The sequence below is a fragment of the Hyaena hyaena genome, unplaced genomic scaffold (assembly GCF_003009895.1).
Source record: "Hyaena hyaena isolate Hyena2069 unplaced genomic scaffold, ASM300989v1 scaffold_40, whole genome shotgun sequence".
In the NCBI taxonomy this organism is placed as follows: Eukaryota; Metazoa; Chordata; class Mammalia; order Carnivora; family Hyaenidae; genus Hyaena; species Hyaena hyaena.
The window spans coordinates 5,296,542-5,367,720 of record NW_024080672.1 but is presented as its reverse complement, the minus strand read 5'-3'; the positions used below and the strand labels follow the sequence as shown (position 1 = coordinate 5,367,720).

Genomic DNA, 71,179 nt, shown 5'->3' with positions numbered 1-71,179 from the left:
TCATGATCCCAGGAGCCCTGCCTCAGCTCGGCACTGAGAATGGAGCCTGCTTAAGATTCTCTCTCCCTCTCTCTTGGCCCCTCTCCCCAGCTCACATTCGTTTTCTCTCTCTCTCTCTCTCTCTAAAATAAAATTTTAAAAGAAAAAATAAAAATAAAAACAAAAATTTAAAGATCCTATTGTAGAAGGGTGTTGGGGGGGATAAAAGATCAACATTTTTCTGAACAGCTTAGAAAAGTGCTTTAATATAGAATTTCAATTAATCTGTTTATTTGTTTAGTGAAAAAAATGAATATGATTGCTTCTAGTTTATTTCAGGAGGATCATAGCATACCAATATTAATCCTACAGAGGTCTGGACAAGGGTGTCTGGTTGACACCAGGGACTGAAATTGTGCCTTTTCATTATTTCCAAGGCATCAGTGGCTCTCGATGACCCTCAGGATAAAGTGTTCCAAGGCTCCAGTGGCAGCAAATACTCTCTGTTGGCCTGAGGACAGGGTCTAAACTCTTGGGTACAATTCCACACACGCAAATCTCCAGCCACATCCCCCCACCATGCCTTCCCACCATATCAAAACTCACTAGTTCCTCAAAAAAGCCACGTTTACTCACCCCATGCTGCTTCCTCTGTCACAAGGTTTCTCAACCATAGCACTATTGTTTTCATTTTTTTTAATTTTTTTTTTTTCAGAGAGAGAGAGAGACAGAGCATGAGTGGGAGAGAGGCAGAAAGAGAGAGAGAAACAGATACAGAATGCAAAGCAGTCTCCAGGCTCTGAGCTGTCAGCACAGAGTCCCACATGGGGCTTGAACTCACATACCATGAGATCACGACCTCAGCCGAAGTCTGAGGCTTAACCAACTGAGCCACCCAGGTGCCCCTCAACCCCAGCACTACTGACATTTCAGAGCTGAATAATTCTTTGTGGTGGGGGCTGTCCTGTGTGTTGCTGGATGTTTACCAGCATCCCTGGCCTCTGCCCACTGGATGCCAATAGCACCCACTCCTGCTTGTAACAACCAAAAAATGTCCACAGACGTTGCAAAATCTAGGGATGCCTAGTTAGGAACTGCTACTTTTTGGAAAAGGCCTTTACCCCCATTTACCTTGCTAACTCCAACTCATCCTTAAGATTTCTGGTTAAACGCTGCTGTTATATCCCCACTGTTCGCACCACTGCTATATTCGCATACACAGGTGATGGAGCAAACAGCAGCAGCGATCAGCACACGGGGGACAAGAATAGAAAGACCGATCAGGCGGAAGTGAAGCGAGGCCACATTAGTCGGTAGCAGGTTGGGTGGGAGGGTGAGAGTTATCTAGGAAACTGGACAGCTGGTAGGTGAAATGACTGGGTTATAAGGTTATGATGAATGAGGAGGGAGCTACACAAAGAATAGACTGGGGTGCGACAGGACGGAAAGAAGTAACGGGTTCGGATTTTGAAATGGTAGCTCAATGGGACAAGCCGGGTGGGGACGCTCAAGAGAAGAGAACAGGAAGCAGTTACTGTCCCTTTTTTTTTTTTTTTTATAATTTCTTTTAAAAAAATTTAAATGTTTGTTTCTGAGAGAGAGAGAGAGAGAGAGCAAGAGCATAAGCAGGGGAGGGGCCGAGAGAGGGCGACAAAGAATCCCAAGTAGGCCCAAGGCTCTGAGCCGTCAGTCAGAACAGAGCCGGACTCCAGCCCAGGAACCATGAAATCGACCTGAGCCAAGCGGAAGTCGGAGGCCCAACCCACCCAGCCACCCAGGTGCCCCTGTTGTACCTTCTTTCTTGCCCGGAGTTAAATCTGTGCCTTTAGAGAGGCCAGCCAAAGTTCTGGTGGTACCTGCAAATTCCCTCTCCCTCCAGGCTCACTGCCTTTCCATACCAAACACGCACGCACGCACGCACGCACGCGTGCGCACACGCACTTGATTCCTCTGCTTCAAAGTCACGCATACAAAGCTGCTGCTGGAAGAAGGCACATTTTTAAATGGGGTAAGGATAGGGCGAGAGAGAAGATGGAGAGAGACGTGAGAGACTGAGCTAGAAGGTGGCAGAGCGGAGAGGCCACCTTCAGACCCTGCCTTCTCAGCAAGGACCTGCGGAGCTCCCTAAGGAAAGGACTGTAATCTGAACAGCGGGCGCCATCTAGTGGCCGATTCTTATAACGAGTGGAACCGTGGTCAGCGGTGAGCACCAAAGCCGGAAAAAGCTGCCAGAGGGCGTTAGGGAGGCAAGAGGTCATGATTGAAAAGGCACATATAAGCTGTTCTTCTGGAAGCCAGGATTCACACATCGATCTTGGAACAGGGCACCTGCACTACATTCAGGCTATCCATTGACTGTCCTCCATCTTCAGCAGCCCCTCTCCTGGGAGGCTGACTTCTCAGAGCCACATCATCGCCCTACAATTGTCTCTGGATCCCTGGTCCCTTTTCTTTGCCTGACCAGAAGATCCCTCACGTCTGGTTGATGTCGTCCCTTGCTGACGTTTTCCTCCTAATTATTAGCCGTCTTTATTACTAGTGCTTGGATATAGTATTTCTTATTTGGAAATCCAGCAAGCTTTTAATTAGAGAAGCAACAGGAAGAGATATTAAGCTGTATTAATGCATCTGAAAACCCAGCACAGTTAAAAGAAAGACAATCTCACAGATAACAGCACTGTTGAAAATTACGGGAACAGCTTCCAGTAAATAACTAAATGGAAAATCCCAGAGAGGGTCAACGGTTGTTAGTTAATATTTGTAGCAAAGAACAGCACTTAATAATGTGGCTGTTTCTTATCCTTATGGGAGGCAAATAACCAGAATTGGGATTTCCACTTTACATGGTAATTCTGGCTCACTTTTAAGGACCCTAGATTTTGCAGTAATGAATCTAATGAAAGTTTGTCTTAGAAATAGTCTCTCCACCATCAACTCTCAGAAGAAGGGTCTCTAAAAAATTCCTTTCTTTCCAGAAAATTTCACAAAATGACCTTAGATCAGGTCATAAGATAGACCCTGAAATAGATTGTTTGTAAAAATGGCCACAGTTACTCCCCTCTCTGTATTTCGTCCTTGAATCTGGGATGGGTTTGATTCATCTTGTCTAACATAATGCAGTGGGAAACACAAACATTGAGCCTGGAACTCAAGAGCCCTTGCACACTTCAGCCCAGTCTCTTGGAACCTGACAGCTGCCAAGTAAACAACCCCAAACCAGCCTCGGGGAACATGCTGGAACATAGGGAGAACATAGGGAGCAGAGACAAGCCATCGTAGGAAGGTGCGGAGACACGGGGGAGAGCCCCGCGGAGATGAGCGAAGCCATCCACGGATGCATGCAAGGACCCAGCAGAAGCCGCAAGAACCAGCCAGCTGATCCCAGCCCAAATTGCTGGTCTTCAGAATCATCCAGAACGAAACAAAATCTAGGTTTGGAGGTGGTTTGTGATACAAGCATTACAGCTAAATTGCATACAGAAAAATGTATATTTCCTGACTGTGTAGGAAATCAGGATACAAAACAGGGGGAGAAGAGCACATTTGAGAGATAAGCCAGATGGAAATAAGGATGTTGGCCATTTTCACGGTGCCATGCAGAGGACTCCTGATTTCCTTCTGGACTACCTAACCCCAGCTGAAGCTCACTCTATTCCTCATTAGTACATTCTAGTTAAGCAGACATGAAATTTTAATAAACTGCTGTTCCTGTTGTTACCACATTTACCTAAGTCCTCATTTATTTCACAACTGATTGATGGTAGCAGCTGATTTTTCTTACACTAAATTTATTTCTATTCCAATTTATATTGTTGTCTACAATCAGACCAAGTGTTTTTTAATGTCTTTTTCTATATGTGGCTCCCCTCCTCAAAATGCTTTACATCTATTTCCTATTACATAAACAGGTCTCCTTTCATTTGTTTTTAAATTGATACATTGGCTTCAGAAAAATTTTAGAAGTCTATTCTTCCAAAGACACTGTCAAGAAAATGAAGACAAACCACAGACTAGGAGAAAATATTTGTAAAACCCATCTCTGATTAAGAACGTGTATGAAGATTTTTTTCAAGAAACACTCAGAACTCAATAACAAGGAAACAAATATCCAAATTGTTTTTGAAAAATGGGTTATATGAGCAACATTTAACCAAGGGGATGATATTTTATTGTTTCAAATAAACAATGAAAAAAACTCATCAGTATAATTCATTAGGAAAATATAGATTAAAACTGCAAGGGATGTCACTACATGCCTATTAGAAAGGCTTTAAAAAAAAAAAAAAAAAAAACAGCTACCAATATCAGGTGCTGGTGAGGATCCAGAGCAACTGGAACTCTCATAACATTGCTGGTGGAGATGCAACATGGCACAGCCTCTTTGGGAAACAGTCGGACAATTTCTTACAGACGGTAGGGAGAAACTATGGACTAACCTGCAGCTTATTTACACCTTAAAATTGTATACAGCCTTTTAAAATAGGTAATCACAAAAGCTAAAGTGAACCATAGAAAACATACTGAAGGCAGATGAAGGGTAAAAGGGAGAATCTATGTAGTATTCATTTACATAAAACAAGCACAGTTTAAGGTGACTAAAGATAAGAAAAACTCAACTTCTACTATTTACTTTTATTATTATGATGATGATGATGGTGATGTAAGCCTGAATTTACAGATCTTCCCAAGTATGTCTGATCAAATGTATTCAAAGCTACTTACAGCAATATTTCTCTTTTCTAGTAGTGTTTCATTTTTTTAACAGTTTTATTGAGATACAATGCACATACCAAGCAATTCACCTATTTAAAGTGTACAGTTCAATAATTTTTAGTGTATACACATATTTGCAACCATCACCACAACTTTAGAACATTTTCATCATTAAAAAAAAAAACGAAACACCTCTTCTCTATCACCCCTCTGTATTCACAGTCCTTCCCTAACCCTAAGCACAAATCTACCTCCTCTCCATAGATTTCTCTGTTCTGGATATCTCACATGAATGGAGCCACATAATCTGTGGCCTTTTGTGACTGGCTTCTTTCACATGGCATAATATTTTCAAGGTCCAACCATGTTGTAGCCTCTGTCAGCACTTCATGCCTTTAGAAAGCCAAATAATATTCTTTTGTATGCCTGTATCACATTTTGCTTATCTATTTATCAATTAATGGACATTTGGATGGTGTTTACCTTTTGGGTATTATGAATAATGCTGTAAGAAACATTCTTGTATAAGGGTTTCTTTAATCTTTCTTCATGCTCACTATAGAAATTGATAGCTATAAATTCTCCTCTAAGTTCTGCTTTGGCTGCATAATATAAATTTTTGCTATGTCGTATCTTTGTTTTCACTCGTTTCAAAGTAATTTCTGACTTCTTTTGATTTCTTCTTCAACCCACAGGTTATCCAGGAGTATGTTGCTGAATTTCCACAAGTTTGTGAGTTTCCCAGTTGTTTTCCTGCTATTGATTTCTGATTTCATTCCATTATAACTGGAGAGCATGCTTTGTATTATTTCTATGCTTTGAAACTTATTGAGGTTTACTTTATGGCTCAGCACGTGGTCTGCCCTGGAGAATGTTCCATGTGCACCTGGGAAGAATGTGTATTTTCTCGTGGGGGAGAGGGTTCTACACATGTTAGGTCTTTGGTTTACAGTGCTATTCAAGGCTATGAATATTTTCAAGACTATGACTATGACTATTGAATTGTACTTCCCTCTGCATTCCTATCAGTTTTACTTCATGTAAACTTTAGTGCTCTATTATTAGATGCATATATGTATATAATTATTATATCTTCCTGACTGACGGACCCCTTTATCATTATACAGTCTTTATGTCTATGTTGGCCGATATCAGCATAGCCCCTCCAGATTTCCTGGTGTTGCTATTCACATGATATATCTTTGCTCATCCTTTTACTTCCCATCTTTTGATTGCTTAGAATCTAAAGTGTGTCGCCTGTAGGCAGAATATAGCTGGATCATGTTTTTTAATGCAATCTGATAATCTCTACCTTTTAATGGAATTGTTTAATCTAACTTTTATTGTAAGATAAATACAGATAAAGAAATGATACAAAAATGCATAGTTTTAATTAGGTAAAAACCCTCATAGCCAGTACCCGGAATTCATTAGTTACTTCAGAAGCTCCTCTGTGTGGCATTCCAATCACACCCCTGTCCCTGGCCCCCAAATTAATGACTATCCTGATTTTTATAGTAAGCCTTTCCTTGACTTCTTTAAAGTTTTATTACACCAGTGTATATCCATAGATACTATAGTTTAGCCTCTCCTGTTTCTATGTAATAAGTTTCTTTGTGAAAGCTATATGGTTTGGTTCACATTGGCCTATCTAAAATGAGAATGGAAACAGGATTCAGCCCTGTTTGTAAAAAAGGTCTACGGAGTCAAAGGGGCACCTGGGTGGCTCAGTCAGTTAAGTGTGAGACTCTTGATTTCAACTCAGATCATGCCCCACTTTGGGCTCCTCACTGAGAGTTCAGAGCCTGCTTGGGATTCTGTCTCTCCCCTCGCCCTCTCCCGATTATGTGCATGCTTTCTCTTCTCTCTCTCTCTCTCACTCACTCTCCAAATAAATGGACAATAGCAACAACAAAAAAAGGTCTAGGCAGTCAGGAATCAGAGAATAAAATGTCTTGCGGAACTGCAAAAGCTAAAGGTCTGCCGCATGTATACTAAAGTCTGTGTGAACAGAGGCAGAAAGTGGGAATGAAGCTGAACATAAGATTCAGGCTAGAGAACCAAAGAAATAGGAGACATGAGATCCTCAGCCCTCTCCTGCCCCCTGCTGTCTGCCTGAGATAATGCCTGTTGCCATCGAGGAGTGCCAGCTGGAAAGGGGGTATGGAGGCAGGAACGGATGGGTTCAACACCCCCAACACACAAACACACACACACAAAACACAAATGTATTGCTTAACCTTCAGAGGCAGACGTCAAGAAAGTAGCCACCAGACTGAGATGGAAAATAGAGTGAGAGCCTGTGTCAGGAGACAGGAACTGTAAAGGCAAGATGCTATGTCCAGCGCCACCATACAACATGATTTATGACATTGGACAGCAGAGCACAGAGTTCCCAAGAATCAGATTGTCAATCAGCATTTCAGAGAATCCCCAAAACTGGTAAATGGGGGGGTGAGGGATTACTAATCCCCAGGATCATCTCCTGGTTCCCAAAACAATGCCCACACTTAGTGAGCTGCTGAAACATAACAGCACCTAGTGGGGCAGAATCCTCCTGGATCTGGCTCTCCAGTGTAGCCACGGAACGCAAGGCAGGAGAGAAGTCCCTCCAGGGGGAAGCTGAGGTCAGCTGCGTATGTTGAATGGTGGGTTGGAAGAGGAGGGCACGGAGAACCACAGGTATCTGGGAACACCATCCTTTGCAAAAGCAGCTAAGAACGTGTGCTGCCTGCAGTGTACTCCCATCCCCCGTGGACTATTTTTCAGCTGAGCCAGCCCAACCCAGGTACCACTATGTACTGAACCAAGCCTGGGCCATCTAACCCTGGGAATACTCGGAAGGCTCTGGGATGGGGTGGAAACCCCAGAGATCCTCCCTGCAGGTGGGAAAGAACTTGTATGATGAGCTCTAACAACCAAATGAAGAAGAGTTCAGGATGTTCCAGAAACATCCCTGGCATTTGACGGTGCTGGCCAGCAGGGTATGGCGTAGCCAGCCCTCTGCGCACCTCTGTGCTGCCCTATATCCCAGTCCTCACGCCACCACCAGAACAGAGTCCTGGAGGGCCTGGCCATAGGAGCAATCCTTCAGCATGTGCTAGTAAGAAACACTCAGCTTGACAGAATCAGCTTTAGAAAATCAGTTCAACAGAGTCAGGAAGCTACTCTTAACACATCTCAGTGCTGGGTCGTATGAGGTAAGCTGAAGAAGTAGAGAGCAACATCCTCCTTCAGGAAGACTCAAGAGCTTTCAAGGAAGGAAAAGCCTAGTCTCTAAGTTTACTTTGGAAATTTGGTGGGGGGGGGGCGTTTTGGATAATCACAGCAATTAGAGCTGGAGTACAACTAGCATTCTACCACGTGGAGGCCAAGAACAGTGGACATCCCACAATACACAGGGAGGTCCACACTCTGAAGAATTGCCCCACATCCTGTATGGCTTTCCAACATCCGAACAGATCTTTGTGTAGGCAGAAACATGCAGGCTTTTAACTTAAAACCTGGGCCAGTATAGGTTTACATTCAAACCTGGACCAAGAACACAATTCCTGTTTATATCTGAAGGCAAAGTATTAGGGGCATAGTTTTAAAATGTATTGCATTTAGCAGGAAAGCAACTGCTTTGTTAATCAGGAGAGGATTAAACTCTTGTCCAAAACTCTACCAAGATGTGTTCGTAATTTTAGATAATTGTGTCAACGACAATATTCTGCTGGTGGTGTTTGTGTCACTGGCACGTCTCTACGAGCCTGTCTTTGCAGTGGCTGTATTTATGGTGATAAGATGTACATGGACCAGCATCTACATTTGTACATCTGTTATAATGTTGTCAGCTGAGGACTGACATTTACATATTGAATATATATCATTACTGTTTAATGTCCCCATTCTTTCTCCTTTATATTGCAATTAGACCATCATATTGCTTTGTAAAAATTCAAGTAAATATATATGCCTATACATATAGGCACATACACACATATATACTATGAATTTCATTTTAGGAAAGTATAATGGATGCATCAATCATAATAAGTAATTATGCTGCAGAAATTAACAACTTTGTGTAAACTTTGTGACTTAAAACAGCCAAAGCTTATTTCTGGCACAAATGGCATGTCCACATTGATCTTTGCTCCAGCAGAGGGATCAGGAACGTGACAAATCCCACATGGTTCTTGAACGCTTTGATAGCAAAGTGGCCCAGCTCACTTCTGTTCACGGTTCATTGGCTAGTGCATGTCACGTGACCACACCTGACTTCAAGGACCAGGGTGAATGCCATCCAATTTTGTTCCCATAAAAAGAAGGATCAAAATGTTTAGAAAAACCCTAATAGCCACACAAAGTGTTATGAGAAAGGAATGTTGGATTTCATAGGATTGGTAACTGCTGCATTAGGAAGATCCTATCCTACACAAATTATAGAAAAGAAAACAGACAAATAAACATTGGCTCTAAGGTCAGTGTGTCATCCCAGTGATCATAACAGCCTTTGTGGAAGAGGTGAGATTTGAAAGGTGAGTGCTTTTGGTTATTGGGAACAGAGGAGAATATTTCAAAAGTGAACTGGGTAGAAGGTGGGATCTGGGGAATGAAAAATATGTGAGTACCTACTCTGTATAGGAAGGAGTGGGAGACTATATGCAACATTTCTATATAGAAGCCATTTGCCCTGGGGTCACATATTTTGGGATTCCAATGCAGGTTAGCTATATTAAAAGCCCAGGGGTTCTTTAAATTCCCCCAGACAGCCACTGAGCAGGAGAACAGGCCCAGCAAAGGCACCATGTTGGAAAGGGCATGAGTCTCATCAAATGGAGAAGGATGGCATTTGGAGAGCATGAGTAAGGTAAGCAAGTAGGGACTAAAAAGTGCCCTGGCAGTCACTTACTTCCACAAACAGCACTGGTTAATGCCTATGCAATAAAATTTGTCTTGTGCCCAATTGGGCATAGAAAGATGAGTAAAACCCACCCCTACTGGGAGAGCTTACAGGCCAGTGAGAGGTTTTAGGCCTTAAGGACACAGGTCTTGGAAAGTCTTATTAAATCAAAGGATGGTGTATTCTCGGGACATTGGCATGGAGAATGGGACTGATAGCCATGCAGGATGAGGAGAGCCTGGGCTCCCAGAAGGACCCAAGGTCCACTAGGTCCCAAGGCCCACTTGCCTTTGACCCCAGGGCCATTCATCAGGTGACCAGATGCATTCACTACGAACAGTGGCAGAGACTTGTCTCCTACTCGTTTATACCATCTCTGGTCCTTGAGAGGGACGCTTGGTTCTGAGTCCAGAGACTAAATGAAATACTTCAATGCCTCAAATGTGGAAAGCCTAGAGAATTTTTCAAGATCCCAAACACAGTGTTTGAAAGTGTGTGGAAAATGCTCGGTGGTCATTGTCATGGTTTAAACTAACCATCTATAGCAGGAATTCTGGGAGTTGACACTGACTGACCTCAACCACTGGATGTAAAGAATTAGTACATCTGTCCCCATGGTTAAGCTTTTGGAAAATTGTAGGAAAGTAAGTTGGTGACATTAACTAGTTGACATGTTTTATTTTCACTATAGAACTTACTTCATTATCTAATTGTCCATCACTGTTTTCTTGTTTCCTTCCCTCCCCGGTAGAATGTAAATGCCAGTGATAACAAGACTTTACCATATTTGCTGCTGTGTCCCCAAGGCCTGGAAGTGTGCCCAGTTCATAGAAGGAACTCTGTCAATACGTGTTTATAGAATGAACAATCATGTCTAACATGCTCAAATCTCACCGAACCTTCCAGGCACGTTTTCCTGATCCGAAAGCTAGACATGGTCTTTCCTGAGCCTCTTCAATGGCACATGTTTTTGTCTGGATTCTGTAGAAGCAAAGCCTGCGATGGAGAACCTTGAGCAAGTAACTTATTGAGTGGGGTGATCTCGGGGGAAACTGCGGGGGAATGAGGAAAACAGGGATAGGCTGAGGAAGGAGCCTGGCAGAGATGTCATTTAAGCAGAATCAGGCCGTCCTGACTCTGCACAGTGCACCACAGTGGTTGTGCCCCACAGAGGCAAGGGGCTGGGCTGTCATAACCCTCTATCTCTCAGTCCCTGGACACAAGCTCGCCAGATGGGAAGTGTGGAGGGAGAGTGGTATCGCCCCCCAGGCATCCCTCAGTGATCATCTGGAGAAGGGGGCAGTTGGATACCATCAGCAGCCCACACCCGCAGCATCTGGACCTGGGTGGGCACCAGCCATCTTCTACGGCACATCTGGTTTGCCTTCTTGTTTATTAACTTCCTTACAAAGAGCAAGCTCCTAGAGAACAGAGTCCTTACCTCTTTCACCTTCGCGTCTCCCACAGCATGGGAGGCAAGACAGAGCAAACACCTCAGTGGAAATCTGAGGAACGAATGAATGGATAAGTGAGTATATTCGTGTTTATAATTGAGAGTGAAAATTCTTAGGCACATATTTACTTCCCAAATGACACGGAACATGTTTCTTATATTTTTGTGGTTTTCAGAAATCAACTTTCTGTATGATCAGGAAACAAAACAAAACAAAACAAAACAAAAAAAACAACGCAAGTGTATTCTTCCCAACAAAAATGCAGAGGGTTAAACCCACGGCAAAATCCTCTCTAGGCTACAATCTCTCCGCAGGCAATTTAAGATTTAAGTTTTTCATCCCGATGTTAATTATAGTAAATATTTTAACTTGCTCTTGCCCTTCATTATCTCATTTATGAGTCATTGTGTGGAAACAAGCTGGGTTGGCAGAGAAATCTCTGCTGGGAAGGGCTCCTGCGATTTTCAGAATAGAGCGTGGCGCTGCCTTGTTGATAACTAAATTACCAGCAGGGGACAGTGCAGACCCACGCACTAATTTTCCTCCCAAAGAACTCAAAATCAGGAAACTCGCCTCTAGATGTATTGGCTGGGGGACAGGTTGGTTCTCAATTCCTGGGCTTTTCATGTTTGCTCTTGCCTTACTTGTTCATTCAGCTTAAATGACAGGTTGGGTCATGACCTGGTTTTAAGTATTTCTCTGCTCGTGATGCAGATGAATGAGGAGGTAGAGCCGCTCACTAGGCCATTTGAAGAGTCCAGGACACCCGTCTTCTGCACTCTCTATTATTCCACGTTGCCTGCTTTGTGGGCCAACGCCCAGCTTCAGATCCTGGTGTTCCTGGGGGGTTCAGTGCAAGCTGAATCTCACTCCTTCAGCCTGTCCAATGGTTCTCTGAGCCTCTAATTCCCCCTATTAAAACTCCTCATGCTTGGAATACCCAAAGTTTTTTTGTTTTTTTTTTTTCTGACTAACTCCTGACCGATAAGATCAGTGACATTAAAAGTTGACCCTTCTGTAACAGAACTCTTAGAGTCTCCCCAACAGTCTGCCCTCCTCCTCTTCATCTCCACTAACGGCATCCTCAGCGCAGCCATGGTTCAAGCCAAGAACTTGATCATCTCTCCCTTACCATGCCCATCCCAAGAGCAACCTGCATTGGTTTGAGGTCCAAATGGACCTGATCCAGTAGTATCTCATCATGTCCACTTCTATAGCTTGACTCCAAGCTAAGAGATTATCTTTCTCATGTGGAAAATGGTAGCTGCCTCTGGATCAGCCTAGAGTCCATTCTCTACAAGGCTGCCAGAGTGATTTGAACACATAAACTGCATGAGCTCACTTCCTAGCTCAAAACTCTTCCAACACCTTCAATTGCACTTGAGAAAGATTCCAAATTTCTTTTCATGGCCTACAAGGCACTACATGACCTGGTCACTGCCTGCTTTTAAAACATGATAACCTTCCTCATGACTTGCTGCACTCATTACTTCTTTTCACTCTCCCTATTTACAGCCCCTGCAGATTTTTCTTTCTTGCATTAGTTCGGCTATAGTTCTAAACATATAAATATGTATACATATCACTCTTCACCCAAAATTTCCATGTATTTGAAACTAAAGTTTCTGCTCTGTTAATCAGACATTCTAGCCACACTGGCCGTTTTTCTGTTTCTAGAAACCCCACCAAGTCTGTAACCTACCTCAGGATATTTGAACTTTTCAGATCATTGCTCTTTTGATCTTTGAGTGGCCATATCCTTGTCTATTAGGACTCAACTCAAATGTCATCTTCTTGAGAGGCCTGTCCAGAGCACCCTATTAAAATCTTCTCTCTTCCATTATGCGATTTTGTAGCACTACATATTGCACTACCTAAAATTATGTTACTGTTTATTTACCTACATTCTTTCTGGTTTCCTGATTAGAATGTATTCCCTACAAGAAAAAAATCTTATCCTTAACTCATGGTTTTATCCCAGGCATCTAAAACACATAGAACTTAACAGATATAACATTAATATTTCTGGCACAAATGCTCAGACTCAGTGGGACTTAAGTACAGAATTCTCTGAGAAAACATCAGAGAGGCATTTAGCCAGATTTGGGATCATGGAAAGCTTTTCAGAAGAAAGTCAAGAAGTCTTTGCTAATGCTGCTTTTGCTGCTTCTAGTGGCATTTCGTTCCTCTCTTCTTATCCATTTGTTCATTAATACTCGGGCTCAGAGCAAATTATCCTGGAAAGGTTGACTTACTAACCCCCTTCCCCAGCTATTATCAGGTGTCTCTAACCGTCAAAATACTGTATGTTTCAAGAGACTGAAAATCCACCACTATCTTACATGTTGGGTAGTGTTAGAGATACATTCAGTTTGGGTTACAATTAAGTAGTGTACTGTTGCTTCAATATATAATTAGATTATTACGAAGACTTCCAGGAATACTCTTATATTCATTCAGCTTTACATGCAAAAATAGAGGGCTAGAGATCATATCATAATGTGAAGATGTCCTACAGTGTCTGGCATTGTGACTAGTTATGAAGACACAAAGTTTGGCATATACGGAGCCAGGCACTAGTCTGTGAAAATAATCTTCCAATCACCAGATACATAACATTTTAAGTGGAGGATTCTGTTCTTATTGGTACTGAGTCCAAAATACCAATAATAAGCCACATATTTTTATTAATCATGTGACTAAATTAAATTTCAATGATCTGTATAGAGAATGATTTAAAAATTATATTCCCAAAAAGATAAAATCAAAGAATGTATAGCCCACAAAGCAGACAAAGTGTCACAGAGTAATTAATAGAAATATTATACAATTTTTCAGGATTTTGAAATATTTGTGATAGTTCTCAACTTTTCTCTTTCTAAAAAAGAACACCTCATTTTTATAACTAAGTTTGAATTTAAGTTTTGTACTTTTTAATTAAAGAGGAGTCCTCCCTCCGATTATATGTGTTTCAGGCTCTATAAATCCTAGATTTGCCTTTGTTCAAGTTGGATAAATTAGCCACAAAAAAATTTGACTCTAAAACACTTATAGTATGTTGGAACTGTCTGTGGTGCTGGACCTGAAGTTCACTCATCTCTCTCCATGACACTTATTGCACAAACCCTTGCCTTTGCTAATAGATTGTGCTTGGAGATAAAGAGTTGGGGTTATCAACTGAGGTCATGGTTAATTAATAAGAGTGAAAGCTTTTGCCCATGGAAGGAGTGTCTAAGAAAAGGGCTGAGCAGAAAATCACAGATGACTCTCAAATGTCAGGAAACCCAAAACACAAGGACACCAAAAGTGTATCATCTCAAGGAAAATCTTGACTACTAAGTCATGCCTGAATCTAGATCAAAGGCTGAGAGGAGGGATCCAAGGAAAGTAAGTAAAGAGAATATAATAGACTGGGAGCGGGGATTGTCTTGAAAGGGAGCAAGAGAGAATGACTGAGAAGGGTGGCCTAAGAGTAAGCCCTGATGGCCAAAACAAAGACCCATTCTCATTGGCTTGGTGGGACTTCACTCCTAAATCTCCATGTGAAAGTCTGTGTGAGTTGGAATATATGTAAATGATGGTTTTGTACAAGTCTTCTGGCATCCAGAGTATGTGTAGCTGACTATCAGAGTATTTTTTTTCAGTTTGCTTTTGCTTCTGCTTTGGAATGAGCACTCAACTTCTTCGAAAGCTGGGGTTATTTGGACAGTGACACAAGGCCAGGGTCTAGCCTTTCTGACTGAATTTCATCCAGCTTCACCTGCTGAGACTAGGCCCCCTAAGCATTGTGATGCTGCTGTGGGAGTTGTGATCTAGCAGGTAATAGAATTGGAGGAGCCAGTCAATTTGCATGACAAACGAGAAATTCTCAGCAAAGGACCAGACCAGGACTGGGTGGGCCTGGGCTGATGCATTTTTTTTCCCTCAAATGCATTCGTGGTGCTGAGGGGTGACTATAGGTGAGAGAAGGCTGTAACACCCACCTTTGCCCCATATTTCCATCATCAACCCCCATCTCTGCCAAATAATCAAAGTCAAAGCAGTGCGTCAGCTTACCCAGTGAAGCTTCAAACTTTCTTGCCCTCTGTTGTGTGTTTAATCATGTCCCCTCAAAGATACATTGAAGTCCTAATTCCAAATACCTGTCAACGTGCCCTTATGTGAAAACAGGGTCTTTGCAGATGTAATTAGTTAATATGAGGTCATATTAGATTAGGATGGGTTCTAAACCCAATATGACTGGTATTCCTGTAAGAAGAATGGAAGAAACAGATACACAGACAGACATAAAGGGAGAAAACATGTGATAACTGAGGAAAAGGCTGGAGTGATGCCTCTCCAGGTCAAGGAATGCAAGAATTGCCAGCAAGACAGGAAGCTAAGGGAAAGACATAGAACAGATTCTCCTGTAGAGCCTTCAGGGCCTTTAGAGCATTTGAGTACCCTGCTGACACTTAATCTCAGACTGCTGGCCTCCAGAACTGTGAAGGAATTTCTGTTGTTTTAAGTGACTCGGTTATGGTAATTTGTTACAACAGCTCTAGGAAAGTAGATGCCCTTCCTTGAACATGCATTTCACACTTTGGTGCATTTTCTCTTACTGGTTCCTCTACATGGAATGCTTTTCCCTTTGGTGTCTGCAGGGATCCACAGGGAATAGGTTAATGATTCTGAGAGGGGCAGAATGTTCAGGTACTTAATGTCTGCTTCCTAAATAGGTCTCCCCTGGCTGCCCACTCTCAGTATTCTCTACTTATCAATAGCTATTTTCTTTATAACACTTTTCCTCTATCTGAAATCTCCTCATCTCTCTCCTTCCTTATTTAGAATGTAAGACCTTGGAGAGGAGGGCCCTTGGGTGTGGTGATGGCCAGTGACAGAATAGTTCCTGGTGCACAGTAAGCACTGAAGTGATATTTGCTAAATGAGGAGTTAGATACTCAACAAATATTTGTTGAATAAATAAATGAAAGGCACATATCCTATTGCTATCATCCTTCTTCAAAATAAGCTGATACCCACAGCCTCTCCTTTATAGAAATTTAAAAAACAACTATTTCGGAGGCCAAGGAAAACTATCTTTAGATGGGCATTTACAAGATAATATTCTAAAAATTAGAAGAGTTCTTGGTGACTGAGTTTCACACATCAAAATTATAATCTTGCACCCAGAATAAGTCATCTGCATACTCAGACCAGAAGAAAGCAGCAATGGGTGTCACCAGGGTGCAGTCTAACAAAGTTGGGAAGCTCAGAAGTACGTCACTTGAGTTCACCTGAGAGCAACTGACAAAAATTAAAAGACAAAAAAAAAAAAAAAGTGAACTCTATAACTACATCACTACTCTGATGATCCCCCAAATTTAAAAGAGATTACATGATGTGGAATCCATGGCAGAGCAGGATCCACTCAGGAAATGCAGTCATGAGAGAGCAAGAAGGGTGGAGAAAACCAGAAACGAAGCAGGCACTGTGTGTGGGCATGAAAAGTTCCCTCAGCTCTGACTGGGGCCCTCCAGAGTCCTTCTATGGACAAGGTTGGAGACTGTGTCCCCCAGTTTATTTCCACTGTTGCAGAGCAGGACATCAGTGGGTTCATTCAGCCTCTGGGTTTTCACAGGTGTGGATGAATTCAGTGACCACCACCTACGGGAGTTTGAGACTACGGCACAAATTACTGTTTGCCAAGCAGTATCTATTCTCTCCTTGCAACTTCTTAGGTGCATAATACTGCCTGCCTTGTGGTAAAGTATGGGCATGTGATTAACTGTTGGCCAAAGAGATATAAGCAGATGTGAAACTTCTTAAAACAAAATGACTGAACTAGGAAGAGGGGGCATCTTGCCTACTCTTGCTGTCCCTGGGTCTGGTGATGTCCAGACCTCCAGGAGCCATCTTGGATCATGTGACCTTGAGACTGGAAGTCACATGCTAAGGATGGAGGAGCAGAAAGAGGGAGGCTCGGGTCCTCAGAGAGACCATAACACCACCACACCAATTTTGGAGTGTTTACCACTGGAATTCTTTAATGTGAGAAAAATTAACTTCTATCTTCATTAAACCACATGTTATTTTATTTTTATGTTTTTATTTTATAGCCCACTGAACACCATCCTAGTTGATTAAGAGATGATCTTACACTTTGAGACTAAAAGGACATCTATGGGCTGACTTCTGCTTGGACCTTCTGTCTCCTGTCCCTAAGACAGTGACCTGGGGAGAAAAGTTGATTAAGGCTTATGGAACTGATATCTGTACTTGTCCTCCCCTTTTGGGAAATGAATCACTGTCTAGGCCCAAGGTTCACAAAAAGGGACTGTGATGTCCAGCTGGTGTCCTTGGTAGAGTGTCTAGAACAGTGGTTCCTAAAGTATCGTCTCCAGATCAAAGCAGCACCTGCACCTGGGAACTTTTTAGAAATGCAGATTATGAGATAGGCCCTACCTCAGATCTGCTGGGTCAGAAATTTGGGTCCAGCAATGTGTGTTTTAACCACACTTCAGGTGATTCTGATGCATGCTAATGACTGAGAACCACTGTGTAACCCAAGGGGAATTGCTCACACTACCAGTAGCAAAGAACATTATCAGGAATAACCAGGGTTGAAGGCATTCTTTTAACAGGCTTGGGGGAAAAGAGGGCCGGAAAAATCGATAGATTTGGTAGAATGGATAGGACGGGATTTAGTAGTTTGATGATCTTCCCAGTTGCCAAGAAATTCAAGTCTAATACGGAATTCAAGGTTTCAGTTACTTTTGGCCCATTATCTATGCTTCTGGAATGTGACCTCCAAGAATGAAACATACGGAACTTCACTTTATCAGGGTCACACCAGTGACACTAGACGCTAGACTTTTAGGCACTAGAGAAGCCTTCTTTCTAAGTGGTCAGTCAGCAGAGTCTGACATCCAAAGAGATTAATTTTTACCCATTGAGGGTAGGTTCCATTTTGAAAGCAACTCAAGATATCTGCTAAGTGGGGTAAATGACAGAACCTGGTAATATTTTTTAGGGTTCAAGAAGAGGTAGACCTGGAAAGGAAAATGCAGGGGCAATCCTAGGAAGCAGAAATAGCTGGGGAACACCCCCACTAGATACCTGGTGCATTTGGCAAGAGGCCTATCTGGCTGCAGGGCTCACATGTTATCTGGTTGGGATTTATCTTGTCATTGACTGACTTCTTCAGTGGCCCACCTGATCACAAAAGAGTGCTAGAGCTCTCTGCAATAGCTGTAGACCTCAGCCCTGCTGTAATGGGCGTTTGTTATTTCAGGGCTTTTCAACACTATTGTTATGTTTAGAAAACTCTAGACTGAGGAGCCTGACTTCCCCAAGGTAGAATCCAGAAAAGTCAAATTTCCAGCCTCCTTTGCAGCTGGAACACAGCCAATCTAATGGACTCGTGTGAGGCTTTAATTCAGAAGTGAGCAACTAAAGAGGCTTCATGTGGAATCTGATTTGCTGGTGAGGATGGCAGCAATGCTCCCTGCTCTCAGAGCTGGTAACTATGATGAGGGTGTGCCTGGCACAGAAGAGAGCTCTGGGCTGACAGCAGCAGCAGTAGCAGTCACCAGCTTTATCACCAGTTCCATGGCGTGCTCCAGCTTGAAACACCTTTGCTGTTTCCCTCCAGCCTCAAGAGAGTTCTAGAAGATGCCAACATCTTTCACCTGAACCCCTTTTCTGACTTATCAGTCAAAATTATCTTCTGTCGCTGGCAACTGTAAATTCTGACTCATATAAAAATGGTCACTGGAGGTTGTGACAATCAGTAGAAACTCAAGGAAATGGAGGTTATCTGAAATTCATTAACTGGTCTGGCCTGGGATGATGGCTCTGAACATCCAGATTAGGGGGAGGGACTCTGGCAGCCAATGATGCACCTGTGCTTACCTGGAATGAAATGCTCACTGTGGGCAAGCTTTGAGGTGTCTGGTAGCCATGCTGATAAAATAATATGAAGGCCATGAGGCATCAGAAACCGTGGGGTGAGGTACTTCCATTTCTAGGAACCCACAACACCCAAGAGACCTTCATTCCATTCAGTTTGTATGATCCTAGGACCTGACTCTTCCAAGTCCATTCTAAGCTCATTTATGCTTGCTCTCACACCTCTCTCTTGGAATCCAGAAGGCCACAGGACTGTGTAAACTGGATTACTCTGGGTGATCAGATTTCCTCCCCTTCTCACCTCCTCTCCTCCATGCCCTCTGCTTCTGCCAAGATACAGCCACCAGGAAAAATGATAAGACATTTATTGAGTTATCTACAGCAGGTTGACATCCTTAAAATCCCGGACAAGGTTGTGAGCACAGCATTAATGGCGACAGCGGTAGCAGTGAGGGCTGCGGGGCTTATCTTTATTGTGGGAGATAAAACACAGGTGAGCCTAGTTGCACAAACAAGCCTGGGGCCACGTCTGGGATGCTGGGGACTGCCCCACTTCAGCCCTCACAGGGGCAAACTACAGAACACGGACATAAGACAAGACACAAGTGGCCAAGCACAGATGCATCCCAGGACCTCACATTTAGGGAAAGAAGAAAGGGGCACAAGGCCCACTTGATGGATATCCCAGATCCTTGAAGGATTCCCATGGAAGTGACATGGAAATCACCACCCACATGAAATTCTCCCATCCTAACCCCAAGAACAAACTGAATCCGTTGGCAGAGATAAACCTGGCATTCTGTGTCCATCAGAGCCCACTGGCCTCCCCCTTACCCCCAGTGCTGGTGGTTTTACAAATGGGGCAAAGGTTAACCCAGGAGGGCTCAAAGCAGTTGGCAAACAGCATGGGGTCCCTTTCAGGGATCTTTGCCCCAGAAGCCAGCCCATACCTGCGTAGTTTCCAAAGTCCTTTTACACACGAGAATGTCTCACTTCAACCTTATCCCTGGCCTGAAGAGCAGATTGCAAGTCATGTCCTCCTATTTCTACTATTAGGAAGCAGAGGCTTAGAGAAGCTAAGCCTTAGAGCACAGAGCAGGTGGTAAGGCCCGAGCTAGAACACAGGTCTCCCCCATGCCATTGTTCTTCCTGCAATATGGAGTCCTAACAACTTCTGCAGCCAGAGCCCCTCTCCTGCGCAAGGCTGAACGTTTTTTGTATGGAGACTTTATTCTGGCTCACATGCAGGGCTGGGCACATGCTAGTGGGCCCATTCCCTCATTCAGGTTTATAAAGCATACTGGATCCCAACACAACGCAGGCACTGTGCTAGGCCTGCCGTAAGTGATTTCTCATCAGCCCAGTGGGGAGGTTTGACCTGCAGATCTCCATTTTTCTTCCCAGCGCTAGTGCTCTGTGAGTCTCCTTATAGATATATGGGGACGAAGTCAAGGCCAGGTCAGTGGCAAAGCTGGGAAGCCTGGGTTCCCTGCTCCCTGCTCAGAGCTCTTCTGGCAGGTTTCCATGGTCACTGGGCTCAAACAGGGATTTATGACAACAAAGCACTCACTGCTCTCACTTTGGAGTGGCCTTGAGGGGGTCAAGGGTACTCACAGAATCACAAAGAAAGCCTCTTCTAGCTTTCCTTCCAGGAAGGGAAAGGGTCAGATGAAGGAGGTGAGTGAGCACACTTGGTAAGTGATGATGTTGCACTTCAAGCCTTGGGCCCAGTTCCCGCTGACTGGCCCTGTTCCCTGGAGAAGCTGGTTTGGGGAGGGGTAAGGGTCAGAGAAGGAATCACTGTAGGCCACTGGGTATATTGAGGAGGATCACAAAGCTACCCATTGAGACAGAAAAAGTAGCCCGGCCTCAGGTACAGTAGGGAGTTAAGAAGCCCACAGGGCTGGGTACAACCAAAAATCCACTGAACCCCTCCCCCCTCCCAAATCACACACTCTCCCCTCTCTCAGATTCCTTGAAAGCCTCAGCATCCCTGACTTGAAGTCGCATTCCCCCCAGGGCTGGAGACTCTCTCCTAACCCAGCCTTTCCCATGGCAGGACATTCATGAAAGAGGTTGAAAAATCGCTTCATTCCAAGGAGGATTCAGACTCCCCTGGGTGACGGTTGTCCTTCAGGTTTGCATAAAACAAACAAAAACACTTCCTGGGAATGATCTAGAGTCAAGGAGTTGGATACCTCTCTTCACTCCAGTCCAACCATTTCCAAGGCCCTCAAACCCCTCCTGGCTCCACACCATTTCTTATCCCTTCCAGTCAGGCAAATACCACAACCCTTACCTGAGGCCTATTCCTGGTAATGAGACGGCTCGTGTTTAGAGAATTCCAGAGATGGAACGGACTCTACAAATCACCTAGTCTTACTGCCCGTTTTACAGATTTAAAAACAAAGACTCAGAGAGGGAAGGGTTTTACCCAGACCTTATGCTTCTCCCCCACTGCCTGTGGCCCTAAAGGCCAGGTGCCTAACTTCCTGGAACATTCCAAATACATCTTGGGTACATCTATTCACAAGACTAGCAATAACTCGTTCAGACAGAAAAACAAACCAACAGACCAACGGGGAAGCTGGAACCTCTACAAGGATGCAACCGAGGGCTCAGGTGGCAACACAGCACATGGAATTCACGGCTGATGACGTTTTTGCTGTTTTGTGATGATATATATATATATATATATATATATATATATATATATATAATCAAAGTCTCTTCTTCCACAGTGAAGCAGATCTGCTGGTGGGGACAGGGATGAAGAAATGGGGTCCAGTCAAGGGACTTCTCCTAGGATCTGGGAGTCGCTACTGTTCAAGCAGTTGTGGCACCCCGCCCTGGCTAGGCACGTGGCTGGGTCTGCACATCAGGCCCAAGGCACCTGTCCAATTGTCCCTGGCATGATCTTCCCTCCGGTCCATCAGCTTCCACTGTGGTGTACCAGTGGACGACACAGACGTTCCTTTCTAAGAAAAAGAAAACAAACAGCATCCTCCTCTCCCTCTACATATACACAAACACGTATACTTCAAAACCTTAGATGATACAGAACACAATGATGCATGCCCTTTTATCTGCTTGGTTTTGAACTGGAGAATTACTGAAGCACAGAGCCTAGAGAAGCTTTAGAAGTCCCTGCATCTCACAAGTGGAGAAACTGAGGCCCAGAACAGGGAGCTGTCCACAGTCTTAGTAGTCCGAGCCCAACCAGGGCAGATTCTAGGTTTGCCAAAGACCCAGGGGCCCACAGTGCTTCACTGGCCAGACACAGGGCTTGTCTCTACACAAATCAACTAAGTCCTTCTCCAATCACCTTGAAGATCTCTCCAAAAACAGACCCTCAAGTCCCCCAGGCCCCTTCCTCTTTATAAAACCAAGCAAAGCAGTATTCCCTCTCCACCCAAATTTCCCAAGCATTCCAGAACATAATCATGAAACAAGTCCACAAACACGCTTGGACAGGAACACCACCAAAAGTTGACATGGGATGAAATGGGCCCCCCACATGGGCCATGGCACTCCAGCACTTCTGTCCATCTTCCCTCAACCTGGTTCTGCCCCATCTTGAATTCCTAGACAGTGGCCAAGGAACTTGCGTCTGGAGAACCACGATAGGCACTGGGGAGCTGCCATCACTCCCGTTTGCTGCTCCTGCTAACAGGCGAGTGTGGCTTCCCCTCCCAACAATCTAGGACCCTCTAGCGTCTGTGGTGATTCAATGTCAAGAATACAGAGGGAAGTCTTTGCGAAGGTCTCAGAGATATTTCAGTAGCTGAGGCCAGGCCCAAGGAGCTGGTGGCTGGGGCTCCTCATCGTCCATGGGGGTGGGGTGAGGGGGAAACCTCGGCCCTGTCTCGGGCACATGGAGGTGTAAGGTGCTTCAGGATTCACTGACATCACAGGAAGGCGGCTGGTTCATCCTAATCATGGCTTTGACTTCAGGAGCAAGAAGGAGGGGGAAGGCTTAGGCATGGGTGGGGAGTAGTCTCTCTCAGGCATCCATCTCTCACCATCCACAGCTGATGCCTGGGGATGGCACGGGCAGAAGGGAGGCCACCAGACGAACCCCCTCTCACCTTGAGTTGGGGGTAAAATAACGGAACCAGTGAAGGTCTTCTTCCGGGGAACCCCAAACTCTTTCCATCTCCTTTCCAATCACATCCACATTTCTGGCTCTTGGCAATTTTTCTTCTACCAAATGAAGAGCACCAGAACATTCCGGGACCCTTAGCCCCACAGCCAAAATGAAGCCTCTGAATGGAAGAACCCTGGAACTATCCCATTGCCCTTATGCCCGGGAGCTGGGCACCTGGACACCGAGATGCTGGGTGAGGAGTATCAGGGAGCCTTGGCTCAGGTCTTGCCTACACTAAAGGATGCTCTGGGAGCCCAAGCTGGACCTCTGGCAGGCCTCAGACACTGGGCCAGGCCTGAGAAGGGCCTCAGGTGGCAAGAAGACTCAAGGAGTCCACACTGAAAGTCGGACACTGGGTGGGGGGAGGCTGTTGGATAGGCACACCCCAACCCCCCAAAGCAAGGTCATCAGCCTCAGTTCACAAGGCCTCACTGAGAGGGTCAAGATCACTGAGACTGGTGGAAACAGGGCAGGGTAAAGCCGGGGACTTGCTTGAGGTGAGCAGGGACAGTGGGCAGAGGGGTAGGGAATGAGGCAACTTTTCAAAATTTGTGGAGTATTTACATATCTGGATCGAGACCCAGGGGCCCATGGTGGGTGGGGCCAGCGCCAAACGGGGAGAGAAAATAACGCATCTGCGCCCTGCATCCTTCTCCCACCTCAGGGAGCCCAGCCTCCGGCCTCAGGCCTGCCCGAAGTGAGAGAAGAAGCACAACACGCGTGGGCCGGCACCTGCCCACAGCCCCAGCCTGCGTGTGGAGGAGAGGTGGAGGGGAGCGCGGGCTCAGGTGGCCAGGTTGTCAGCTGGGAGGCCGGACATGCGGATCTGGGAGCTGCTCTTGCTCAGGATGGAGAGCTGGGTGCCCCCATTCACCCCGCTGCTGGCCAGGGACGGGTGCCGGTGTTTGAAGTCCACGGCGAAGTAGCGGTTCACCTTCCAGCTCCGCCACTTGCGCTTGATCTCTGCCTGCACCTGCAGGGAGCAACTTGGGCTGTCACTTACAGACAGACAACTTCTCCAGCCTCATCCACCCAACTGCTCTGCCCAGGATCCCCCCTCCCTGCCCCATCCCCGGGCTAGCCCTGCCACTGCTGCCTCCTGCTTGTAGCCGTCAAGGCCACCAATGGGAAGGAATGCCTCTGAGGCGCTGACCTCAGGCCCTTTCCCAAGTCACTGCCTGAGCAAGACCCTCTACTGGCTGCCTGTTCTCTGTGGGCCTCTGCTCCTGGGCCTTGGTGCTCCACAGTCAGAGACCAGCTCACAGGGCCTTTCAGGGAATCTTTAAAAAGCAGGCCCTTGGGTCAGACAGATCAGGGCAAGGAGCCCCACTCTCTCACACCTTTAATGGTGGGCCGCACATTAGAATTACCTGGAGAGCTTCAAAAGTCCCAGATCCCAGATGCCCAGATCCTATCCTGGAACAATTACATCAAAATCTCTGGAGTAAGGCATCCATAGGTTGCAGAGCTTCCCAGCAGATTCCAATATGCAGTCAGGGTTGAGGACCACTAAATAATGTGCTCTCTGGCTGAACACACCCCCCGTGTTGCTCTCAGCATGGTAAGGACAGGGTACGGCCAGTGTCAGCCTCCATATGCCTGTCAGTCCTGCGTGTTTGTTTCCTGCATGAACTGCATGACTGGGAGTGGTACCAGCTCCCAGCCCTCCGGTTCCAGCCCCCACCTCCCCCGCAGGCTCTTGGCAAGCTCCACACACCCCCATTCCTGTCTCCCCCAGCCACTCCCTGCAGGGCTCTGTCTCCTTATTTATCCTCATCTGACCTTCCCGTAGGTTTTCCTGGCAATCACTGAACCCTAACTTCCGGTTTCTCAGATGCAAAAAGGGGACGAGCCTGTTGAGGTCATGCAGCCAACACTCCAGCCCAGGTGCAATGACTCCTGCCCCCTCTCCAAACCCAGCCCCCACCCCTGTCCCAGCACCTCTGTTATGGGCTCTATTCAAAAGCATCACCCTAACAGACGAGAGCAGGAGGCTCTAAGACCGTAGCCTGGAAATGAAACACTACAAGAAGGTTCTAGGCCTCTCCTGGGGTCTCTCCCAAGTCCCCAGAGTCCCTTTTCAGCAACCCTGCTCATCAAAGCCTCATAAACTATAGGTCCCGTTGTCTGCACCTCATCCATTTGCTGTGCCTCACCCCTCTCGCTCTCCATTTTTCTCTACTAAGGTATGTCTGACCGTGCAAACCCTGCGGGGCAGGGCTGTGCTCAGCAAGCAATGCCTTTACAGGTACAGCTGATACCTTGCACAGCAGGCAAAGTGGGAGAGATTTAGGCACAGGGTGGAGGCTCTCGGGACACCCTAGCCTCACTGCCTTCCCCCTCCTCCAGGTTCTGGGAGCCTGGCACTGCCCTGGTCTAGGGAATCCGCTCTGGTAGATGGCAGGCTATGCCCCTACCTGTCTGCTCCCCAGCAATCCCTACTTCCATTGTCAAGATGCCAGAGGGCCAGAGTCTTACCTCCCCATTCAGAAAACAGTAGAGAACAGCCACCACAAAGCCCTAGGGAAAGAGAGCAAAAATAACCTGAGAATGCTAGCAGGAGACCTTGGGCACAGGGAGTGTAGGACGCCAAGGAGACGGGGAATGACACCAGGAGGCAAAAAGATACAATGACTTGGATGGGAGGCCACCTGCCCAGGAATCTGCAGTAAGATGGGCCGTCCCCATGAGGCCTAGTGGCTACACCCCGGTGTTGGATCTCACATTCCCTAGGTCAAATCTTTCCCATTCCCAAGGGTCAGCTCTGACCTTCTTTCTACAAGAAGCTTTTCCCGGACGTCCCCAGGATGTTCTCTGGGCTCCCTAACCAGTTTGCAGGACACTGAGGGCAGCACCCTTCCAGGATAGAACAGACCTGTGTCTTTATCCCCGCTGCCTTCTTATTCCACCTTTCCTTGGCCAGATCCTCTTGTAGACAGCACACACAAAACACACAAGTAAATGTCTGGCACAGAGCAGAAAGCTATATTCTTTGCATTTAGAATTTCCTGTGCCAAGACAGAAGCCCTGGGCTCTGACTCCCAGGCTGGGGCTGTGTCTGTACAATCCCCAGTCTCTCCAGGCTGAGAACTCTACTAGGTAAAATGGCCTTGAGTTAAAATGGGGGTGGGGTGAGGGACGAGGTTAAGTCAGATACACAGAGTAACCTTCTGACCATCAAGAAGCTGGGTTAAACAGCTGGATTAGGGAGAGATGCTCTATCTTGGGGACTCAAGGTTGCCACTGCTACTTTCACTGACCATCCGGGCTGCTATCTGTTAATGCAGTCACTGTGCATCCTCTCACCAACTCGCTCACTCCTTCACTCACATGTTGACAACCCCACCTACCTACGCCTTCATGCATAGATTCATGGTTCTCCACTCGCTACTCCCTGCATCATTTAGATATCTGTTTGGTCATCCACCTGTTCAGCTCATTCAGCTCTCTGTGGCCAGGTCTTGTGCTGGGGACCCCAACCTGGGTAAGACCGAGCTCTAGCGCTCAGAAGAGGCACGGTCTACAGAATGGAGTCAGGATGTGGACACAGAGGTCTCTGGAAAGCACCCTGCTCATGCCCCAGGCTGAAGGTGAGGGATGGAGAGCCCAACGGAGGCCTTGCCCATAACGCCCAGATGCAGCAACAGGAAGACAACAGTGTGTGTTCTCTCAGGAGCCCACAGGGTAGATAGCAGAAGGGGCTCCCCCAGCTTCCCTCCCTTCTAGGACTCATTTCAGAGACGGAAACACAAGGCTGAGTGAGTCTGGGCTAAAGAAGTCAGAACCGCTGGCAGGGCAGGGGCCAGGGCCCTGGCTCTCCATGAGTTCCACCTGCCATTCCCGCCACACCTACCTGGAAGGAGCCCAGCCCCAGCTCAAACACAAGCCTCTCCCTCTTGCTGACGTTCTCCGGGGAGAAGGCGAATACTGTGTAGTGGATTCCAAACAGCGGGATGAGCAGCAGGGTGGAGCGGGCTAGCCGTCTGTCAGAAGAGAGCAAGACATTGTTCTGGGGAACTGCCAGGTCTTGATGCTGGAACCAGGGAGGGCAGAGACGCTAGTCCCAGCTCCCTGTTGGCCCCCAGAGCTGGGGCTCCTGTCCACAGACCCTCTCAGGATTCTTTCCTAGAAAGAATGGGGCCTGAGAGACATGGTGGCCAACAGAGCAGGCCTTCCAGAACTCCCTGGGAGGTTCTCGGGGGACATCCCATCCCTCTAGGGCACGTCAGTACCCTGCAGAGCCACTAAACATGCACATGTGAGTGTGTGATTGACAGACACCCCTCGAGGGAGGTGCAAAACCCTTGGGAAAAGTGAAACCAGTGCAAACAGAGGGATGGGATTCAGAAGGCTTGAGTGACATGATGCATCCTCAAGCAAAGCAAACCCTCTCCTGCTCTGGAAGGAAGGTCCACGTGCCTAAAAAGACCACTTCCTAAGGGGCCACAGAGGCGGTGGGCTTTTCTGAGTCTGGGGTTGCCAGGACACGCATGGAGAGTGATGGGGAAGCACAGACCAGGGTTGCGGTGGTGGGGTGGGGGTGGGGCGCACAGTGGGGGACCACAGACGGAGAGACCTAGGAGGGATCCTAGGAAGGATTTACTGACACTGAAAATAAACAAGCACCAACTAAGCCAGAGGAATCTGCCCCCTGGGGAGGAGTCAAGGGAGAGGAGGCTGTCTGCTGGGAGCTTGGGGGTTAAAGAGAGACACAGCCAAAGGAACCCCTGTGTCTCCGGAGGCTGCTTGCCATTGGCTGCTGTGCCCAGTGGGTGGGGCTCTGCTCTGAGGGGCGGGGGCATAGAGCCCTGGTATGACATCTGGAGGGGAGACATTGCATATACTTGTGGGTCCTCTTCTATCGGAAGGGTTGCTCCCAGAGGGTCTCCAAGAGTAGCACCCGATCTTTGCCCACCCCAGTGTACTGGATCTGCTGTTCTGGATCTCCTGTAAGAGCCAGCCCTGCCCTGCAGGTGCAATCTTCCCCCAGGGCCATCGGAGGTGGGGAGCAAGTGGCTTGGCTCCCCTCCCGCTCAGTTCCTGTCCACGGGGGTGGACAGCCGAGTGTGGGATGGCCCTTTGAGTTGGGGCAGTTACACATGCACCCTGCCCTCTTCTCCATCCCTGCCTTTCTGAGAGAGAATGTTCTGTTGCCTGCGGGAGCTCCAGATTTCAGGAGAAGGTGAATCCACAGAGTCTGAGTGAGGCCCTTGGCTTCCCAGTTTCAACTGAGAGAGAAGGAAGGAGGGAGGGGGAAGGGAAAAAAGAAAAGCAGAGGAGAGATAAAGGAAAGGGGAGGAGTAGCCTGAGAAGACCTTCAGGTGGACCACTGGTCAGCCCTAGAAGGAAGAAGCCCCCCTCCCCCGCCCCCCCGCCCCGAGCCAGCACCTTCCAGTCCCTGCTCACAGGCAGCCGTTCCACAGGACCCGGCGGGGGCCCCGGACCAGAGCTGGCGCCAACTGGATGTGAGTAGGTCCCACTCTGAGCCCAGGTGTGGTTCTTGAGTGATCTGTCCTCTCTCAGACCGTGGCTCCTTGGAGGTGTACATGGTGCCTATCAGTTACCTTCCCTGGCCATCACATGCCAGTCTGGGGGCTCACACTCAGAAGGCGCCTGCTGCCCACAAAGGGGTGAACGAACATCCAGGCCATACGAAAGCCTCAGCACTCTGAAACCTGAACACGACCCGGGGCTAGCGTCCTGCTCCCCTCTGTGGACCCAGAGGCCAGCATCAGAGGCTACAGGAAGTGATGGCTGAAGAATGAAGGTCCAAAAAAGGAGAGGCAAGTGCCCTGGAAATGCAGGCATGTGAGCACCCGGGGACCACTCTGTGACCCTGCCTAAAGGGGTTACTTTACAAGCGAAGCTTAATTGAAGGGGCTCAGGAGGGAAGGCGGCCCTGGGACACGCCTGCGGTCCCTGCCCTCCTCCCTCCCTGCCTCCTCTCCACACGTGGGCCTGTTTGCAGAGACTTGACCCTGCAGTTCCAAAGTGTCTTAGAAACCAAAAGGCCAAGGTTGCCCAGCTTTCCTGGTGGCAGTGGACAGACAGGACCACTGTGTGAGAAGCAGGGAACTTTCAGACATGAGCTCAGACCCTTCCCACTCCCTGGCCATGTGGCAAATGGTGGCAAGGACAACACCTTCCCTCCCTGGTGGCCTTGCAGCCATGCCCTGGAACGGACAGGGACTTCTGCCAGGGACCCAGGGCATCCTGGTGACCCTTTTGGTAGACAGGGCAGAGGAGGCATATGAGGAGGCCAGTAGGGCCCAAATTTCTGAGACTTCTATACTTCAGAGCTGACCAGAGGCCTTGGAATGGGGCATATGGTGTGAGCCTTGGGACCCCTTTGAGGACAGTCACAGAATCACCCTATGATCTGGCTATGCCACAGAGACAGTGACACAGGCCTCAGCCTCTGTCCTCCTGCCCTGAAGAGTCACGAATGAGCAGAGGGGCCTAAAAAATACCAAGAAGACCTTTCGGTTTGGTCAGAACTGTGCAAATTACAGTGGGCTCCTCCACGTCAAGCTGTTTCCACGTTAAGACTGATCTTCACTTCGAGATGCCAATTACGTGACCTCAAGTGAGTACTTCACCTCTCTGTGTTCAGTTTTCTTTTCTGTGAAATGACGTTCCTACAAGAACCCATCTCACAGGGTCAGCATGGGGACTGAGCCACTTGGCACATGAAGTGTGAGTGAGGTTCCTCAGGGTGAGGGTTCTGTCCCGTGCAGAGAGTCAGTCTCTGAGAACGCAAGCTCTAAGGGTCTTAGAAATAATTTGGTGGCTGCAAAGATGAGCCCAGGGAAGGGGGGGATTCCGGGAAGACCACACATCTGGACCTCAGCCGTGCCGCTCCATCCCTGTGACCTCCCCTCCCCAAGGGCCTGGAGGCTGCAGAGAACTCACGAGACACACAGACAACAACATGCAACAGTGCAGAAAGGGCCGGGCTGGAGGCACAGGCTCGCTCTCTGCTCCCGTCCAGCCGGCGGGATGCAAGTTCTGGGCAGCGGCAGCAGCATGCGGCCCCCTCCCCTCCGGGACTCCCGGCCACAGCCACGCCACGCACACTTACAGAGTTATGGTGGACAGTTCTGACATCTTGCAAGGGTGCTGCTGAGCCCGCTGTGGCTTGCAGTAGCATTTCTGCACGCAGCTGCTGGGTGTGACAAGATCAGCACTTCTGTCAGCTGGGGGCATTGGGCAATGGAGAAACTGAGGTGGACCTAGAGCGACAAGGCTCAGGGGAGGGCAGAGGAGCCCAGGTATAGAGACAAAACTGGGGCAGTGAAGTGGAAGAGAATGAGGAAGCCAGGGGCCAAGACAGGGCCAGCTCTGGACATAGAAATGCATGCCCATACGTGTACAGGTGTGTGCACAGACACACATGCACACAATGAGCACTCACACTGGGTCCACAGACAGGGAAGGGGCGCTGGAGGGAACGTGCGTTCTGAAGGTGTGGGCTGGGTCTCAAGCCAGGGCCCCAGAAGTTGGCTGAGTCAGGTCCAGGCTGAGAGCATGGCCTTGCCGGGGGTCACTCAGCAAGGCAGGCAGCCAGAAACACACACCATGGACCTGGTGCGGCCTAGCCTGGGCCAACCCGGCCCGAATCAGGCCAGTTCTGGGCCTGGGTGTCCACTGGTCTTTCTCCTCTCCACCTCTCACTCTTCTGCCTGCGTCTCCTCCTCTTTGAGCCCCCAGGCAGTTCAGTGTGGGCATACAGGGGGAAAAGAGGAGATGGATGGAAGAGATTTTTAACTGGTCTAAATAATCTGCACTATCCCATATGACAGCCACTACCCATCGGCTGCTACTGAAATTAAAATTCAATCAAATTAGAAATCCATGTTCCTCAGTTCCTCTAGCCACACTGCAAGAACTCAACAGCCACATGCAGCTAGTGGCTCCCATATTGGAGAGCACAGGCTAGGGCATTCCTGTCCCTGCTGAGAGTTCTACAGCACAGCACTGGGCTAGACTTTCTGATAAAAGTTCAACGGGCAAGGGTGGAAAGCCAAGAGGGGCACCTTTTGGGCACCATCCCACAGCCTGCAGAAACACTGAGGCACCTGTAGGTGAGCCCCGGGTTAGCTCTGCTAGCCTGAGTGAGGCACAGAGAGCTTTCACCACCTCAGAGAGGTCAGGTGGAACTTCCATCTGTTCTAGGTCATCACGGTCCTGCTTATGCGTGGGCTGGGACAAACCACAGACACTTCTTTTCCTTCTTTGATAAACATGTAAGACATGGATTTGAGGTCTGTGTTATCTCGTCAGACCTCAAAAGAGCGGCCTCCTTCTCGAACCCTCCTCAGGCACCATGCGGCACCAAACTCCTGGCACCTGCTGGGGAACTGATCTCTCTGAGGGGATCTGATGCACATGAGAACAGATACACATGAAGAGACCAGGCCTTGGGCATTCACCGATTTGTAAGCTGTGATTCCAGATCTTTGAGAGGAAGTCTGAAGGTCTTTGACATGTGGAGACCCATCATTTTGCTGAGGCAAGAATGTGAATCACACACTTCAAAGAGGAGGCAAGCCCAGGTCTGTCCAGGACCCTTGCCGCAGTCAGGTGTGTGGTCCCCATTTAACAAATGGCACCCTTCCACTCACACCCCTCTGTGAGGTGGGCACTACTGGCCCACTTTACAGATGTGGGATGTGAGGTACTGCGTGAGGCTCTGCTGGCCAGAGCAGCGGCATCAGCACCACCTGAGAGCTTCTTAGAGATGCAGAATCTCAGGTGCCGCACCAGCCCTGCTGGCTCCGAATCTGCGTTCTCACAAGATCCTTAGGTGATCCACATGCAACGCGAAGCTCGAGACGCACGTGAGGAAGTCATGTATTTGAGAAGTTTCTTCATGTGTCTTCAGTGAATGCCAAAGGTCTGTTTCATACACATATGAAGAGACAGATGGACACATACGAAGATAAGTATGCTTTTCTCACAAATTAAAAGAACTTAACTGGATATTCAGGAATGAGGACCATTCTAGTCTCCAAATTTATTCTCTATCTGGTACAGATTGAATGGCTGGCTACTTTCCCCTACATCCAGTGGCCTGATCCTTTAATTGTGGCCTAGCTGGGGGTCTGGGAACCCAAACCTCAGATGCCATCCCGTGCCCACTAGGCTTAAGTCCTCACCCTGAATTCTAAACCTTAAGCTGCTCTCTTCTGAGACTGTTCCCTCCTTGAGCTCCCAAATTGTTGTCCCTGCCCTTCCTGGGCCCTGGACGTAGTAAATAGAGACTCTTCTGATTTCTTCAGAGTATGCTAAAGGCCACTTAGTGGCAAGTTAGTTGGGAGATCAGGCCCCTGGGAAAGATGTGGGTCTCTGATGGGAGGGACAGAGTTGGGGACCTGATGCCTGGGAGGCCTCTCAGGAGAAAGATCTGGGGACAGAGGTAAGTGGCCTTCCCAAATCCTCTGCTTCTCCCAAACTTTCAATGGCTCCGTGCAAAGGCACCCACTGAAAAGAATACAAGAGTGGCAAGAAAGCCAGAGGCAGGTGTGAGAAAGGAAGAGATGCCGTGACCTCTAAAAAGCCACTACAATTAGTGAAAAGGGGGGAAGGAATTTAATTGAAAGGAAGGCATAAACCCAGACTGGCTGGTGAACTCAGTTCTGATTTGGACCCAAGGGAGGATAAGACATCCCGACAAAGGTGCTGGGGGGAAGCGAATCAGAAGGCAGGAGATTCCCACGACAGGTGCAGGGCCCACGCCGGCATCTGGAAACCAGGGAACCCTGGCTCCCAGGCCTGGTTCTGCCAACGCTTTGCTGTCTATCTGCAGGAAGTTCAAAGCCACTTCCGGGTCTCAGCAACTCCGTCTGTGACCCAGGGAGGCAGCACATGGTTTCTTTGACCCCTGTTTTGGTCACAGGCTAAACTCTATGGAAGCTATGATGCCTTTTGTGTGCAGAGCTGCCGTAGCCCCAGGAAATGCCAGACAGATTGTTAGATCCCCCTTCCCCCTGCCCTGTGGTGGGGGGAGGGGCACTTTGAGGTGGCACCCCTGTCTATTTCACCCTGTTCCTAGTGATCACTGAAGCACTGGGGCACTCGACAGGCCCATAGAAGGTCTCAGTCTGAACTGTACATTCGCCATAGGGTCCCTCATGATGCCGAGATGCTGTAAACCCCCAGAACCCTGGCCCAGCCCCCAGGCAAGCGCTTCACACCATGCTGGTACTCCGGCCCAAAGCTCAGCTCAGCGGGTCTTGGAGCTTCCCTGCCCACTCCTACCTCCTTCCCCGCCACTGAGGACAAGCTCACCCTGTGTGCCCCCTCCTCAGCCTTGGGGGGCCAGGGCACCTGAGCTTAAGGCTTTGTCTAGACACTGACTTGCTGGGTGGTCTCAGGTGGTGCCACTTTCCTTCTCTGGGCCTCGGTTTCTTCATCTGCAAAATAGATGTAACCATTCCCCCGCTGCTGATCCCAAACAGGAGTTGTGAGGACAGGGCACTCCTAGACAGAGGAGAGGTGCTTTGGAAGTGGAAAATGGAGCCCCATGTGAACTGTGGGCTCAGTTCTGTGGGCTGACGGCTTCCTGGCTGCATTTCTGCCACAAGGGAGTTGGCATCAAAGTCATCCTTCAGACACTGGGTATGTCACAGCCCTGCGGACTATCTACATCATGGTATCTGTGCTCTTCTTCCTTCACCCAAGGAGCTGTGCAGACTTTCTCTGTGAGGTCCCTGAGGGAAATACAGATGGGGTTTCTCCCCCTGCCCCCAGACCCAAGAGGCAGTTCCTAATGCCCATCCTGTGATGGGGAGACAGCCGGGAGTAAAGCCAGCTCCTGGAGACGATCACAGTACAGTCCGTGTTCGTACGGGAACCTCACCCTCCCTTTACTGAGCCAGCTGGCTTCTCGCAAAGCCAAGGGCAGGAAAGGGCAGCCTAACCCTGACCCCAGCCTCAGGCTCAGGCCTAACCCCCACCCCAGACCACACCGAGCCAAAACACATGCCAAGCCCTGACCCAGGCCCACACTCTACGCCTGGCCACTGCCCAAGGCCTGGTGCCGGCCACTCATTCCATCGGGAGCACCAGGTGAGAGAGTGTGGGTGGCCCAGCGCTACCGCCCCCCGCAGGGGTCCGAGCCCCCAATGGGGAGCACCATCTCAAACCCTTATCATCTAAGCAGCTGGAACCAACCTACAGGAAAGGGAGTGAATGCTGGTCTGAGGGCACAGGCAGGGGGTCCTCTTGGGCTTTCTTGGGGACGCCCAGGCTTAAATTTGTTCTGGAAACAGAGGAAAAAACCGGAAAGCTGTTGTGGGCATATCTGAAGCGGCCTCTCAGTCCCACACATAACTCTGGTGGCCCAAGGGGACTCAGGCACAGCCCTGAAATCTCCTCTCCCACCATGTCCTGCCCCTTCCCATTCCCCCCATAGTCCTCCCTCCCCCACAGCAGACACCTCCCAGCCCAAAGCACTCCAGGTGGGGCAGTTCTCTATAAGGCTGAATCCTACTGGAGCCGCTTCTTCCAGGAAGCCTTGATTATACACTTATTTAACACCATCTCTTGCCTGTCATTTCCTCAAGGACAGGAAAGATGGTGCGGTCAAGCTTAGAGCCAAGGGCCAGCTGCACCGCAGCTATGCTTCACTCGTTCCTACTGGATTTATTTCACTTCACTGACAACCAGTTTCCTCAGCTGTAAAATGGGATGACAATGAGCAGTTGGTTTCTCAGCCCACCAGACTGGCTGGGTGTTCGTGAGCACTAAATGCGCCCGGACGGAGTTTCAAGTGTTGGTAAAAAGTCTTCAGTCCTCAGCAGCACTGTCTCTTTGATTATCCCTCACTTTCCACCAACAGGGTCTCTTTGACCCTGGAAACACTCAAATATGTTGCTAAATGTAATGGGATCAAGGTGGCCCCTCATGCCATGTTAGCCCTCCCAGTTGGCTTGCCGACCTCACCTGAGTTTTTTGTCTTTGGAGCCTGAGACTAAGCACCAAAGAGGATTCTCTGAGATTTTTTCCCCACAGCAGAAGCAAACCAACCAGATGGTTCCTTAAAATCTGTCCTTAAATGTATAAATCACTCTTACAAATGGCTGTCTATGCATTAGGAAGGCTGGACGGGATTCTACAGCCCCCAGTCTGGGAATGATTCGGATACCCTGACTCCTCACTTCCCGCCCACCAGACCAGGGGAGCTTCTGGATGCCTAGGACAAGGCGTCTAAGCTGGTGAAGGGTGTGTTGGGGTCAGTAGAGTGTCCTTATTTAGGCTGCAGCTGGGCCCCTGTGTATGTCCCTGCACAGGCAAGGGTCGAGGAGGAGGGGAGAGCCCCCCAGAGAAGAGATCCCAGGAACCTCAGAAGAAGAAACCCTTCCCAGCAGCAAGCAGAGAGTGGGGGACCAAGGCTGGAGCTCAAAGGAAAGAAGAGGCCGTCTTAGCTACCACTAGCTTCAGATGTCAGAAATAACTATGTGGGAGGCATCTGGCCCTAGTGCAGTCCACCCTGGGGCCAGACCCAAAGACATGTGCTGACGCCAGAAGGGGAGGTAAAGGCAGCAGCAGGGCCCTGTCTTGTGGGTCCTGGAGACTAAGGCAGGAATGATCCCTCTAGGGCAGTTAGTCACAGGGAGCCAGCCCCAATGGTCCCCCAGTGCAAGGCCTTAGAGACTTTATGACTTATATGCATGACAAATTTTCGACTACATAACACATACAGATAAGCAGGGGTTGGTTAAAAAAAAAACTGGCAAAAACATGAAGAAAAAAAAAAGACAGTAAATGAATAGCCAAAAAAAGGGGCGGGTAGGGGGTCTTATCCTGTGAGATATAAGCATCCTAAATACAAGGAAAATAAGACTGACCAAGCCCTATGCAGATCCCCCACCTGCATGGGAAGGACTTCTCCAAGGGCAGGCGCCCGAGCTGCACACGCAGGCCCAGGGTAAGCTCCGCATCCCTGGGGAAGCCCCAAAGATCTGGGACTGGACTCTGGGTAGTTCCTGCAACACCCTCTGGAGTTACAGGAGGAAGACCAGACCCAGAATAGAGCTTTCCTGAAAGAAGGTGGAGAAGAGAAAGAATTCTCCCGTCTTCCAATATCCAGACCAGCAAGAATGTCCACCTGGTTTGCTAGTCAGGTGAGCAACTTGCTCACCCCCACTGGGCTGGCATGGGAACATCAGGCAACAGCGCACCCTGTGGCATTCATGAACTTCCCACCGAACCAAGATCCCCAAAGGAAATCCAACTGCTAAATAACTAAGACCCTAACTACCCTAAGGAATCTGGTGTTTTCCATCTTGGTTTTCCTAGCATGACAAAGGATCTGACCATCTCTTCTTCTCTCTTCCCTTCCATGTAACCACCATGCAGATTAGTACCTAGGCTGGGCTGAGGGATAGGCAAGGCAACTACATTTTAAAGGCACTTAACTCAGAAAGAAGTCTTGCAAATGTCCCCGCTAGTTTATCCTGTCAACAAAAACCCTAGGCCTTCTCCTGTGACCTCAGCGCAGGGCCCACACAGCTACTGGAAGTGACTATGGCATTCACACAATGGTACTTACAAGTAGATGCTGGACTCATTGCCGCCCATGTCTGGAGACTGAAGTTTCTGCACGAGGATGACGATGATGCCAATGAAGAGCACAAAGTTAACCTGAAGAGCAAAGGAAAAACAGAAGTGATTCTGGGCAAAGACTTACCATAGCCCCACCTCTGCACGGACTGTTACTGCCCCAAGAGGACCCTCTCTCATCAGTCAAAACCCCATCTAGACTTGTAATCCAAGACGGTGGCATGCGAACACTTGTTTACCTCCCATTTACTATTGCTAAAATGCCAGAGGAGATAGAAGAAAACGAGTTTCATGAGAATACTGAGAAAAACTGAGTATTTCTGGCTCCCTGACGGAGCCAGAAAAGTAGGCAATTTCTAGAAGAGAAAGCAAATGGGATCAGGGTGATGGAAAACAATGCCAAACAGACAGAGAAGAGGCTCCTGCCGAGGTGAGAGCTGTCCTCTGGAGAGACTCCAAGCTCAGAGTACCTGAACATGGGGAACCAGAAAGGACAACCATAAGCAATATTAATTAAAAGACTGCCTGGAATGGCAAGGACAGCATTTATCTTCAGATAAAGATCAGGGACAAAATCTCTCTAAACAGAAAGGGGGAAGACAGGGAGCAAATAAATAGAAACAAGGTGCAATGAAAGGGCCATACAGTGACATCATCTGAATGAAGCCAAAGCAGTGCCTGGAGAAAAAAAAAATGTAGAACTTGACGCTAAGTTATTAAAAAATAGTAAATATTGACAATAATATAATGAAGCATTCAAATCAAAAGCTAGGGGGAAAGAGCCACAATTTTAACCCACACAAGAAGGAAATTAAAAAAGGTAAAAATTCATTATAAAGAAATAGGAAAAAGGTAAATTTGATCAATAAAAACTTTATTTGGGGGCTTTGTTTTGTGTGTTTGTTTCCACAGATCAATTATAATGATAAAGCATGCTCCATGAAGGCAGGGTTCTCTCAATGATCTCTGTCACAAGTCCAGTGTCTACATGGTACCTAGAATTCATCACAGTACACTGCTCACTGCAAATGTTAGTTGATCCAAAAGGAGAAAATAAGACTAATAAAAAATGACTATAAACAAATTTAGGGATCAGAAGGAGGACAAGACAACAGATGTATAGAATATTTTAAATCACAAGAGAAAAATTAAACAAAATGGGGAAAATAGAAATTACCAAAATCGAATCAAGAAAATGTAGAGGGTGCCTGAGTGGCTCAGCCAAATGGTGTCTGGCTCTTAAGTTTCTGCTCAGGTCATGATCTTCCAGTTCGTGAGTTTGAGCCTTGCGTGGGGCTCTGTACTGGTGGTGTGGAGCCTGCATGGGATTCTCTCTCTCCCTGTCTCTCTGCCCCTCTCCTGCTCGCTCGCTCTCTCTCTCTGTGTCTCTCGAAATAGATAAATAAACTTAAAAAAATTTTAAAGAAGATGTGGAAAATCTGAGTAGAACAATGTCCTTAGGAGAAATTTAAATAAACTAATGAAAGATGTATGCATTAAAAGTCTCCACGCCCAGATAACTTTACAGACCAGCTTCTTAATACTTTCAGGGAAGATGTAATTTACAAACTACCTCAGTGTTTAAAAGCAAATAAAAAGAAAACCTCACAAATTACTTATTAGGCTAACAAAACTCTACTACAAATCCCAGATAATGAAGAAAGCATACCAATAGACAACACACGCACACGCACACGCACGCACGCACACACACACACACACACACACACCCCTAATACCAGAGAATGTACAAAGAACAATGCAAAAACTACAAACAAAATATTAACAAATAGAATTTAGCAGTGTGTTAAAAGAACTAACATCATGTCCATAAAGGTTGTATATGAGAAATTCGGGGGGAAAGAATGGGAAAAAAACAAATCTACTAATATTTGTTACATCAACAGATTAAAACAATAAGCTGCCCTTATCCCCCATAAGATTGATGACTAGTTCAGTAATCAAAACATCAATAAAGACATGAGAAATGAGCATTCTTGTATTCTGTTCATTTGCTGTCTATGAAAATGTTAAATATACATACCCTTTGTCCCAGAAATTTCACTCCTAGAGATTTATTCTAAAAGATATATTCACACATATTCAAAGATACACACAAATATATCCATCGTAGCATTGTTCATGAGGAAGAAAAATGGAAATATTATAAATGTCCATCATGAAGGGAAGGGATAACTCCAGTAAACATTTCCAAAACATATTGTATTTCTGGGTTTTAAAAAAATACAGACTAAAACAAGCCAGGAATAGGAGCTTTCCTAATTCAATGAAGCATAACTGCCCAAAACTATATAGTAAGCACCATCCTCAACAAAACCAAGGAATAAATTATATATATATATGTATTTTTATATATGGAATAAATTATATATATATATATATACACACACATATATACTGGAAAGAGTAAAATTATTTTCATTTATGGATTATGTAATTTTCTACCTAGAAAACCCATGAAAACCAACTGAAAAGGGACAGGAACTAATAAGAGAGTTTGGAAAGGTAACCAAGAAAAGAAAAAATACACAAAAACTAACAGCTTCCCTATATACCAGCAATAACCCACTAGAACATACAATGACAGAGTAAGTTCCAGACACAATACAAGCACAGAATGGAAAATACCTAATACCTTGCAGGTAAATTAAACAAGATAACTAAAAAGCTATACAAAGCTTTCTCTATGACAAAGGCAGAATCAATGGAGAATCACGTCACAGTCTTGAAGGGGAAGATTCCATATTTTTAAGAAAATCACTTCTCCAAATTAATTTACAAAATTCAATGCAATTTCTCTAAAAATCTCAGCCAGACTCTTTTTTTTTTTTTTTTGCAATTTGACAAGGATATTGGAAAGTTCACCTGAACAAGTAAATGCACAAGAAAATTTTGAAGGAAAAAAGAATAAAGAAAGGGATATTAACATACAAGATCTCAAAACCTGCTACCAAGTTAATAATAACAAACACAAGGAAGCATTCATCACGGAAATAGCCAAATAGATTAGTAACATAGCATAAAAAATCTGGAACTGAATACAAGAAGGATGTATTGAATGTTCATGATAAAGTAACATTTCAACATAATGGAGAAATGATGGTCTATTTAATAAAAAGTATTAAGAGGGTGGAGTGTCTATCCAACTGGGGAAAAAAAGACTAAGGAAGACTAGGTATCATTTCAGATTAGACAAAGAAATAAATATTTAGCGTGATTGGGGTGCCTCGGTGGCTCGGTTGAGTGTCTGACTCCTGATCTCGGCTCAGATCATGACTTCACAGTTTCATGGGTTCAAGCCCCACATCAAGCTCTGTGCTGACAGTGTGAAGCCTGGCTGGATTCTCTCCCTGCCCCTCCCCCACTTGCACATGTGCTCTCTCTCTCAAAATAAATAAATAAACTTTAAAAAAAAATTAGCTAGATCAAGGACATATATAATAATCCAACCTATAAAATTATAATAAAACTATTAAGAATGTTTTTATATCCTAGAATGAGAAAGGGCTTCCACAAACAAGAAATAAGTTTCAGAATTCATGAAGGCAAAACCTGACAGTTTGACTATAAGAAAATAAAGCAATCTTGGAAACACACTTACAACATGTTTAACAGATAAAGTGTTACTGCCTTTCAAACAGAAAGACAAGTGAGCAAAGGCAAGCAAAAGAAAAATGAGCGAAAGAAATAAACAGGTAGTGACCAGAATAAAAACAAATTGTCAATAAGTGCTTGGAAAAAAAATACTTTGCTGCCCTGGCAATATGGAGAAATTCACATCAAAACGATGAGCTACCATTATCAGAAGACCGTGCAAAAATGTAAATGTTTGATATTTTAAGTGCAGACAATGATAAGATTTCTGGCCCGGAAATTCTATTTCTGGAGATTTATTCTAAAGAAATACTTATGCTCAAAATTATGCACACAACTGCTCCATGTAGCATGTTTTGTCATGAGGAAAAATGAGATAATATAAATGTCCAACACTAGTGGAATAGTATCCATGTTGCAGAATATAACGCAGCCATGAAAAGGAAAGAGGCTGATTTGTATAGCGACTTCTGTATTTCTCCTCTTCTCCTGTTTTCTGCTCAGGCCCCGTCTCTTGCCCCTCTGTGTCTCAAGGATACTCACCATTATGGAACCAACCACAGGGCCTTTGATCACCCACCACAGAGCTGTGTTGTCATTCATATCCCAGCAGCTGAAAGACAGAGAGAAAGAAGAGAGATTAAGCTCAGGGCTGGGATGCCCGCAGGACAATGCCCCTGGCCCCACTGTGGCACTTTTCCCCTACAGCTCTCTGAGGAGGGGCTGGCTGGAAAGAGGGTGCTCAGGCATGCTGCAGACCCTAGCCCATTTCTGGTTCTTCTGTTGCCTCGGTCCTTCCCTCTGCTCCCCATCAAGGCAGGAAGTGGAGCACAAGAGTTGGAGTCACCAAAGGGCTCCTGGGCAAGGGCCACGTTCCCCCTTCAGGCCCAAGGCTTGTGGAGGTGTGATCTCACCCCCAACACTCTTCCTCCTCTCCCTAAAAGGAAAACAGACACTCAGAGCTGGGCCCAGAAGTAGAGAGGGAATCCGAAACCCTACACATCCTTGCTAGGTTCTGGCTGAGATGTGGCCAGGATTCCACCTGTGGGAGGGTCAGGGTAGGGGAGGAGGGTACAGTTTGGGCAGTTAATGTGACATCAGGGCAGCCACTGAGACCTGTCGGTGAGAACCTAATCGGGGCTCTCGCCCTGGCCCCTGGGGATGTACTCACCCTGTGTTATCGAGGTGGAGCCTCAGCACAGCCCACACAGACACACACACAGTTGGGGTCCCTGGGAGAGCACGAAAAGAAGCTCGGTGATAACAGGAAAATCCATAGGCCCTGGGCTCCCCCTCAGATGTGGGGCTCCCAGAAGCCACTGGCCCCGCTCAGACAGGGAGTTCTGACCCATGGGGCAGGTCTGCCTTTTAGATCTGGAGTCTTCGGGACCCTAAGTGGCCCTTGTACCCGGGTCTCCTGGGGGTTCATGTATACCCAAGATGCTGGGCCATCTCACTTCTCAGGACTCCTGAGCATATCACCTCTTCCTGATGGTGGGCTTTCTATGGGCAGGATGAGCAAGGCAGGGCCCAAGAACCAGAAGCATACCATCAGCTGCGGGGACGGCCAGTGCCTCCCTCCTGACCTAACACACCCTGACAGTGGGACCAAGGACGTACCTGGCCATGAGGCCTGAGCCTGTCCAGGCCACAGCCAGTGACCTACCCCAGCCTATAATGGTGTACCAGTAGAAGTATCTCCTCTCAGGGAAGAAGGTTTCCACGAGCAGGGTGAAGAGGTATAGGCCCTCGATGAACAGCCAGAAGTAGTTGGACACGACACAGTAGTGGAAGAAAACCATTATGGCCTTGCATTCCACCTGCAGAGAGGGTGGGGAGGGTGAGGGAGGCATGGAGCCCCCACTACTGGCTCCTACTGAGCCCTGGAAGTCCAGCCCAACACACCAGGTAGAATCCTGAAGGCTCTTCCGCTCTGACATGCTTGGGCTCAAACATCCCACAGGTCGGAAAGACTCAACATTCCCCGATTCCAAGAGTTAAAAATGGCAGCATCCTGATTCTGAGTCAAAGCTGCCCCTGGAGGCCACTCTACACGTGCCAGAAAACGTTGGGCTGGGGAGAGCACAGGGCCCTCTTCCCTTCCCAGGCTCACTCTCTCTCCCCTTTACTGCTTTCTCTAGCCCCTCCAGGTAAGGTGGGTACAGAGAACCCTGCAGGAGGCTCCTTGGTAACCTAAAGATTTGGGACATCAAGGGGGAATACTCTCGGTCCCCAGAAATCTGAGAGACATCCCCCTCCAAGTATGCCCTCCTGGGTCAAGACCCTGTGCTCTGGGCTGTTCTTTCTATCGTATTCCATCAAGGCCTATATTTTCTGCTTACCTCCCAAAGGTATGAGGATTGGGGAGGCAGTCTGGAGAAAGCCCAAGCCAAGCGGCCACTCGGCTCTGTCATGGGTTAGCTAAATGCCCAGGGGCCAGACCAGCCCTCTCTCTGAACCCAGTTTCCTTCTTGGGCAGGTGGGACTTGGCATTTCCACTCCCCCTTCCACATCTGCTTTGCCAAGTACGCGTACAGAGAGTGGGACAGGAAATGACCTCATACGGAGATCTCACTGGCTACTAGCAACCTCACGGTCATTCCCGGATTTCCGCATTCACCGGGGACAATGCCTCAACCTGCAGGAAAACACCTGGGTGACAGGGTGTCACAGGGAAGGGAGTCCTGGGAGGGCAGGGGGCCTCCTGCCAGGTCCTGGCTCACTCACAGTGGAGATGAAGCAGTGGTTGCTGTCCTGCTCCGCGTAGAGGATCCAGTCTTTGATGAAGACGGAGATGGCCCTCAGCATGAAGGACACGAACAGGTTCATGTGGATGAAATTGCGGGTGCAGTGTAGCTTCCTACGCCAGCAAGCCAGGGGAGGAAGAGGCCTTGAAGCAAGGAACCCGTTCCACCCCTCCACTCTGAGGTCTGCTTTGGGCCAGCTCCACGGCTTTATCTCAAGGGGTCCCTACCATCCCACCCCCATCCCACCCCCTTCCCACCTCTCTAAATCCTCATTCACTGCCAGGCCTTTGTTGCCTGGCTCTACTATCCCCAGAGGTCGGGCTTTCCCCTCCCGTGACCTCTCTCTATCTACACCAAGAGGATAAAACTGAGGAACATAGGTCTACCTTGCTGTGTGGACCTGGAAACATCATTTGCTCTCTCTCCGGTCAAGTTTCCCAACTGTTAGCCTAGGGGTGAGGGAAATGTCCTTGCCCTCTAAAGGACTTCCAGGGCTGATATCCAGGGAAAGGGGTGGAGGTGGGTGGGACAGAGGAAGGGCTCTGAGCTAGGGTGGGCTGCGCTAGCTCAAACGCTGCTGGGGGAGGGTCTTACCGGAAACGACACAGGATGACCATGGCAGTGGTGAGGGTGACAAGGGATGTGCTGTAGCCAACTGTGTACAGGGCCTTGACTGACAGGTAGTAATAATCCTGGAGCAAAGCACAAAATATTCAGGGTTCCACACGGGGCTTGCCCCAATCCCCCAGCCCCCTCAGGCCAGGGCCTACCCACCTTGGGGCCCACTACTCAGCTCCTCATTCCTTTCTCACCTCCTCCTTTCCCTCTACTACCCTGGCCCCCACTTCATCCCCCATGAGTATCTCTCCTCTCTGCAGTGTCTGCATTCTGTTGATGCTCAGTAAATGTTTGCTAAATATAGGGGCACCAACCAATCAGAACAGGTAGCAGCCTTAGCCTGGAGAAGTGTCCAGGAGGCCCCCTGCTAAGTCCGGCATCAACCTTTCAGTAGCCGGCCCACAGGAAGGATGAGCATCCTAGAAGAGCAGCCAGGGAGGCTGGGCACATGTGGTAGGGGCTTAAGGGGCTCAGGCAGCAAACCAGATGCTTCTTGGCCCGGAATAAATGAGTGGAAATCTTGCCCTCTTTGTACTTGGGTACACAGTAGGTTTTCATGGGTTGCCTAGGGACCTGAGCTTCCTGGAGTCCCAAAAGGAACTAAGGCCTTTGCTGGGAATACAGTGCCACAGGCCTCCTCAGCCTCACCCCCACCACTTCCAGGTGGGGACAGACACTCACCTGGTCCCCAGTCTCAGACTCGTATTCATCAAATCCACAAGCATCTACATAATGAGGGAATGGCTCCGACCATCCATCCTCGGTGCAATTCCGGCTCACCACCCTCATGTCTGCAGTAGAACAAAACCTCAGTGAGGCATGGAAGTGATTTAAAAGGACCCTGAAATTCTTATTTGAAAATTATTACTTCTTAAGTAAGGATTTCTGGAAACCTATATGCCCATCCAGGAAGCATGGTGACTGAAGGTTCATGAAATCTACCATTGTCGGAGGGAAAAGAGTGATTGCTGGTGACCTTAAGCTCAGCCTTTACACAAAGGACACTGGAGAGGACAAGGCACTGCCGGTCTCTTAACAAGGGGTGAGGGGACCGAGCCAGGCTGAGTCCAGCCTCCCTCTCTTCTGGAGCTGGACAATACTCACTCAGACAAGGCCTGAGCTCCTTCCCTAGGCCCTGGGTCAGCACTCGTCAAATTGCAATGAGCAGAAAAGAAGACGGGAGGTCACCATTGCAAGCCCCACTGCATTCCAACCCCCAGACTCTGCTCTACAAACCGTCTCAGGTGACCGTGATGTAGGAGCTCTGGTCATACATTGGGAGCTCTGGGCCTTCTAGCAGCAATATCCCGCACAAAGGGGACACACGGCTTGCTTAATTAACAAGGACCAGACCTGCATTAACCTAGCGCCAGATCTTATTAAGATATATATTTAAGTTTAAAAAAAAAACACAAAGATTTGCCTCCCCAGGTTTAGAGGTCTGTTTTATGTCACTAATGCACCTTAATTTTCGTTTGATAGACTTTAAAGGCCATTTTGTAGGACACCAAACCAGAGGGAGTCATTTCCTGTCTACAGAGTGGAATCTAGATTGGGTTTTGCCCCGCCTGAGGCCTTTTAGCCTTTAATGACTGTTCATTTCATCCTCCCCTCTCCTGACTGTCTGTAAGGGTGAACCACAGATGCCCTGTGAAGGGGAGAAGGCACACAGCCCCCTCTGCCTCCATCCCTGCACTGGAGTGTGGCCCCAGCCTGACCCCTGTCCCCAGACTGGCTTTCTGGGAGTTTAACTGATATATTAGGACACATGGGAATGGTTCTTTTACAGGATTCAGGGACCAGATGTTGTTCCGGAGGCAACATCTCCGGAAAAGGGGGCTCCAGAACCCATGTTTCTGGAAGGATCCCCTGCTGGGGCTGAGGCCATCACTGGTGGGGGGCGGGGGGGGGGGCGGCTCAGCAAGGAGATCTCTTGGCAGAGACCAAGACAAGAAACCAGTCTACACTCCTCCAACCTCGTGTCCTTGCCAGTGGAGTTGGAAGATCTCAGGCCAATTCTTTTTCTACCAAGAGAATCAGGAAGATACTTCCTGGGACTCTGGGAAGCAGCAAAGGGTGAGTGACCCTGCTGTAGAAGTCAGCTCTGCCCAGAGTGGGGGGATTCCTGGTCCCCACTGCCTCTCGGATTTGGAGTCCTGTGACACAGGGCAAGGAGGAGGTCTGCCAGTCCCAGGGAAAGAAGGAGTCACTTCTGTCCCACATTTTGATGCCAAATTCTTCTTTCCTCCAGCAAATCCATGTCAGGCTCTTACTGGCTGGAGACCTCCTTCCAAGTCCCTCTGAAAGTCTGCACATCCTGGGGGAATCAGGGCCTTGGCCAAGTCCCTTCCCATTTCTGGGCCTCATCTCCTCTCTGCTTTGCCCACATCAGGGTGGTAGGAAGAGGAAAGGGAAGCTGCTTTGAAAAGCAATTCTGTAAAAGTGTCCTAGAGGTAGAAGCCATTTCCTTTCTTTTATTTTCCTTCTTTCTCTGTTTCTTTTTATAAGACAGTGTGGGCACAGAAGCGTATAAACCATTTTGTTCAGAACTATTCCACGAATTTGCCACTCTATTGTTCTGATGGAAATCTCCAGAAGATCGAGTACTCTCCAGAATGTCAAATCACCGTGATGGCTGCTCCTACTTCACTAGGCTATTTTGCCCCAGCAACTTCATAGAAGCACAGAATTTTAGGGCAGTGGTTCTCCAAGTGGGCACCCTTCCCAGACCAGCCCTCAAGCATCAGCTGGGAGACTGGCTAGAAATGAACATTCTCAGGCCTTACCCTAGGCCTACTAAATCAGGGACTCTGGGGGGGGGGGGAGGGGTCCAGGAATAGGAATTTTAATAAGCCCACTAGGTGACAGATCACAGTGAAAGGTTGAGAACCACAGTCGCACCTTGGGGAGTTCCAAACTATTAGGGGCCATCTAATCCAGGGGATCTGTACTTGGGAATCCACAATGAGGCTTTGAGAGATCTGTGCTCCCAGAGATTGTACGCACAATGTTCTATCTGAGCACACGAGTAAGAGTTTCCCTGGAGAAAATCCACAGCTTTTTCAAAGAAGGGGAGCGACCTGCCAAAGATCACACAGCCACAGAAAGGTACTGCCTGCCCTGGGACAGGGGTCCCCCAGCTCACGTGTCAGCAGGTGCCCTCCCTCCACCCCGCCCACGGTTGGCCCCAGCTTACCCATAGCCTCACCTGAGAGATCTAAGGAGTTACTGTCAGGGAAATCAAACTCTCCTGCAAAGCACAGAAGAGGGCATGAGTCAGCACACACAGTCATCCACATGTCAGGCCTGTGCATGGTTACTCTCTACCCTGGTAGCCCAAGGCCATCCCTGGTCCAGAGGACAGAGGTCGGGTCTCGGCCAAAAGGCTGCAGCACACCTGGCAGCCACACACTGCTCTGACACACCATGCCTTCTAGCATCAGTCTCATTTGCTTTGCATTTCTGTGATGCTAATGATGGCCCATGACTCAGTTCTCCCCACTGGGCAACAGGAAGTGCAAATGGGATATTGTCAGGAAGGTGGGAGGGCCTCTGGACTGGAGGTGGGGGGGAACAGAAAAGGATGACTGGCCTTTTCCAGAAAAAGGCAAAGAATGGCAACACGGGTCCCAGGCTTGGGTTTCTTCTTTGGTCTGCAAGTCTCCATCTCAGCCCCAAATCTACCTCAACCAAAGGAGCCCAGGACTTGATCCTCAGACATTTTTTCTCTCTCCTGACTCTTCATTCTCACCTCCATCCTTTCTTATGATGACTTCCCTGCTGGCCATGAACCCTTGATTCCTTTCTACTTCTCAAAATCCTGTTTCCAACACGTAGCTGACATACCACCCCCTGCTCCCCCAGGAAGCCTCTCCAGACCTACTCATTGTCCCGCCTGCCTGCTGCATAGCTAGGTCTCCCATGCTCTCAAGCCTGCCCTACGTTCCAACTTCACAGCCACTGAGGAGGTCAGTATCTATGTGGGTTCACACACACATTCAGGCCTGTATGTATGTTTGTGCACACTAGGAGGCTCATTTTCCAACCCCTCTACGAGTGCGTCTCAACCTTCCAAATCAGCCCGTGAGCACCCAACGCCAAGGCACCTGTGCCTTCCACCTCCCGGATGGCCAAGGGTGGGTGGTGTGGGGGGAACCTGGTCCCTGATAAGCCTCTCATTCCACCCCCACCCATTCCCAGCAGTCAGAACTGGGCTCCCGCTGGATGGACAGATGGACACATAGATGATCAGCAGCCTGTTCTCTCCAAGGTTCCTCTTACCAATGGATTCCATCTCCCACACTGAAAAAGAAAGAGAGACAATACAGAAGTGAACAAGGGGGCTGAAGCTGATTCTGCTCTCACTGGGTCCTGCTCGTTCCCTCCCTCTCCCACTCCCTCCTCCCAGACTCTGCTGGGGACCCAGGGCCATGAGGACTACAGGCTGGGGGTGGGCCAGACACGGGACCCAGTTAAAGAGAAATGAGAAGAGGCATTTGAGAGAAGGCATTTGAGATATAGGATCAGTGCTCCCGTATCTTCAATAACCTGCAAAGCAACAACTACTCCAGCGAACAAATCCAGCCCTGGAAACCGCGAAACAAAATGAGAAATGCCATTCTCGACTTTCTAAGTATTTAAGGCAAGTCTCACTGATCCAGTTTCGGGAACAGAGATGCTAAAAGGCCCTGCCTTAATGAGCCATTAAGAATCAGGTGTAAATAACACATTCATCGTGCAACTGCCAGAGGGAGGGATAGGGCGAGGAGGACCTAAATCTTAAAATCTTAGTTTACTGCTGATTCATGTTGCCTTTTTTGTTGTTGAAAAGAAGCAGTCTTGCCACGGTACCTGACCCAAAGCAGATGTGCAAGGAACTTCAAGTAAATGATGAATGCGAGGAGTACATGCACGGAGGAAGTGATGAAGGTGGTTTCCATAGGAACGCATCAGGGATGCGGCTGAGTCACCTGCTGCCTCGGCACCTAATGACCCACCACGCACACGGTACCCCGCACCGCAGCACTTCCTGAGTTTGTCTCCTCTTGCAAATTCACACCGCAGAGAACCCCAGTTGTCAGGATGGGACAGCCCAACTGCCACTCTCCCTCTGGGCTGGCAGGTCTGGAGGTGGGAGGTGTGGCCGAAAGCCACACAAGGGGCAGTGAGGGGAGGGGCAGGGAGGAGTTGTAGCTAAACCCTGCCTTCCGTGGTCTTTGCATGGGGCCTTGCACCCCAACATACCACTGCCTCCTGCAAGCCCCTTCCCCTCTGGGCAGAGTCAGGTGTTGTAGAGGAAAAGTCCCATGAGTAAAAGAGAATGTGCCTCTGCCTCTCACAGACAGGGTGGAGGGCGGAGGTAGGCAGGACTCCCTAGAGGACTGGAGCTTGGACCTCTGCAGTGCTAGAAGGACATCAGCCTGAGCCATAGGCAGGTGAAGGAGGAAGCTGAGGGCCAGGTGGCAAGGTCCTGTGTATGACCGCGCAAGTGACTCAGATCCCTCTAATCCCTCCACCCTCCTCTAAACGAGGCCCCAACCCAGGGCTCAGCAGTCAGTGGGCCGGTTCTCAGGATATCACCTGCCTAGAGTCCAGCCCTGTCTCCTCTCCCTGCCCCCACTACCTTGGTGCCCTGCTTCCCTTGACAGCCACAGGAGTGGGGTGAGACCAGGGTCCAGCTCTAGGCCCCTCCTGGAGTCAGTGTGGACTGACTGGACAGCAGCCTTTCTTAGGAGTCTACAAGGTCCCAGCTGAAAAGTGGGAACTGGCCTGGAGAGCCCACCGGACTCACCCCCAAAGAAGAGATTTGCATGATCCCCTTTTCCTCAGACCCCTGCCCTTAGAGATGCAGTCATTAAGGCCTTGTGCCTTAACACAGAGCACTGCCCCCTCTCCTCTGCCTCCTGTCCCTATGTCTTTTCTTTTTTCTTTTTTTTGAGAGAGAGACAGAGATAGCATGAGCAGGGGAAGGGCAGAGAGGGAGAAGATAGAGACTCTCAAGCAGGCTTCACATTGTCAGCACAGAGGCCAACGTGGGGCTCGTACTCACAGACTCTGAATCATGACCTGAGCCAAAATCAAGAGTTGGACGCTTAACCGACTGGGCCACCCAGGGGCCCCTACTGTCCCTGCATCTTGAGTCACACACTCAGCCATTGCCCACTCCTAGGAATCTCAGATTGGTCTGGGGCCCCTGAACATCTCCATAGCGTATCAATGGTCCACCAAGACCCGAAACACAGTCATGTCCCAAACAGAGCTCGTTGTGACTCAGTATCTCAGTGGGTATGTGAGTGTGGCCATGGGGCGAGTGTCTTGTGTCCAGCTGCCTAAGGGTGTCTTATTGTGTGTCCATATCTGGGTGTCTCTCTGAACCTCTGAGCATCCCTGTATGAAGTTTATTACAGTAACACCAGCTAACGTTATGGACCATTAAAATGTCTCAAGGCCTGGACTGAGTGGCTGCCATGTGTATTCCTCCACTGATTCCCCAGTCACTATGCCACATTCCCATTTGACAGACTAGGGACAGAGGGGTGAACTGCCTTGCTCAAGGCCCCAGTTGAGTAAGTGATGGAGCCCACATCTGACAGCACAGCCTCGCCTCATACATAACCGTGCATCTCCACGTCGACCTGGGGGCCCTGTCTGCAGGTGCCTCTGTGGTCCTGAGTAGACCAGGGTCTGGGAGCTCTGGGGCAGGGAATATCAACCTGCAGGGTGTCCCAGGTAGGTCTGGGGCCCGAGTGTGGGGAGCAGACTAGACCAATCAAGGCCTTAATAGGTCCCAGGGGGAGACTCACCTTGGTCCGGGTTGAAGATTCGGAAGAGTTCGGGGCAGCTGACGAGGACCATCTCACCCACGCGGGCAGGCTTCCAACACGTGAGGTTGTCCCACATCCCGGGGCAGCCTGTGTGGAAGAGAGCCCTGGTGAGAGAGGGCCTGGCCACGTGCACATGCACCACACACACACCACACTCATGCATACAGGCAGGTGCCCACATGTGCACATACACCCTCATGAGCCAGGCCCTTGCAGCGGGAGGGAAGAGTTTCGTGGAGGGAAGGTGAGGCTTCCTGTGTGAGGCAGGGCTCAGCCTCATCCCTGAAAACCCCTCAAAGAGGAGCTGGGACATTGAGGAGTCCCTGGGGTGGGGAGGGGGCTCCCAGCTGACTTTACATCTGCCACAGCCCCACTTCTGCTGGCAGGGCTGCAGGGAGGAGAAAAGCAGACCAGCACAGGCCAGGGTGGGATCAGTAAGCATGAGATGCTGGGGGCTTTACAGCAACCTCCCCTCATCCCGCACCAGCTGCCCCCAGTCCTCACAGCCTCGGCCATCACTATGGGTGCCAGTTTCAGCTCCGCCTCCTCAGTGGGCCCTCCCTGCCCCTAAGGGGAGGGCTAGGAAGTGGCTGGCCTGAGGGTGCTGCTCCAGGGCTGCACCTGACTTCCAGATGGCTAGGCTCTGACACCGGAAGGAGGAGGGGCAACCGGCCAGATGGGGAAAAGGGCAGAGCTGTCCAGGCAGAGGCCTGCGTGGCCAAGGCCCAGGACTGTGAAGGGACACAGAGCCCAGAGACAGGGAGGCCATTGCAGGGGGTCACAGGCCCAGTTCAGGGCTGGAGAGGGAGGAGCGAGCGAGGACAGGCTGAGGGATGTCTGGGGATCATCAAGATTTGGGTCTCACTGGACATGCACTGCTGGGAGCAAGAGACAGATGATGAACTTGATGACCAGATGTTATCTGGGGGCTCATCAGACCCTCTTGCAACCTCTGCCCAGCACATATCCCCTCTCTCCTTCCAGCCCCCGCGCTCCCAGTGGCTGCTTCCCCACCTCCCTTCATGCTCCACCCCTTCCTGGCGCTACCCCTCTCTCCACTGAAATGTCTCTGCCCACCACCCATCTCTTCACCCCGACAGGGCCTGCCCTGCTGACCCTGACTGAATGCAGGTGCTGGCGGCTGCCCTGGCCCTGGTCTCTCCCCTCTCTCCTTGGACAAGATCCCTAGTTCATGGACTTCAGGACAGAGCTACTCACAGACAACCTCCCCATCCTGAGTTCCTGCACTCCCTGGAAGCGTCCTCACATAACTGGATATCCCCACCATGAAGGGCCAAGGCAATCCAAGCCCAGCAAGTCCAAGACTCAACTCAGCATTTCCTACTAAAGCCTGACTTCCTGTCTCAGCCCCCAGCTAGACACCTAGCCTTGATGTCGCCTTGGTTGACCCTCTGACCAACCTAGTAGTCTTCAAACTTTAGCAAGCACCCTTAGCGCGCATAATTAACTAAATCTCTCTTTGTAAATCTGTAGGTCATGCATTCTTTCCTTGAAAAGAACAGAGCCCTTCTGCATGTCACCAGACCCTCCTGTCCAACTTCTGAGCACCACAATGTTGTCTTGTATAAGGCCCCATCGAGAGTGCATGTAATCAAGGAATGTAACAGACCACTGCACTCCCCTAACTGACTAACTGCCCTACACCCCTTCAAAAAAAATTTCTGGTGGGAGAGGGGGCACCTGGGTGGCTCAGTGGTTGAGCGTTTGACTTTGGCTCAGGTCATGACCTCACAGTTCTATGAGTTTAAGCCCCACATTGGGCTCTCTGCTGTCAGTGCAGAGCCCACTTCAGATCCACTGTCCCTCTCTCGGTGCCTCCCCTGCTCGTTTGCTTTCTCTCAAAAAAGAATAAACATTAAAAGTAATTAATTAATTAAAAAATGAAAAAATCTCTGGGCCAGGCAGAAACCTCACAGCTGGCCTTGGACAAGTCTGCCTTCTCCCCAGTGGCCAGCTTCCTGAACAAAGCCCACATTCCTTTCCAATCAAACTCCATCTCTCGAGTATTGGCTTTTTGAGGAAAAGGCAGATGAACTTGGGTTTCAGTAACAGATCACCCTTGCTATGTCTCCTTCTCCTTCTTGTTCCAGGTCTAACTGGTCACCATGTCCTGCTGGCTTGACCTCCAAATACTTGTGGAACACTTCCGCATCTACCACCCCCACCTAGTTAAAGGGTAACCTACCATTCACTAGGACCATGGTCTCCTCCACCCCACAGAGCTGTGACAGTGATCTTTCCTAAGGAAGATCCGGCCTGGTCATAGAGCCCACCCCGACCTCAAGTCCTTAACGTGCCCCCGAGGCCCGGCCCTGGCTTTCCCCTCCGGCACATGGAGTGGGAGAGGACAGGGGACTGCAGTTCACCCAGGGAAGGGGCATGAAGTGAGAAAAGCATGGAGGAGGGAGCCCCAGGGAACCCCACATTTACCAGAATTCCTAAGAGGGGGCAAAGGTGGAGGACAGAGGTGGCTGCCTGGAGGGTCTGACAGCAGAATACAATTTCAGGAAGAGACCCACATCCTGCTGAGGGGTCTATAAATAGGGGCTTTGAAGAGGGCTTCTCTACCAGATAAGAGACAGCCAGTGGGTGACCCACTGTGTCCCACCTCACAGAGCTGTTTGTCGTGAGGATTCACGAACTCATACGTGTACAGGTCTTAGAACACCAGGCTCACTAAATGCATGGTCACTGTTGTTACTGTCGTTAATTTCATTATTTCAATTAGGTGTCCCTGAGAATCATTCCCCTGAGAGTGGCCCAGGCAGGGAGAGGCAACAGAGCCCTGCCAGGTGAGAAGCAATGCCAGTGGAGTGCCACCGACAGGCCACAGAGGATGCCTGGGCAGGCACGGGCCGGGGCGGGGGGCCTAGGGCTGGCCTCATGCGCTCCAGCCTCTCTGTTGGCACCCATGACTGACTTATGGGTAGCGTTTGGACAAGAAGGCACCCAAGGCTTGCAAGTGCAGAAAACCCAGTCTCTGAATTCCGATCTGGCTATTTGGGAACTCACACCCAGTCACGCTGGCCTATAGTCTCCTGCTCCTAGAATGACCAAGTTTGGGAACTGGAAGCACCACAGAAAACTCTGAGGGGAGCTAGCCAAGAAGACAAGCACACTGGGGCCAGAGGGGAGCAAGGTCCCAGGTCTCACTGGGACCACCAGGAATATCCAGTTACTGCCGATTCCTGTCCACCCTTCACAGCAGGCAACGAGCCGGCATGTGGCTGGTTATGACACCGTGTCCTTGAAAGAGAGCCAACAGCACATCGTTGGCTGCCATGGTCCGTGCTGACCATGGAATGGCTGTGGAGTGTGGCTGTGTCTGGCCCTTGCCCTAGAAGCCCCAGCCAATAGACGTTCCCTTAATGTAGAACATGAGGCCCTGCCACAGCCAGCTGCTAGGGCCAGCTCACATTCCCAAGATCTACGGCCACTTTCATTTCTCTTTCTGTTTTGTTGTGCTTATTTATTTATTTTGATATATAGAGAGAGAACATGCGCAGAAGGGGTAGAGAGAGAGAGCGAGGGAGAGACAGAAAATTCCAAGCAGGCTCCATACTGTCAGTGCAAGGAGCCCAATGAAGGGCTTGAACTCATGAACTCATGAGATCAAGACCTGAGCCAATATCAAGAGTCAAATGTTTAACTGACCAAGCCACCCATGAGCCCCTCAGGCCACTTTTGATAGAGGAAGCATAGTCCTGAGGGGCTGAGGGGCAGGGAAGGATACAGGGCTCAGGCAGAGATGCCGTGAGGGGAGAAGGGGGCTCCCAGGTTAGAGGCCAGAGGTGGACAGGCGTGTTGGGAAATCCATTCTCAGTCCGGGGGCTCCCTTCCCCAGCCCCACTGTCATGACAACATCTACCAAGGGGCGCCCCGCCCTTCCCCATGGCCTGCCACACTATCAAAGCCCTCCTGGTGGCACTTAAGTTCCCAGCCTGGTTCCCCTCCCGGGTCCTAGAGGCAGTTCCTACAGCACCAGGGCAGGTGGAAAGACCAGAACTAAAATTCATAACTCCAGGGCCCAGTCCCAGTATCTAGGCTTAGAAGACTGGAATATTATGATATAAGAAGAATTAGATGTTTGGTCTTTGTCCAGGGTTCCAGGCAGAGATCCTACATCCTTGGAATTTCCTGATGAGGGTGAGGAGATTGTCTTTTGTTATTCATAAGCCCCCTCCAACCACTCCTGACTTTATGCTAACGAGGTGACTCTTCCCTGCTGTGGCTGGTTGCCAGGGGAACCAAGCAAGTGATTAGAGGATGGGAATTTTCAGCCCCAACCACCAACCTCAGTGGAGGGGAGAGGAGCTAATCACCAATGGCCAAGGATGTAGTCAATCATACCTACATTACAGAACTTCCATAAAAATCCTACAACGGGGTCCCAAGAGTTTCTGGGTTGGTGAACACATCCACATATTAGGAGGGTGGTGTGCCCCAAACTGCACAGAGACAGAACCTCCTGCACTTGGGATCCGTTTGGACTTTGCTCTATGAACCCCTTCATCGGGCTATTCATTTATATCCTTTATAGTAAACTGGTAAATGTGTTTCCCTGAGTTCTGTGAGCTATTATTGCAAATTATTACCTGACAAGGAGGTCATGGGAATTCCCCAATTTGTACTCAAGTCTGACAGAAGAGTATGTAACATGGGGACTCATGATTTGCAAATTTGGTGTCTGAAGTGGGGGAGGGGACAGTCTTGAGACTAAGACCCTTAACCAGTAATGTCCATGCTAACTCCAGGTAGTTAGTATCAGAAATGAATTAAATTGTAGAGACACCAGATGGTATCCACAGAAAACTGGAGAATTGCCTGGTGTGGAAAACTCACATATTCAATGTCAGAAATGATCTGAATAGACAAACAGTTCTCCTTTAAGGGACAATGTCCCTGACCCCATTGGGAGCTCACAGCCCTCTGCCCACTGGGGGCAGGAGGAGACACGGGTGGCGACGTCGATGCTTCCCAGAATGCCCCGTGCACACTTCTACAGCCCCCCACTCCCACCCATCCTTAGCCTGTTCCTGAGGGAGGTGGTATGGGCTCTGATGGGGCCTGCTCTGAATCCCCCCAGAAACCCGTTCCAGGGAGATGAGGAGGATAGAATCTGGGCTCTGGAAAGAGCCTTGAGTTGCTCTAAGTAAGGACAGAAACTCATTTTCCTTCCACCCCCGCAGAATACATCCAACTCCTCTATTCCCATCTGTTCCAGACTCCAGTCCCAACGAAGTTGAGTTTTGTTGGGACTACAGGATCCTGACACAGCTTTTTTCCTTCTCCTCTCCCTCCTCCTTTTACCTTTTCTTTCCTTCTCCTCTCCCTCCTCCTTTTACCTTTTCTTTCCTTCTCATTCTCCCCTTACCCTCCCTTTTATTCTCTCATTTATCCAAGACACTGTGTCTGAGTCAGACGCTGCAGAGCGATACAGGAGTGAATAAAACAGCCCCAGTCCCTGCCTGCACAGAGCTTATAGTCTGGGGGTCATGAAAAAGACTTTGCATTTTATCCTAAATGCTAAGAAGAAGCCTTAGATGATGAATTACTTTCCCACTGCTACTGCGACGAAGCAACCTCAGCGGCCTAACTGCTGCAATTTCTTATCTTACGGTTCTGGAGGTCAGAAAGTCCAAAATAGGCCTCACTGGACCACAGTCGAGATGTCTGCAGGGCTGCATTTCTTCTGGAGGCTCTAGGGTGAGTCCATCTCCTTGTCTTTTCCAGATTCAAGAATTCTTTGCCCTGTGGTCCCTTTCACCATCTTCAAAGCCAGTGGCATGGCGTTCTCAAATCTCTCCTTCTCTGACCCTCCTGCCTCCTTCCTTCCCTTCTAAGGATGCTTGTGATTATACTGGACCCACCTGAATAATCCAGGGTACTCTTCCCATCTTAAGGTCCCTAACTTAATTACACCTGCCAAGTCCCTTTGCCATGTAAGGTAACACACTCACAGGCTTCAGGGATCGTGACGTGGACATCATTGGTGGGCGCATTGTTTTGCCTCCCACAGGTGCATTTTAAGACAAGGAGTCACATGGTCTGATTCAGCTGCAGGGGAAGGTACTACATTTCAAGAGCAGCAAATCAAACACGGAGACACGTCTGTTAGGATATGGCAGAAGTCCAGGGGACAGTGGAGGGACTTGATTTGGAGCCAGGACAGTCAAAATGGAACAGCGTTCTGTGTAGGTGAGCTGGGAGGCAGAACTGATGGGCGTGGTGACAGACGGGACAGACATGGCTGACAAGTGTGCTCACCCCCATCACGTGGCTGAGTTCCCACCAACGGTATGAGGAGGTGACGAACTGCTCTCAGAGGCTCCCCTCACATAGTCTGTGCCCTTGCTCTCCCTCCCCCTTCTCTGTGGCATCCTTGGAGGTTATATGTTGAGGGTGGCAGTGTCCTGAGATGGAATCAGAATGACTGATTCAAGAGTCAAGCCCCACCTCCCACCTCTGCCAGTCACACTGGCCTCTGATGTGTGCAAGCAATAAAGACTGGTGTGCTGAGTCTCTGAAATTTCAAGTTTTTGTTTTGTTTTCTCATTACTGCAGCAAGAAGTCTAGGCTACCCTGACCGATGCAGTGAAAGAGAAGGAGGTACCAAGGATGGTACCTGGATTTCTGGCTTGAGGGTCTGCAGGGCTCCCCACAGCAGAAAGAACCAGATGGGAAGCAAATGGTGTAGGGTATTAGACAGGCTGCAGCTCAGGAGTTTCGTCTGAAGTGTGTTCAGTTTGAGATGGTACCGAGAGCCAAGCGGAGGTAGATTTCAAACAGGCGGTTAGATAAAAGTCCAGAGTGCAGGGAAGTTGGCACTGGAAGGAGAGGACAGGGGGCGGTCCGGCACAGGGATGCCTGTTAGGGCCACGGACCTGAAGAATAGGTCCCGTGAGAGGGTGTGCATTAGAGACGAAAAGGGAAGGCAGTAGGGCCGGCGCCCAACAGAAGAAGGCATGCCGGGATTCCGAAGAGGGGCTGGCAAAGAAGACTGAGGAGGGGTGGCCAGGAATAGGGGGGAAACCGGGAGAAGTTAGCAACATTGCAGCCAGGAAAGCATGCTCCAAGGAGGACAAGGTCAAGTACATCATACACTGTTCCCTTTCCCTCCTCCCCTCTGCAGAAGAGGTCACAAATCAGAATGGCTCCTATTCCCTGGGAGAGCGCTCTGCTTTGACACCCCCAACCCTCCCTATTCGCCTCTCCCCTGGCTCCCCAGTTCTACACAAAGTCCGCCTGTGCCCTCCTGGCTCAGTCTGCAACTATGTCTTAAAGGCTTTGTGGCGCCAGATCAGAGGAATTCAGACACCTTAAGTTTCCTGCTCCAGGGGAGAGCCCTGTGCATGCTCACAGAGCTGCTCCCACTAACGCACTGCACAAAGCGGCCAAGGAGAGGCAGGGCCTTGCGACAGCAGAGGGGGGGGAAAGACCACTTGGGCACACTGAACAGAGAGAGAACACAGGGCCATTAGCCCCGACTGGAACAAAAGAAGGAGCTAATCGCAGGTTGTCATGGTGATGATTTTGTCCACTTCCACACAGTGCTCAAAACCCATGAGACCAGGGGCACCAAAGGGACTCAGACAAAGACACCGTCCTCCCTTTGAGGATGCTTGGGCATTGTTCGAACAAGCCCCTCATTTTAGCACACAATTCAAGGGGAAAAAATGATTCAATTTACTGAAATTTACTTTACAGCCAATATTTCTGATCCATAAAATGGGGAGCAGCTGTGAGCTCAGCGCAAAGGGGATCGGGGGCTGGGGACTGAAGATGCGGTCCTCCCCTCTGGAAGTCTGGTTCTCGAAGTAGGGACCCCAGACCAGGAACACCATAGAGAACTTGCCTGAGATGCAGATGTTCAGGCCCCACCCAGACCCACTGAATCACAAATTCTGGGGCTAGGTCCAGTAATTCTGTGTTTTAATAGCCTTCCCGGAAGTTCTGATGCAGGCTCAAGTCTGAGAACTAACTGCAAGACTAAAAGAAACCCAGTTTGGACAGAAACGGAACCCTTTGTCAGACACAGGCAGTGAGTTGCTGCAGGTGAGGGTCCCTGTAGACCCCACCTCTTCTCATGCTGGGGGCCCGTTCAGTGAGCAGCTGAGAGGTGCAGTCAAGAAGCTGGTCTTGCTCTGGGGATGGGGAGCCTGGGCCCAGCCCTGAAGTGGGCCCCCTTCCCCCAGGCCTCTCCTCTGGTGCTGAGAGTGGAGATGGGGGCTGGGACACAACACTCTGCACCCCGGACGGGCCTCAGGGGCTGGATCAGAATAGCAACAAGCAGGCTTTCTCACCTTCCCTCCAAACCTCCTCCCTCCTGCCCCAGCAAACGCCACCACAGGCCTCTTCTATCTTTTCCAGAGTAGGGGGGGGACCCCCCCAAGGAGCACCACACCCAAAAAGCCCACGGAAATGCAGGGAGGGCCTCCAGACTGATGGAAGCCCACAGCCCTGCGAAGAGGAGGTGCTGGCTGGACTCACCCTACATGGGCAGGCCACTTGGGCTGAGCAAGGAGGACAAAGCCACCAGCCCAGAAGGACACATGTGACCTGTGTGGGCCCGGGGATTCTCAAGAGTGGAGACACCGTTCCCACGCACAGGAGTCCTTTCTCCTTCTCTCCGGGCACAAGAGCACTGTGGCACAAAGGGCACCCCGCCTGCCCGCTCCCCGGCTAGGAGGGCAGCCCTGGGTCCTGTCCCAGAGCTGGCTCCGGCCTTCCGTGTGACTCAGCCAGTGACTGCCACCTCTAGCCTCGACCTCTCTCTGTGTCACATGACAGAGCTGGACTCAGTGCTGTCTCAAGCCCCATTTAGCTTGCATGGCTTGGGATGAGGTACAAAACCATTAAATATAGCTCCTTAATAACAGTCCCAATAAACATCTTTAAAACACACCAAGGACACTGTGAATAAAACCACGCGGCCAGCAGGCTTGATTTTACCTCCCTGGCCTGACCTGGTTTTTCTACCCTCTTCAGCTGTCTGCTGAGCACCGGGACCTCTCCGGGCAACCCCAATCCCACCCCTACATCTCTCTGTCCCTTGGCTTCTACTCTGAAGGCCACTCTGTGCATTACTGTGTCCTCTTTGGGGGTATCCCAGTGATGGGTAAGGACTTGACCGGAAGCAGCCTGCCGCCACCTGAGCTGCCACAGCCCCAACCACACACGCGGTAGCATGGACACACCTCACCTCCAGCAGACTAGCATCCTCTTTCCAACGCACTCACTCACTGGATTTACAAGATTATGGGGAAGCATACGAAGTACACATAAATATATTTTTAAAACAGATAAGCGCGTTACTGGGCATTCACAACTCACAGTTACTGGAACAAGCCGACAGATCTTCTTTTTCCATTTCCAGGTGCATCGTGTGCTTAGGGACAGAGGGGCAGGGGAGGGGCAAAGAAGGGGTGCAGCGAGAGGACTGGCCTCACTCATTTCACCCAAGCACAGACTGGCAGCACCATGCCAAATAGGAATGAGACCCCTGCCCGGCTTGCTTGTGCCCTGGGGTCTGTTCTCGCATCCAAGATGACATGGGCACCTGGTGGATGCTATCCTCTGCCCACACCAATGGTTCTCACGCTTGGATATCCTTTGAATCATCTGAAGGCTTTTAATGCATACCTTCAATAACCCCCCCTCACACACACACACCCCACACCCAAACATGTATCACATGGGTATGGGAAGGGCCTGGATATCAGCATCTATGAGTGACCCTGGGGTTTCTAATGCACTGCACAGAGCACAGAGGTAAATGGCTGCCTGTATTTCACAAGTAGGCTGAATACGAAGCCCAGAAGCCTGGCTCAGCTGCCATGCCGAGGGTGCTGCAAGGTCCTGAGGCTCACATGGAATGCATGGGGAAAATTAAGGCCCTCACAAACTCTCCCTGCCTCCTGACAGCGAGGCCAATGCTGTCCCAGAGATTCAACACCAGAAAGACGCCCAGAGGCCACCTGCTCTGAAGCCCCCTGAGGAGAGGCTCCTCCAACCTCAGCTTGTGGGCGAAAACCCTTGCTGAGCACAGGTCTGCAGAGAGCCAGGCTGGACACACCTGGGCCTCTCCTTGCCCCATCTCCTCTCCTATGGCGCTGCAGCAGGGGCCTGGGCGACCCGGCCAAGCGGGTCACTAGAAGCTGAGGCCTCATGCTATCCTGGCCCTCAGAAACAGAAATGCCCTTTAATCTTTTTGTAGCCAAGTGAAGTGCAAGCCTCTGGGGGCACATTGAATGCCCTCCTCTCCTAGGTCTCTCTCCAGTCTTGTTGCAACTTCCTCTACCAAGTGATATTTCACTGCACAAGGGGGGAGGCTGCAGTTGGTGGTATCTCTCCGCACCTCTTCTGAACCACAAAACAGTGCGGTGGTTAACACAAGGGCTCCAGAACCACCAAATGCACACGCTGGTCCCTCCCTCCCTGGCTGCGGGACTTACCAGGTAACAGGCTAACAACCTCACTTCTGTGAGTCTGTGTAGCCTCAGCGGTGAAATGGGAGGGAGAACTCTGTTGAGGTTACGTGAGCTATACCGTCCAACGATGTGCGTGGGAAGATTCAGAAGCCGCCCCTGGTATTTGAGTCCCAGACATTACGGTCCCCACCCACCCTACTCACCGCTCCCTTCCTTCCTTTATTGAGTCATTCCTGACCTGGAGCTCTCTTTCCCCTTCCCATGCTTCTCCATTGGCCCTCGGCAGCCTGGATCTGATTCCCAGCCCCTCCTCTGGTCTTCCAGAAAACCTTTCCAGATTGTTCCAAAATGCACTGCCCTGTTTCCCACAGAGACCTGCACACTTCCCCAGAGCTCCGATCTAGCAGGAGATGGGAGGGAGACCCTGGAGGCACCCCACACTGTAAGATGACAGCTCTAAGTAACTATAATGTCTCTGCTGAGTCCTCAGCAAATGCCGCAAAACACCCTCAGCACTTTCCACGATTGGCACTAAATGCAATAATCTTATGTAGCAGATATTATTTTCTCCTCCATTTGCAGACCAAAAAATGAAGGTGTTAAGCACCCTTCACAAAGTTGCTTGCCTGTGATGGGCGCTAAGGCCTCAGTGTAGCCTGTCCTTCCGAGGCAGTGTATCCAGTGGTTGAGGGCACAGAGTGCCTGGATACAAGTTTCACCTCTGCAGCCTATTGAACTGTCTCTAAGCAAGATATAACCCCATTGTGCCTCAGTTTCCTCATCTACAATATAGGGGTAATAATAGGCCCTACCACCTTGCTTGCTGCAGTGGTAGGAAAAAGCACTAGCACAGTGGCTAGCACATGGTAAGTCTGTGTAAGTATTGACTATTAACATGATCCATCCCACCCACACATTTTAATAGCATGAAGTTCTCTGTCCTTCCACTGAATTCCCACAGCACCAGCTCCACCTCTCTCCACTGCATGACCTCTCTACCCTGCAGCCAGGGCTATGAGAGTGCAAACCTCTCTCTCTGCAGCCCCCTACCCATGGCCTTGCCCTGCTCCACCCAGGCCAGACACTGGGGCTCCAGCTTATCATGGGAGTTGAAAGAATGAGTGAGTAAATGAGTGGGTGAAGGAATAAATGAGAATGACCGAGAATGAACGAGTGAATGAATGAGTGAGCAAATAAGTGAGTGAATGAGTAAGCAAATGAATGAGTGAATGAGCCAGTGATGCCTGAATGAGGGAATGGGTGAGTGAATGAATGAGTGAATGAGTGAGTAAATGAATGTATGAGTAAATGAATGAATGAGCAAGTGAAGGAATGAGTGAGTGAATGAATGAGTGCATGGGTGGATGAGTGAATTTCTTCCACAGACCCAGGGTCCCTCACCCAAGTCCCGGTTTGAGGATGACCTGTGGGGTGATCAGATTTGAGGGTGTCCTGACTCACAGGGCCCCTAGGACCCTCAGCCAGACCCTCCCTGTAGCCACCCCCCCACACACACTCCAATTCAAGAGTTCCAGATACAGGGGGTTACCCATTCCCCTCCCCCACCTCTTGCTACTGGGGTCCCCTCATACTAGAATGTTCTTGCCACTCATCTGTACCTCAGCTCTCACCTGCCATCACGTGTCTGCTCCTCCCTAAGCCTGGCTTATGGGTTTCAACCTCACAAAAAGCCTGAGGAGCCTTTCAAAATCATGACGGTAACGGACTGTGGTCCTGATTTAATTCGTTTGGATTGTAGCTTGGGTACATTTTTCTAAAAGTTCCTGGTGATTCTGATGTGCAGCCAGATTTGAGAACCAAGGGTCTTGTTTAAATACTCCCTTTTCCACAAATTCTTCCCTATCTTCCCCACAGAGAACTCATTTCCTCCTCTCCTAAGCATCATGGGGCCGGGGGGTGAGACCCTGTACCCCCACTCCCTCTGGGGAGGAAGTCCATCGCTACATCTGTCTCCCTCATGCTTCTTCTTCTTCAAGGACACTGCTGTGGGCAGGCCTTCATGCCTTTTCCTAACCCAGAGCTCCCCAAATTGCTGTGCAATTAACCTGTACCCCGCCCCACCTCCACCTCTACTCTTCCCTTCCGGATGCTTCTCATTGCTCAACCCCACGTGTATCAGAGACTAGGCTGGGAGGCAGGGCACCTCAGCCTGACACCCACACCCACGCCTGTGTGGTCTAAAGAGTCACTGCCCTCCAGGGCTCCCCATTTCCCATACCCTGAAGGCTGGGACCAGATATTTTCTTGGTTTCCTGCAACTGCTGTGCCCATCTGGGCCCCCTGCTTCAGCCTCCCTGGGTAGCGGGGCCTAGAATCCACTCCCCGCCTTGGTTAGGGCTCAGCCAGAGTGCGGCCCAGAGGGAAAGGCCAGCGTGGCCAGGAGCAGCTTCATTACCAGTTAATGTTCACTGACTGTACAGGGAGCTCAGCCCAGAGGGACCGTTACATTTAACTGGGCTGCCAATTAATCAAGTATTTAAACAGATGGTGCTCAGAAGAGCTCCTCATAAATGGGGAGGATCCAGAGGGAAAAGTGGAGCCCTCTAGTCTGGGCAAAGAGCCCCAGCCTCCAGCAACTGAGGCACAAGTGAGTCCGGCCAGGCCTCCGGGGATGCTCCCACCCCCAAGTCCCCAAGCTCCCCCAAAGACCCTCTTTCTGGCCCCGCTGGGACTCGGGAAGCTCAGGGTGCCTGGGCCTCATGGGCCTCGGTGTCCCATCTGCAGTGGGGGGTCAGGAAGGGAGGGTTACACAGACCCCCTGGTTCTCAGCCAGGGGCCATGCCATGCCCTCGAGACACTTGGAAAAGGTGTGAGGGATTTGGGGTTGTCACTGGGATTCAGGGTGGTATGGGCATGTAACGGGGACAGCTATGGCTGCTAAGGGCCCCATGGTGCACAGCCCCATCCAGCACAGGAAGCAGTGCTCCCCCGTAATGCTAACAGCAGGCCCGGAAGGAGCACTGCCGCCAGGAGTGGGGTTCCCCCTACAGCCTTGCTCTCTGGCTTCTGATGGGGTGAGCAGAGGAGAGGAAGATGACCCCTCACTGCCTGCCCAGGGCCGCCCTGGTGCTCTCCGGCTTGGCCACTGGTGACAGCTGTGTCCCTGCTGCCACCAAGCCCAGGCTGCTTGCTAATGAGCTCTCTCGTGGCCGCTCCTCAGCCCAGATGCCAGCCCCCATGGTATGGAAGTGGCCACAGCCAGCCACCCAGAACAGCCTCCTCCAGAATGCGATGTCCAGGGCAGGCTGCCCCCGAGGAGAGAAACCTGAGGGTCACTGCCCTGGGCAGGTCCAGGACTCCTCACCCCAAAGCGTTTTCAAAAGGACCCAGGTGCCTGAACCCTCCACCACACTCTACCGAATGGCCAGAGGCTGGGACGCCAGTGTCTAAAGGCTGGCCTGGACATGCTGGGGACACTATGCCCTCCTCACCGCCCTACTCACCAGGGGAAGAGTCGTTCAAGCCCATCAGCGCATTCACCCTCTGGATCTTCTCCAGGCACATGGCTTGTTCCTTCTTGAAGATGCAGTCAGAATGCATGGCAGTGACCTGCGAGGGACACACGGGATGAACGGTAGGAGCTGCCCGAAGGTTCATCTACAAGCCCTGTTACCTACGCCCGGGGGCAGTGTGTGGGGGGTGGGCGCAGCAGCAGGAAGAGCATAGTGCCAGAGAGACCAGGGCCAGCAGGGGCCCAGACTCCACTGTACCACAGATGCCTTGAGGGTTCTTCTCCACCAATTCAGTGTGTGGGCTTCAGTGGATTCCACCCCACTCTGGGTCTCAGTTTCCATGTGTTACAATATATTAGCAAACACATATATAATGCTATATTATATGCATGCGCTATTCTGTCATATGCATATGAAACACTACAGAGTAGGTACTATTTTCATCATTCTCCATTTGACAGGTGTGAATCTAAGCACAGAGACACTAAGGAACTTTCTCAAAGTCACACAGCTTAGTAGACTGTACAGCAAGTGTCTGAACCTGGGCAGTCTGGCTCCAGAAACCACGAGGCTATTGGTGTACTTTAGGGAGGCAAGTAGGGGGTGGGAGAGAGAAGGGGCTAAGAAAGCTCATCCTCTCTCTCCTCTGGGGCCTCAGAAAGGAGGTGCACCCCCAGGGGCAGCAGGCAAGGGAGTAGTGGTTGCATTCAGTAGAGACCTACTAGCTGCTCTCATTTAGTCCTGCCCACATTTTACACAAGCAGAAACTGAGAAAAGGAAAGAGTTACCGCCCAAGGTCACACAGCTAGTTAGTGGCAGGTACTGGATTTAAGCACAGGACCAAGGAACTTCAAAGCCCATGCATTACTATCATGGCAGCTGTGTTCTAATGCTGTCACTTTAACTTAAAACTGGGGCCAGGGATGGTTCTCCAAAGGGATGTCTGCAAGTATGGAGTCAGGCACAAGGCATCTGAGCAGCCAAGGGCAGTGTTGAGGGATCCGGTCTAGCCCTGACTATTCACAGATGTGCTGGCTTCCAGGGAGAGGAGCAAGCTTCTCCGTGGTCATATAGTGAGGCAGGACAGAGGCAGGACTGGCATCCAGGGCTCTGAAGACAGCACATCCACTGCTGGTCTAAATTCCCAGGTTGAGAGGTAGAAGTCAATGCCTAGGAACCCTCTTCCCTGACCCTTCCCTTGTTCAGGAAGAGGCATGAGTAAAGAGCAGACTTCTGAGCTCTAACCTGGCAGAGACTCGGCAGGCTAGAGACTGGGATCGAAACACCTTCTACTGCTGTGACTAGGGCCCCTGCATACAGCTGAGCAGGTTGCACACTGCAGAACTCTAAAGGTGGTCACATATGTCACCATCATAATAGATTTGTCAATTGTGTCACAATTTCTGATCCAATGAGTACAGGGTCTTGAGGAAGGGGCACACTTTGTAATTCACACAGAGGCACTGAATGGCCCAGTGGGGGTTCAAGCAGAGATACCAGCCAGGTGAACTGAGCTTGGCAAAGGGTATACAAAAGACACAGGTTCTTCTCTGGGGTGAGGGTTCAGGTGAGCCTGGGGCTCCAAGCAGTCATAGAGGGGAGGGTCCTGGGCTCTTACCATAGGCAGAAGGAGGAAGGCAGCCAGAGAGGCCTGCAGGATGCTGGCCATGGTGCTTCTCAATCCAGAAGGAGGCTCAGGCCAGCACTGCTCGCCTCCCACTCAGAGTAACACCAGTCAGCCCCAAGGTGTCTACAGGCTAGAGAGAAAGGAAGGTGTGAATCCTGTGGGTCCAGTGTCAGAGGAGGTACAGGGACAGCCCTTCTTTCTGACACCCCCCTTACCTGCAGCAAGGCTCTCAGTCTCCAAGTGTAAGCCCCCTCCCTTCCACTGCCCATGCATTCTCATTCTTCTATCAAACACACACCTGCTGGGTGCCTACTCAGGGCTAGACACTGGGATGCAGTGGGAACACACCGGCTCAGGCCCCCATCAGATGACCAGAAAGGTCTGGAAGACTGTCTCCCCATATCCCTTTCCACTGCAACAGTCTTAGCTGGCATATGCATGCCCACCTAGCAGGGACATCTCTCGGTCCCTCCTGCTCTTAGGTGCGGGCATGTGGTGAAGCTCCCACCTACGGAATATGGGTGGCAGGGCCACGTGCCACTTCCATGCCCCTTGCCATAAGGCAGCATGCGCTCTCTGCTTCTGCGCCTTCGCCCTTCCCCAGTGTTGGACCCCACAAACCTAGGAGGCCTACCTAGTTACGGACTGCTACATGAGAAAGAACTTCTCACCACAGAGGGTCACTGTGTTCCAGCTGCCAAGCCTGGCCTGCTAGCAAACAGAACCTCCTTTCACCCTGCCTCGGCCCACCTGACCTAAAGGATAGAGCCTCTACCACTGTGACTGAAGTGAGTGCTGAAGAGTGTGGTCAAAGTGGGGAGGCCCCTGAGTACCAGGGCTGCTGGTGGGCACCAGACAGGGTCCAGGGGGTCAAGCATGGGGGGCGTGGGAGCCCTGGCACGTTCCCAGGGGAAGAGCCTGGGATTTGATTTGCTTCTCAAATCAATTGTGAACACATATTCCCTTCAACTTAGCAATTCTGCAACTGGGTATCTATCGAGAAATATTTGCACTTGTCCAAAAAAAAAAAAAAAAGCATATGCAACAGTATTCACTGCAGCATGACTTAAAATAGCATCAACAGCAAAAAATGAAGCCACAAAGCATTCATCAAGCAGGCACTGTTAATAGGCCCCGCTAGCCACGCTGTGGAATACTACACAGTAATCTAAAAATCGTTATTTTTATTACTATTAAATTATTAACAAAACCATTCCATAGGCCGGTGTCAGGGCCACCACTAACCCAGAGGTGCCTGGTCCAGAGGCCCGTGGGTGCTGCATTCCAACCCTCTGGTCTCTGCGTACACCCCCCACGGTGTGCAGAGCTGTGGTTACCCCAGTTCCTTGGTGCCCCTGGCTCTCTGCCCACCCATGCCTCCTCCTTCTCTCCTGGCCTCTCCAAGCTCAATCTGGTGACAAGCAAGTACCCAAAAAGAAGGAAGAAAATGAGCTACAGAGAAGCTGAACAAAAAGCAGCCCTGTCTTACCCACCTGTTGCTCGACCCACTCAGGGCCCACTCAGAGATATTGAGGGAGGCTTGGGTATCCCCAAGATAGGCTCTGAGGAGCCCCAGGGGCCCTGAAGGTGCTGGTGCAGACTCTCCCTTGGGGGGCAGGAAGGACTGGGCAGGCTGGGGAAGTGCCTCCTAGGGTACCAGCTGTGCTGGACTCTCGGGCCTTAATTTCTGCACCAACCTCCAGGGCCCTCCACACCTCTGGTGGTCACGGGCTGTTTCTGGCAATGACCTTGCACTTGGTCCCCAGAGGGCTCAGTCACCTGCACTATCTGTGGGGAGCCTCCAGCCCTATCTACTGAGACAGGAGCTGACACTCCTGCCTGCCTGGCTGGGACAGAGGAATGCCCGGCCCCCTGCCCCTCAGCAGATGCTGCAGGCTGTCCCCCTCTCGGCCAGCGGAGAGCTTAGGGAAGCCACCACGAGGTAGAAAGCCTCTGAGATCTGAGCTGACTCTTCCATACCTAGGACAGCGTCAGACAGGCTGGAAGGCTGGTGAGATGTGAAGTCAGATGGGCCTCCACCCCGGACAATGCCAGGTGGCCCCAGCACCTCCATCAGCTCTTCTGGTGGGGAGTGCCGGCACCTCACCCTCCAGCACCCAGCCATCATCTAGACCACTTGCTTCTGCGGGTCTCACCCTTCTTAGCCAAAAGGAAGGTGACTCCTCACCTCAGCTCCCTCGTGGCCACAGGAACCAGACAAGAGCCAGAGAAGGGAAATGAGCATACAGCCTGTGTCACCAAGTGGACATAGTGCTCCTTCCTCAGGGGCCACCTCTCCTATACTCCCAGCAAGGAGCCACCATAAACATGAGCTAGCTCTGCTTCTGTCTCTTGCGGGAGGCCTCTACCCTGGGGCACAGAGCAGGGTTCCTGGAGGTAGAGAGCGGGCAGGAGCACTCAGAAGTGAAAGCAGAGAGCTCCCCGCTGTCAGTGACACCCTGAGATGGCAAAGGCACTATCAGCTTCCTTCAGGACGGGGCTCCCACAGGAACCCCGATCCCCAACCCTGGTCTGAAGATGTGCTCTGATCTCTTAGCTCCCACTCAACCTGAACAGCCCATCAGAACCACTGAGGAACATTCAAAAATACCCCAGGCCCAGGGGCACCTGGGTGGCTTAGTCGGTTGAGCATCTGAGTCTTACTTTTGGCTCAAGTCATGATCTTACAGCCCATGGGATCGAGTCCTGCATTGGGCTCCGTGCTGGCAGTGCAGAGCCTGCTTGGGATTCTCTCCTTCTCCCTCTCTCTCTCTGCCTGTGCTGTCTCTGTCTCTTTCAAAATAAATAAATAAACTTAAAAAAAATACCCATGGCCCAACTGAGTCAGTCTCCCTGGGGCTGGGGCTCAGACATCAATGTTGTTTACAGCTCTCCAGGTAACTCTCATGTAGAGGAGGATTTCTGACCTTTATTAGAACAAAGAGAGTTGGCCCGGCTTCCACAGTTCTGCTTGCTCTAGGGGTAAGTGGGTGGTAAGGGGTAAGTGGGTGGTAGCAGGCTAGCAGAGAGTGAGTTTGTGTTTGAGGGCAGGCTGATTCCTGATTATCTCCTCTGTCTTTCTCTCTCTCTCTCTCTCTCTCTCTCACACACACACACACACACACACACACACGTCCACAGAGAAGAGCATAAACACCTGTCAACCCCACAGAGACAAAAGAGAGGCGTTTATCCCCAGGGCACCCACTTAAGGCATCGGTACACCACCACATGTGGAATACATGAAGGTGGACACCCCTTCAGGGACTGCCACACAACTCCACGCACATGCACACACTCCTTCCCAGAAATGCAGAGGCACCTTCAGGACGCAGAACAAAGGTACGTGCAGATGCAATCATACAGCAACGCAGATATTCACGCCTGTTTATCAGATCCTTGATCTGTGCACTAATACACACATTTTCTGCAAAGGCACTCAGATACACAGAGGCAGTTAGTGACATCCAGACTCTGGCACGGGTGCACACACGCGCAAGCACGCACATGCTCACGTGCTCGCACGGGGACGCAAGGCTTGCAGGATGCTCACGTCTGCTCTCCGCAGGCCAGCTCCTTCCTCGGCCACAGCTGCACTGAATTAAAAACAAGCTGGAGCAGAGGCCCCAGCCCAACCATCCCCCAGCTCCGCTTTGTCACCAGGCTGCCTAGGCGATGATGTGAAGCAACCCAGTGACGCAGGGTGGAGGGGCTGGGGCATTCTCAACACAGGGCCTCATCTGGGACTAGACCTGTGTTCCCGATTCCCACTGTCACCTTTTTATTGAGATATATAACTGACATATAACGTCATATTCATTCCAGGTGCACAACGTAACAATCTGAGATTTGTATGTATTACGAAACGATCACCACAATAAGTCTGGTTAACGTCACCACCCAGTTACAACATTTATTTTTCTTGTGATGAGAATTCCTAAGATCATTCTCTTAGTCACTCTCCCCCCACCCCACCGCCGCTACAGTCCACCCCCTGCCCAACTGGACTCATCAGTGAGAGAGAGTGTGGGAGCTCCCAGGCCTTGATCTTCCCATTCCCTCACCTCAGCTGGGGGCCTCAGGGATCACCTCCTCCAGCCTTTGCAAGACGAGTCTCAGCAACCCCTCCTGGCTCTTCTGCCCTTGCCCCACCAGTGCCCTGACCCCCTCGCTGGACAGTGCTCAGAGGTTCCAGCTATTGGCCACCTGTCCCACACCTGCTCCTCTTGTGGGCCACGTGCATGGTTCCCCTACCCTCTGACACGGTTCCCCGGCAGCCCTGTCACCTGCTCCTCCTCCCCCTTGTCCCGGCTGCCTCCCTCCTCTGTGCTCCCCCAAACTGCCAGTGACCTTCACGCAGGACAAGGCGAGGCCTGGCCACTGTGGTCTGGGGTTGGGCTCTCCCCTCCCTGAGCATGGACATGGGACTCTTTGGGCCCAGCCACACGGCTGGCTCAGGATGACCTGGTCAGCAGTATTCCCAGGCTCACTCTTTTGGATCCAGGCTCTACTGGTGCAACTGGCTTTTGCAACTGATCTGAGAACAATTCAACTCTGCCCCCCCTGGCATGTATTGTGGTGGACCTGGGGACCATTTTGCTAGAGTTTTTAGCCTGAGGACTTCAGGCAAGCCAGTTTCGCTGTGCCTTAGTTTGGCCATAAAATGGAAATAATTGTAATACCTGTCTCAGAGATATTGCTGTGCAACCCCACCAAATTCATGTAAGTAAACTACAGAGTTTATAGCATGGCCCGGTTCCCAGTAAGGGCCATACCTGCATTAACCAGTGTTAATTTCTTACCACCTGTGTCCAAATGTTTGCACCTCTTGGTGTCACCTCTATCCCCTGTGTGACATTCCAAATGGGGACAGCAGAAGTGTCGCACCTTTATTTGCTAATGATTAACATTTATCAAACACCCAGTATGCGCCAGGCACTCTTTCAAGCAATACATTTGCATTAACTCCTTTCACCTGCCCCAAACTCTGTAGTAGTGACGAGATTTACCCTCATTCTATGGCTGAGATGACTAAGGCACAGAGAGGCTAAGTAACTTATCTAAGGTCACAGAGCAGACAGGTGGTAGAGCTGGGAAGGGAACCCAAGCAACCTGGCCTCATAGCTTGTGTGCTCCATCCCCACACTCCTGCCATTCTCTGCCTTTGGCAAAAGAAAGATCCGCTAA

At 49.8% G+C, this 71,179-nt stretch overlaps 1 protein-coding gene across 4 annotated transcripts; it reads right to left on the bottom strand.

Annotated features, from left to right (window-relative positions):
• Positions 1-23,722: 23,722 nt before the first annotated feature.
• On the bottom strand, positions 23,723-66,061 carry ADCYAP1R1 (ADCYAP receptor type I). 4 transcript variants are annotated; one of them, XM_039229840.1, is made up of 16 exons: positions 65,984-66,061; positions 64,357-64,462; positions 50,421-50,528; positions 47,899-47,919; positions 46,826-46,867; positions 44,299-44,408; positions 43,594-43,691; positions 42,980-43,112; positions 41,919-42,072; positions 41,424-41,484; positions 40,796-40,865; positions 36,627-36,718; positions 30,153-30,236; positions 26,925-27,054; positions 25,550-25,591; positions 23,723-24,044 (listed from the first exon to the last, which is right to left on the bottom strand). In XM_039229840.1, exons 1-16 carry the CDS (start codon positions 66,032-66,034, stop codon positions 23,856-23,858), a joined length of 1,491 nt encoding a protein of 496 aa, XP_039085771.1. In that variant the 5' UTR covers positions 66,035-66,061; the 3' UTR covers positions 23,723-23,855. The 4 variants fall into 4 exon arrangements, with proteins under 4 accessions (XP_039085771.1, XP_039085769.1, XP_039085772.1 ...); XM_039229838.1 differs by having other exon boundaries at positions 30,153-30,233; positions 65,984-66,034; XM_039229841.1 differs by lacking the exon at positions 30,153-30,236 and having other exon boundaries at positions 65,984-66,049.
• Positions 66,062-71,179: the final 5,118 nt, after the last annotated feature.

What these genes read in the sequence shown, in the direction of transcription:
- ADCYAP1R1 (XM_039229840.1), bottom strand. Translation starts at nt 66,034, where the DNA reads ATGGCCAGCATCCTGCAGGCCTCTCTGGCTGCCTTCCTCCTTCTGCCT. An exon ending in CCTTCCTCCTTCTGCCTATG is followed by an intron (nt 64,463 to 65,983) that starts GTAAGAGCCCAG and finishes TGTCCCTCGCAG; the next exon opens with GTCACTGCCATGCATTCTGA. An exon ending in CTGTGGTTGGTTCCATAATG is followed by an intron (nt 36,719 to 40,795) that starts GTGAGTATCCTT and finishes TTTGCTCTTCAG; the next exon opens with GTTAACTTTGTGCTCTTCAT.